Raw genomic sequence first — 70,074 nt, forward strand, 5'->3', positions numbered from 1 at the left:
TCTTGCTCCAAAACTCCAAGTATAACACACTCTCCGAAAGTGCTCCAAGAAAACTTTAAGTGTCAAAGAGTATGAAAAAGAGAGAGAATAGAGAAAGAGATCCAAAATGGAACTGACCAAGCTTACACTAACCAAGCCTGCCCAGTGATTCTCAGAAACCTTTTTATTAACAAGGCTTCTATTCTCTTCATTTCTCATTATTTTCCTTCAATTTCCTCCTCACATGCAACGAGTGACCTTTCACCTCTCTTTTCTCCTAATTTCCATTATTTTCATAAATAAAATGCCAATTAATGTCTCTTTCCTTTCCAAAGCCTTTTTCATTGCCTTTTCCAATTTCCTTAGCCATAATAAACCAAGTGAACACCCACTAGGATGTTTTGCTCACCATTCATCTAGGAATACGTGTCCCATCACCATGGCCTTATATATTCTTACATGGATTTTTAACCAAAACTATTACATTGTTCTTTCTACTTTGAAGACTCCCTCTGTCCTATTTTCCAACCTCAGCTGGAATTATCCTTATGTAGCCTCTCTACTGCAACTTTCTTTGCAACAATTCTCTGCCCCCATCCAAGCAAATCTACAACACGTCTCGTTGTACTAGCTACTACCTTCAAAGTTATGAGTTCCCTTATTGACTGAATAAATATTTTAAAGACCAGACTTACGTGATAGATTCTCTAATTCCATTCTTCTCAACCTCACTTCTAGTCAGTGCTACCTGTTTCCAGTATCCTACTCTTTAAATATCTGTTTCAGGCTTTGTTCTTCACTAAGCCCTCCTTATTTTGTGTTTAATAAATGTTGGTTACAATTTTATGATGTTTTCAAAGCATAATATGCTTTGATACCGCATAATAGCATGCCCCTTCGATGGCCTCCTCAATGTTCCCATGATTCTTTCTTTTGGAACGATGGCCTTCCACTACTTCTCCACCTTTCTCGCTACCAATTATCCCAAAATCCCATCCTTCTGCTGAACTCGAAGCCCCAAGGTTTTCTACAAAAAAATGCACAGGTTCTCAGGGACGTTTTATAACTCAATGGCCATATAATTATAACCTTCCTCTTAATAACACCCAAAATCAATTTCTTAAACAAAGTGCATATAGTGGACCCTATGAGGGTGGGTCGGGGTCGGTCCTGATTTGGCGTCAGAACTCAGACCTACCTTTTCGTTGGATTTTATATCGGTTCTCACGGTTGTTTTATGCTCATAACTCAATGGCCATATAATTATAACCTTCCTCTTAATAACACCCAAAATCCATTTCTTAAACAAACTGCATATAGTGGACCCTATGACGGTGGGTCGGGGTCGGTCCTGACTTGGCATGAGAACTCAGACCTACCTTTTCGTTGGATTTTATATCCCCATGCACCCAAATTTACCAATTTTCAACCATGGGGACATGGAGTCGGATTTTGGGCTTCAGTAGTCCGTTACAATTCGACAACAAATCTAATTAGACACCCCACCTATGTCTGTGTTCGATGGAAGAGTTGAATTGCTTATTAAGTTTGGATTCGGTCACCCTTCTTCTTGCTCACAATATGATCCTTCAATGATGCTCCCTTATTAAAAGAAACATAATGCATGTTGTGTTTCTCATTACTTCTCCTTCACTCAACGAGCTGATAGGAAACCTGTGCGAAAATCAAATATTAATCCACCAAAAGAACACACCCAAAGCTTGAATAGAAAGCCTGAAGAGTATTCCACTTGCCGCTCTGCTCTCTCTACTCTCCTAGCAATTTAATTACTTTTAAATAGAATTATATAGCCCCTAGATAAACAGAAACATGCATTCAGATGAGTTCAGAACACATGAAATGCACACTTTTTCACTTTAATATGAAAAGATATGAATTTAGAGGGACATTATAGTGCCTTCCTGTCGGCTCTTCGACTCCGTTTATAGCATATCCCAATAGAATATGGGACACATGGTTCTAAAATGTAAAACTATCTAACACCTCATCACATCTTATTTACAAATGTAAAAGTCGAATTGGTCATAAATAACAACTCATCAACTAATTGCCACTCCCCAGATTCTTCCAAAATTTTGGGCACTTGGCTCTAGACTAAATCTGGTTGATTTCTAATTTATACAAGCTTACAACTGGAAAAAATCTAGAACCCCTTGGTTTGGAATCACTATGTTGACCATGAATGATGATCCTGCATCATCCTCTAATGTTATATACTTCCTTTTATGTTTACATACTTCTTTATATGTTTACATGTTTTTTGTTCCCTGTTTTCAAATCTCTATGTTTTTTGTTGAAATGCAAAGAGTACTCAGCTACTGTGAAGAAAACATGGAAGAGATGAAAGGTACAATGCCATGCCTCAGATTCAAATTGATTGTTTCCTCAGATCGTGGCCATTTTCAACTTTTTCGTACTCCTCGATTGAGTTCAGTGACATATTAGACATTTGCGTCTAGTCTCCACATAACTCTTTCTTCGTAAATTGAACGTGGAAACTTCTATTGTAGAACAAAGCTTCTCAAGCTTATGCAAATAATTTCTTAAGTTGATTTATATGTTTTTTTTTTACAGTTGGTAAGATATTAAATATCCCCTTAGAGCTGCGTACGATTGAGTACACTCATAAAATCCTTCAATGTTTCTGAGTTTCAAATAACATTGATATAAACCTATATACTTGAGATTTTTGGCAACCGTTTTTTTCCTCTTCTTATACATAATTCATATATAAAAAGGTACATGACAATAATATTTTTTATTAATTTATTATTAAATTATAATTATAATTTAATATTCATATTTTTTATATTTAATTTGGTAAAATTCTATTCAATAAATGTATAATATATCACATATCTTTTATATTTACAAAATAAATTATCTTATTATTTTTATTAAATATAAAAAAAAAATTATCTATTAAATTTTCAAAAAATATCTATTTTCAAATTTTTATTGTTTTTATTATTTTTTTATTTATATAATTCAAATGTTATTTATATAACATCACTGATATTGTAGAATGTGAATAATTATATAAATTTATTGATTATCATTTTCTCTCTATTTTAGATTTCAAAGAAACTAATTTCTACACATTGACTTCATTTAATGAATTGAATTTAATTAATTAATTAATGTAGTAGTTTTTTCCTTCTTAATGGAACAACCATGTATTTTCACTTTTTAGTGAATTTCCTTAAATTCATTTAAAAGTTAGAGGTGTAGATTTTTATTCTAACTATCAAAATTATCTTGAGACCACACAACTTTAACATAATTGGGTTCTTGTAGCCACATATTTACAACTAACATAAGTGGAATCTTTGTATGTTGCACAAAAGAAAATCAGATATTTTGATGAGTCACATAATATTCAACAAACACATAAGTGGAATCTTTGTATGTTGCACAAAAGAAAATCAAATATTAAATAACATATGATCATTATTATTATTACTCTACACTATCTTGAAACTAATATTAAGTTATCTTACTTTTTATTTGTAAATTCGGCACACCTTCATCATGCCCAATATATCACCCCGATAGGGGTGGGGAATTGAACCGGTGACTTCACATAAAAGGGTGTCTTAACAAAGCACTGATCACCGTCTATACAAGACCTCATGGACATTAAATTATCTTACTTTAAAAATAAAGAAAAATATTTACTTGTTTTGTTTAAAAAAAATTATAACAAAATTTATTTATAAAAAATATATATGTATTATTATAATGTGTATTATTCTAATTTAAAAACATGTTAGTTATTATGCAAAGAGACTCTCTGTAGTGATGTATAGGAGTGATGTGTAGGTATTATGTAAGAAAGTTTGTAAACATTCAACATTTCGACATGTTGGCTTGATATGTTGAATTTATATTAATATGTCCAATTTATTATACATCAAATATTGGTAACATTTGCATGTTGGTTAAAAGAATTATTACTAGGAATTGCACTAGATGTTGCAAAGGAAACACAGTAAGGCATAAATTCCAAAAGAATCATGCCATATAAAAAATGATTGAAGATAAAAATTAGTAAACACAATTCCATTCAAAGCTAGAAGATAAAGAGAAATCAATTACATTATGCCAAATTGACAGACTCTATAACCTTTCCAACAAAAATTAGCTCCTAATCTTCAATGATCGTATTTCAAGTTCCAATAGAAAATATTTGACAGATTTTGAAAAAATATAAGTAGTAGATGACATCAAATAATCGAAATAAAGTAATATTAATTCATGAAAAATATGATGACTATTTTTACAAATCTAAATTTGCACCACAACTTCACAAATTTTAGACATCACCACATATTAGATGAAAATAAGCAAGACATCATCTCGGAAGTATTCATAACTTTTGGTGTAAAATCTGCAACTTTGATGGGAAACTCTAGTGCAGTGTAGTTGATGATATTAAATATCTCCAATTTTTCCTATGAGAACATCATGTCCGAAATTGTAAAGAAACATTTTGAATTGCTTTGACAGAAACAACCCACTGTTTTAGTATTTTGCACTTCCCTCTCAATAGTACAGGGTTTACATCTACTCGTGACCAAAATTTTAATATGTAGTTTAACTTCTTATATATATCATCGATTTGTATTGACAATTGCAACAAACCATTGCAATAGTTTACATGATCAAGAACCCTCTACATGGTTGAAGACATTGATTATTCACACAATCCAATAAAATGCCAACCACACGAACTAAAAACTACCCAACAAAATTCAATTAAGAAAAACAATAACATACAATTTTTATTTTAACATAAGTTTTATTTTTTTTTTATTTCAAATTTACGTAACTACTAAACAAAAATTGATTAAAAAATAACATAATTTTTTTTATTTTAACATAGGGTTAGTTTTAGTTCTTTTATTTTATGATCACCTCTCATTGGTTTTGAATTTATGACAACTTTTATGATAAATTTGTTTCTTTCTAACAAATAGTTCTCCCTTTTTCAAAAATTTTGTGAATTATTTCATGTTGATGGGGGAGTATTGTCATCTATGTAGCATTCACAACCCTTTGATTTTAAACTACCTTTTTGTCATATTTTTTTGTAAAGAATACCCTGTTATATGCAATAGAAAATCTTAGTACTTTCGTTACCCTCACTAATCCACACATATCTAATTTTAAGGTGTCATTCATTATCTTATTTGTTAGGAAGATCATATCTTTCTTGGTCCAGTTTTCTAAGAGTGATTAGTACATCCTTCGAGAAGACCCCAAGAGTGATTAGTACATCCTTCGAGAAGATCCCAAGAGTGATTAGTACATCCTTCGAGAAGACCCCATTGGAATTAAGATACAAGAATTTTATATTATATTCCACTTCATTTAAATAGGCTAATTAATTTTTGGTATGATGTTGAGACCATCCTTTCATGACCTATTTTAGTCTGGAAATGCTTTTTGTAAATTGACACATATAGGAGTTCAAGAATGAGAGATGTATGCATGAGCATCTATCCTCGACCATCTTTCTAAATTCTTGTTTAGAAAACCAAGAGTGGTTTAAACAAAGTGGTGTGAATATTTATTTGAATTAACATATGACCTATGAGAAATGGGGAGTTGATTAGGCAATCCGTTGTGAGAAAGTTTGAGGGTTGAGAAAATCATTTAAAATGAGGATAATGTTGAGAAGTTTACATCGGATCTTGTTGATGTCCAAAATTTCCTGTGGCAGGCTAGGAAACCTCTGCTTCAAGGCTAGTCGAATATTTTGTGGTCGATCAGCAAGAATTTCTCTTCTTTCTGCATCTCCTACAAAGTATTTCATCTTTCCCCAAGAAGACTTGAATTTAGGTTTTCTATCTTTTCCATATGTGTTTTGAATGAATTTTTTTCTTCCACGCATGCATTGTACCTTCAATGCAATTTGCAATATCTAAGGTGTGATGTTCGGATGACAAGTTTAGGCAGTTTAGAAGACAATTTGGGGCAAAAAGTTCTACTGTTATGTAGTGTCCCTAGATTTTGTATTTAATTTCTATAACAAATGATAGACATGACTCCAATACGAGTGAAGTAACACATTATGTTATTGTGGTATACTCTATATTGACTCATATGCTAGTGAAATGAATTATAATGACAAATTGTTAGCAAATCCACTTGGAATAATTTCTTTGCAAATGCATTATACTCTATATTGATTCCCTTGTGAGTGAAATAAATATAATGAGATATTGTGTGAAATCCACTTTAGAATAATTTCCATGCAAATGCCTCAAGACCTATATGTCCATTATTTCAATTTCATTTTTCCATATATTTGTCATGTTATTCATTTTCTTAATATTCGAGATCCTCATTTGATTCTCTACATATCTAGATTCCATAGTTGGAATGTATAGTCTAGATATGCCATAAAACTATAAGAAGGTGAAGTATGTTCACTTTTAGAAAACTGAAGAGGATTCCAGACATAGGATAAATTAAGTGATTGAGATAATTAAGTAGATTATACATTGGGATCCCAAGGAACACATTGAAGCACACATATTGATAAGCAAATAATGCAAATGAAAATATCATTGTGATCGTAACATTGCTAATTTCCTTTGGTATATAAAAGAAAAGGGAATGTAAGTTCTTAATGAATAGATTTCGTTAAAAGGCCATGGGTCCAATCCATCATCTAGGACTCTTTGCATACAAAACCATTTGATGAAAATGAATATTTAGCATATATAGATATCTCAATGTAAAGTTCTTCGGACATACCAGTTCATGTAAGCTTCCAAGAGATTCCCAACATGGAGGAAAAACCTTAACTATAAGTGAGCTTTACTTTATGGTTCAGTTTTTTATTATGTCCCATTGTCTTCATCCTATGACAATCATGAAATATATTTAGTTGTTTGTGTTTCATTGTCTTTGCATTCTGGTAATACATGCACAGAGCATGCATGAAGACTTTTAAGTAATGGAATTTTCAAAGATTCAATTCATTATACGACAATTTCTCATATGATGATATTATCTATGATCATACTATGCTTATTGTAGTTATGATATTATTTTAAATGTGAAAAGTGACAATTGTATAACTCAATTTATCTTTATGAATGTTGAGATACTTTGATTTAAATTTTCTAAATTTATTAGTGTAAAAAGAAAACATATTACTGAATAGTCTAAGGCTGGTGAGTGGATTAATGTAGGTTTATAAATGAAAGCTACATATGCAAGAGAAGATAAGACATTACATGGCACCCTACATTTCATTACATGCACACAAAATTCTTATTTCTAAAACAAAATTATTAAAAGAGTTTCTAGACCTTAGTTTTTTGGCATCTATAGTTGGGTTGATGGACCTATGGACAACCCCTTTAAATATTCAGAGGAATTAAGATCGTATTTGACATCTGCCAATAACATTGAGGTGGCACTTTTAGACCATAAGTTAACCAATTTAACCTAACACATAGTAAAGAGAAAATATATGAACTCTTTTCATGAAGAAAGTGCTGAAAAATACTATATACATCATAATAATTTAATTTTGAAATAAAAACACATATATTTTTAATATAATAAAATTTGTGTTTCTAACAATTTCATTTTCAAATAAATTCATAAACATCCTAAAATTATTAATACACATTTAAACATTTTTATATTCAAAATATTGGCAGGGACTATGCTGGATACAACATTTTTTATGTATATATATAATATATGTAGTTATATTTAAGTTTTTTAACACTTCAAATAATACAATTGCAATTATGTCTTAAGGTTTCAAGTGGTTAAATGAAATTATTAACGACATTAAGTGTATAAACTAAATTAAAGTAAACAAATTAAGTTTAATATGAATAAATATAATCTTATCCACTCAAGTTGAGATAGACAATAAAGTGTTCTAATGAAAATTCTAATAATGTTTTGGTTACAAGAATGAAACTGCTTTCTCTTTTCATAAAGAAAATTCCACTCACCAATCCACTCATGCTTGTGATGCTTGTGAAGGGTAATGAAACAAAGTGTAAATTTTCATTGATTGATATAATCTTTTAAACCTAACTTTAAACATGTTAATGCAAATCTAAATGTAAATGTTCGAAGATAATGTAAATACATTTAATTAAGTAATTTAAATATTATTGTTAAATATAAATGTTATTATTAAATTTGAATTTTAGCCAAATGTTTCATCTATTTCTAAAGTTTTTGGTTAATATTCGAATTATTTGTGTTAGCTTATTGAAAATCTATCAATTGACCTCCCTTCTAACTTTATGGATGTTCTTCTTTTTAAGAAACCTAAGTTGCATTAGAATTCTATGAAGAATAGCCACCCGATTTAAAATTAAAAACCAGCATAGCTCCATCTTAAGTAAGGATCTAAAGACACATTTATTTGAGTGCAAAAACAATGTTAATTTTTCATTGTTTAAATTGTATTATTGAATATTATAGATTTTTATGTAGACCTCCATTTTAATTCATATAAAAATATTTTATTCATTACCCACCGATATTTTATTATATACAACATTAAAATATTTTATTTTAACATTTTTTTATATATCAATATCTATGAAGATGATACTCACGTAAATTAGTCAAATTAAATATTCAAATAATTTATTTAAATAATTTGTTATAATATTTTTTGAAAAGTATAACACTTAAACATATTGCTCACATATCTTTTTTACTTCTAATTACTTCACATGAAATTATATGAGGTCATGTGGACAACTAATTAAACATGCACAACGTATTATTTTTTATATTATATTATAACTCACATTGCTTTTCTATTTAGAGAATATTTTATTTTTATTTTAAGAGGGACACATGTCAGCTTCAAGTTGAAGATGGGCATACTTACACATGGCCTTCACATCTAAGAAACATCTAATTTCCTTGCACTTTTTTTGGTCGCCTAGAAGGGAATGTCTTTTGCATTCAAAGTTCCAATAAACCTAATGTCTTTTGCAGTCATAATTCTTGTAAACCTCTATCTTTTATTTTAACATGGAAATATCAAGAAACCCAAAAAAACAGTTTTAACGCAATCTATGGTTAATCACTTTGAAAATTAAAAAAAATTAATAATACTTCAATAGTTCTAAAATTAACAATCTAACTTTAAGTAAAATATTTAATCTAAATTTTATATAGAGAGTCAATTTAAATACATTTTCCCTTTACATTTTAGGTATATATATGGAAATGAATCAGTATATTTTTAAACATAAATTGGGGAAAGCAATTGCATATATGAAAATAATTATTAGTCTTAATATATAACCAACTTAGATCCATCTTAACTTCATATTTTTCGAGGATCAAAATTATGGAGCCCACATTAATAATGACCAATTAGAATTACTAAGTTTGTTTATTTCATTTTATTTTTTAAATTTTATTTTTATTTTATGTAATTTTACCAAGTCAAAATGTTTATGTAACATGGTATTTCAACATATCAACCACACCGCACTAAACTTTTCAACACAATAAACTTAATATTAAAGTAAACATCATCGGACTTTTAAAAGATCAAAACAAATAAAAACCTAAATTGATAGACACAAAAACTTTGCAAAAGGAACACTTCACAATGTGAAAGAATGTAGGATATTTGTCGATTTTAATTCTAGTTTCAAAGGTATACAGAGTGGAGTAAAGTGTGAATTTGTATCTTTTAATATGAAAATATATTTGACATACTGAAGCTTGAATGTGGTATTTTTGATATATATGTATATTATATATATTTTATTACTTTTTTCGATGTGGCATTTTTTTAATATAAAAAAATGTCAGGTTGTATAGGTTGTATAGTGTTTGACATAAACTTGAAAGCAAGAAATTTTTCTTTGAAAATATTCCTACCAAAAGGAAACCAAGAAATATATAATTTCTATGCACGTTTTCTATTCGTCCGGAGAAGAATGTCTTTTGCAGTGAAAACTCTCATTGACCTCTTATGTGTATTTTAACATAGAACCACACTCATAAACCTCTCATGTATATTTTAAATAGAACCACTTTCAAGTATTAGTAAATCCAAAAACATAAACCTCTCATGTGTATTTTAACATAGAACCACATTCAGGTATTAGTGAATGAAAAGAAAATTGTTTTAACACAACCTAAGGTTAAACATTTTGAAAATATAAAAAAATGTAGTTATATTGAAATAATTAATGGTAATCACTTTGAAAAATAAAAATTTTAATAATATTTTAATAATTCCAAAATTAACAATTGAAATTTCAGTAAAATATTTAATCTTCATTTTTATTTTAAGTAAAATATTTAATCTCAATAACTCAATTCAAAGCCTCCATTACACTCATCCCTCATACTTCTGTTAAATCAAATAACTATCACTTTACCAAAACCTATTGAGATCTCTAGAAAAATATGGCTCTTGTATACAATTTGAAAATATAAAAAAAATAGTTATAATGAAATAATTACAATTTTATTTTAAATAAATTAATTAATTTAAATACCTAGATTCAAAATATTTTACCCAAACCTATTAAGATCTTTTGAAAAATATGGTTCTTGAATAAAATTAAAAATGTCTATAATATTGGGACATAAACATCACCGTGATTGACTGACTGGGGAATATAGTGGCCTCGGATTTGCAACATAGTGAGGTAGAGGTAGACAGGGAACGCGCTTGATGGGTGTTGGGAGTCTGGGCAAAGCCGGGCTAAGGGAGAGCTGAGTAATTTCTTGTGTCAAAAGGGGAAATGTATGGGGCCAAGAGACGGGAAATAACAGTGAAACATCTAAATTTGTTTGTGTTGTCTCTAGAAATAGAATTACAAATTTTTTTAAACTTAATTTAGATGGTGAACAACTCAGCTAGTTTTTATGCATGTCAAGTGGACTGTGTATAGGTAAATTTCAAGGAACGAGTCCCTCGCAGCTTGCAAGCAGGTGGTTCAACCAACACTTTCATTTCCACGTAGTATATTATCTGTGGCGAGTTAATATGGTCTGGGTAGTGCTAAGCACACACAACCTAGGTCTATGCGATCAAGGCAAATGTATAAAATCCAAATGAAAATATGAGGAAGGGGAGTCCCATAATCTGGGAGGCAATTGAAGAGGTCGGAAGTCAACGATGAACATTATCAATGAAGCGACGAAAACATACAACGAGGGAATCGACCAGGAAATCTAGTAGCTCATAGAAAAATGGGAGGCTAACCATGAATCGACAAGAAGGCTCCATGGAAATTGAAGCTGAGGATTAGCGGGTCTTAGTACCGGATCTCGGTTAGACCGATGGTAGAATAACTCAGTTTAAATAAACCCTCTTCCTTTACTTGTTAATGAAAGGAATCCTCGGCAAGGCCCTAGAAAAAATTTCCTTGAACATGGTCGTTGTAATGCATACATTCCGGGACTAGAAAAGGGAATTTTAGAAAATCATGTTTGAGTTGTAGAAGCAAGATGGTCGCCTCCAGTAGATTGAGAAATATTTGCCTTGCATCTTTCCAACAAATGAGCTTCTCGGGTTGAATTTCAAAGTCCCAGCACCGGTGGATTCTACCTCTACAAAGGATGCAAATAAGTGAACCAAGGTCTCTTGTGTTAGTTTTTGATGCAGATAACATTTAATTTTAGTTGTAATTATAGTTATGTTAGTTTGCAATTAAATAGGAAAATAGATATGGACATAAAGTCTTACATAGCTTGGATAGGAAGGATCAAATTGTTTCAGTTTTGGATGGAATTCCATGCTATTAGGTGACCAACAAACTGGATTTCCCACAGGGAATGTTGAGGCCACCTAACAAATCTCTAAGATGGTTGTAACTTGTTTATTAAATTTAATAGAAAAGGAGGACCTATGAAGCTTTAAAAAAAAGCCTACTAGTTTTCTTTTATTTTCTCTTTTTCTTTAAAAAAATACAAATATTTAACTAACCATAATACAAATATTTAATTAAATATTGATTAAAAATACACTTGCATATAAGTTGGAAAATAATAATTTTCAACCCTATCGACATTTTTTTTTTACCATAAAGCTTTATATCTAAATTGAATATTATTTATATTTCCATATTAACTTCTTTGAATATGCAGTAACCACATTTAACTTCATCATTTCTCGTAAATGTAAAGATATTTTATTATTCACCAATGATATATATATATATATAATGGAGACGAGAATCAGTAATATCAGTAATTGTTAAAATGTAATGTAGTCAGGAATTGAAAGAGAGAGGAGAGACTCACACGTTACTTGCACGGTTCACATTGAATTATTTTGGAAGCACGGGGATTTTATTCGAGTTTGGTTTGTGTAATACATGGCATCACTGAGATGTTTCAGGGTTAATTTTTTTTTGCCGTACTTTTATTGAAATATGGGAGGGGAACCAGGCCCATTATATCCTATATGGGAACTGGTTATAGAAATAAACGAAAAGAATTTGGCATGAGGTTGTTGTTAACAGGTCCATGGCAATCGCAATCATATTATGACTAATCAAGGCTCCCTCTTACGTGATCTGGGCCTCGACAGTAAGGAGGGTAGCTGCGTGATTTTAATTTTTCAATGTATTGCTGCTTCCACAAATACATTTAAAAACACACTAAATTACACAACTTTCTCCAATATTAAATTCTAAATATATAAAAGAAAATTTACAAAAGAAATTCACAAGGGCTACGACATCATGGGATTTACTTCATTCAGAAAGAAACATTTTGAGTGTAATTGATCTCATGAATTATATAGTTTGAAGAACCACTGAATAATTCCTAAGTCACAATATATTCCTAAAGATATACAAGAAAATTTAGCTAAATATATAAAAGAAAATTTACAAACTAGTTTTGGTAAGAAAAAATCTCGTTCCTCATATTGAATCATCTCATAATCCTTATTTATGAGAAAATCATTTCAATAACGGGAACAAAACCTAATATTATATCGAATCGTCTCATAGTCCTTATTTACGAGAAAATCATTTAAATAATGCAAACAAAACCTAATATTATAATGTAAACCCTATCAGAGGCTGAAATCTCCAAATATTTGTACATATTTCTAAATAAAAATTACATCCTGAATATGATATATATTACACTCTCCAAGAACTCGAGAGGAATGCAAGTAATCTCCAACATTCTACATGTATTCTAGCAATTGCTGCCATGTGCAAAGGAAAAGCAAGTGGTCTAACAGGCCAAGGTCTAGATGAATATAAAGGCAGCATCATTAACTTTCAACTCAAACGAGGATAACATGATTGTTGAGACATGCAAAGGCACCTTGACTTCATGGGTAATGGCCACTCCCATGCTTACACTATTGCAGACATAGATTCCAGATAATGGCAAATTCACGGGAAAGGATTGAAACATGTTTTGGGTGGTAGTAAAGGATTGTTTTTAAGGATAAAACCCTATGAAAAATCTTAAAACGATGAAGCCCCTAAGAAGAGATACTTTTTCCATGTTGTTCCCTTTTGTTTCCACCATGGAAAGATGTTCATTGGTTATAATTATTATTTTAAATATTAATAAGTTGAATGGTTACACAAATCAAGACTTTGTTGATAGTTAAAACAGTGAGATCTAATGGTGGAAGAACTCACAATCGTCTAACAATAGATATGATGGTGCAGAAGAGTGGGAAGTGGCAACTAGGGGAATTCTTCTCAATGGAAAATGCCTTACAGCGTAACTATTATCCAATTTTAAAGTCACGGCCACGTCAGACACAAAATTTATCTATGAGACCCCCTTGTTTGTGGGACAAGGGACCCACCTTCGTGCAACGATTTCACTTCTATGTCTAAGAAGGCCTAGCATGGGGGAGATGTTGGGGGATATGTCTACGAAGGCCAGTATAGAGCCCAAAATAGGGGAGATGTTATAGTGCTTGTAAAAAGGTTAAAATTATTAAAAATAATAAATTTCAATTTGTTACATTATTGTTTCGTTTTTATTAATAAAATTATGAATATTTTTTAGACCGATATATATATATATATATATATAGAGAGAGAGAGAGAGAGAGAGAGAGAGAGAGAGAGAGAGAGAGAACATTAAAATATATAAATTATAAGTAGTAACAATAATTCAAGATCCAATTTACCTCATAAAATAGAATAATGATTCTGGAACCATATTTAAATTTAATTAATAAGCACATCAAAGCTTTAATACTTACAATAAACTTACAATATAATAATATGCTTTTCATAGATATTATTAACTTGTAAATATGTTTTGTTACAATACTATGGGCCAATACCATCATCAAAACAATATCCCCATAAAGCATCTTTCATTTAACAATTAAAATATTTTATAAATATTTTATTTGAATTTAATTTTATAACCACTTTTTTATGAAACCTAAAAGGAAAAAATTACAAAATTTTATGAGATGTATCTACACCTCTATCAAATTAAATAATATCATATATAAATAGTAGTTGTAAATTAAGATCCATTTTATCATATGAATTAAAATAATCATTTTGTAACCATATTTAAATTTTATTAACAATCACATAAAACTTAATACTTAAAATATAACAAGATTTCTGACCATGGACGTTCACCCCCACTTTACCATGGATATTATTAACCATACCATACCATGGGCCAATATGATGGCTCATCAATACCACATGCCCAAAGGGACAATGACAAGAAGAAAGAAGCTATAAGGTGAAGTGAGGACAAGTAGAAAAACTGTCGAAGCACCTATGGCAAAGAGGTATGGCAACATTCAAAGAATTTACTGTCACATTATGAAGAGGATTTAAATTTTGTAGAGGATTAGTTGGATAACCACAGGAATGGAGAAGACTTCCTAGAAAATAAATTTGCGAAGAAGGGAATTGTAGATTGCAAGGTAATGTCTTTATCTTCTAAAAATGATCTTTTTCTGAGTGACTATAAGAGTGCATTTCTAGATGAAGAGCATAGACATATTTTCTAGAAGGAGGATGCAACACCTGAGGTTCTTGTAGATAGTTTAATTACTATTATTTACTTTAGTGTGAACCTCATGGCTTATAGGCTTAGTCAAAGCCTAGCGAACCTTTAATGTTTCCTTAAAATAAAATTTAATATTATTATGTGATTTCAGTTTGTTTGAAATTTAGAAACTCATGGGAAAGACCACGAGAAGATTTTCTAGTTTGGAGATGGTTATAGACAATTATCATCTCCCACTTCTTAGGGATTAAAATGTATCAGTGGAAATAGGGGGTGCTTTCCTAAATTTGTTTCTTATCTAGTGGAGGAGAAAGTCAAGGATACACCGGAAGGGAGAAGATAACAAATTTTTGGCATAGCACCATAAAGGAGGCAGAACACTACTTGGAGAACCTTTCTTAAGCTAGTCTAGAACCAGTGGAAAGCTCCAAGTCAAGTGATTTTGTAAGTCCTAGGTTGGAAATAGTCTTGATGCCTAGGAACTAACTGTGATTAGTCACAATTGTACTGTTGGTTTGGAAATTGAGAAGCTCGACGGGGAGAACTAGATGTAATAACAGTTCTCATTGGTAGGGAGGAGTGGCCTTCCTATGCAATTTTATGGCTAGATTACAATACACATATTAGTTTTGAACTCTTATTTCTTCTATTTCTTGGAAATTAGAGTGAAAGTAGAATTACCGGAATGATATATGAACTCTTTTAGGGGTAAAGTAGGAGGTTCATCTGTGTATTAGGTTAGAATGATAGTTCAAAGGTAAACATGTAATACTAATTATCTTTAATCGACTTCCACATCTGTATGAGACATACGTTGTAGGCAGCTAAAGATTTTGTTCTTGCTGTAATTTCAATAAAGAGAATTGAAAGAGTCTCAAATAGCAAGTTCACAAGAAATTGTCTAATAGTTTCTAATTTGATGGACATATTGGGTGGTCGCACTTTTAAAATAATGTTGGAGGGTGAGGAAAGAAAAATAAATGAGATATTGAGTGATAATAGTTTCTTTCCTTAAGGAAAACAATTATGGAAATATCGGTAAGCTTTTGTGGATTGGTTAACCCTAGACTAACAAACTAGAAATTTGCTGAAGGATAGACCAAAACCTAAGTGTATAAGGAATTAGGTATTGCATTGGCAGAAACAAAACCTAGAAGAAGCTACGTTCATTGACCTATCAGGAATAAACTGGGTGTGGGTTATACAATGCAAGAACAAAAAAAAAAATCAGAATTACCCATCATCGTTCCTTAAAGGAAAAAGGGGAGAATATGAATAGAGGCTGTAGAATTGAATTTTATTGAATAATTTAAGACAAAGGTAAGCAATCTACAAAGAACTTTGTGAAATGAAAGTAATATTCATAAAATGTGTTAAAGAACCTAGTTAACACTTAAATATTAGAAATAACATATTAGTAAACTTTTTCATGTAAAAAGAATAGAAGATGTATAACCATGAATATACATATAATAACATTGGATTAGATATTAAATACCAACATTTGAATTACATAATAAACCATTTGTATGGCTGTAAAGGAGTTATTTAATATTCATTCCAATATGTTGCACAATTGGGAACAATAACAGTGGTAGATAATACTCTTCGGCTCTTAGTAAAAGAACCAAACTCTCATTCAACTAAGAAAAAAAGAAGATAAATGGGCATTGTAGCTATCATAGTAAATTAACAGACTCTAGTCAAAAGGCTCAAGAACATTTTCTCCATTGTTCGAAGAATATAAAAACCTGCATTAAGTCTAACCCTAATGCGAAACTAAAAACTATAACTTGAAATTGCAAACCATTGTGTGGTTATAATCAGAGGGGTAAGGAAAATATTATAACACTTGGAGCAGTGTTGATTAAAATAACTGAGAGGGTCAATACCAAAACTCTGTGCTGGAATACAAAAAAAGGGCCAAGAGAAATCACCAAGCCAAAGCATATTACATGCTATGTCGTTGAAGGCCGCAATCCTGCACTAACCTAAGAAGTGAAGGAAATAATAATAAGGAAAATAAAAAAAAAATTAAACAAAATCCCAACTAGAAGAGAAAACCTATGCCGGCACGAACATATAATTACCTACTTGGGTTAGTTCTGATTGTGCTTCTTGTTCCTAACAACCCTCGTTGGAGTTGACAGTTGTCTAAGACTTAAGGAAAGGAAGATAAGAGTCTTAGAAAGAGAATTGCAAGCCCAAAATGAATGAAAAATTACTACCAAAATATACAGTCAAAATATACCTCAATACTGGAAAACCAAGGCAAAGGGTTCCAAACCCTTAACCATAAAGGAATTGCAAAGCTCGAACGCCCCGGCGGAAAGGTTGAATGACCAGCAAAGGAAACGATGGGAAAAATATATCCTGATCAGATCGACAGTGGAAATATGAACAACTTCCCACTTGGTGGATCAATAGTAATGACAGTTGTACTAAGTGGGATCGAGAAAGTTCCAAGGAGGTCTCACCATAACTGCAGGTTCCTACTAGGGTTAAATGAGCTTTCTTGGACACTTACCCATACCCTTCAAATTATATAACCCTTAGGTGAGTGCTTAGGAAGGAGAAAATATCCCCACCAATAAATTTATTTCGAATCAAACAATGGAATAAATATGTAAATAAGTTATAGTGTGTGGTGTAAGTGGACGAGAGTGATTTCTGTTGGCAGTGTCATTATTTAATGTAAAATTATGATAAATATTTTTTTTATGTGTTTCTTATCTAATGATGGTGATACATATTATAAGTGGTATCAGATAATTATGGTTTCGACATTGTGTCTTGAATGGAAATGTGGAATAACAAAAATTTACGATGCAAAGAGTGGAAGCATAAGCATGGAGATAGGAGATGAAATCACTCCACCTCGGAGAGTACCACAAGGTATGGATCTACACCTATTACACGAGCCAACCCCAAAATGTGTGTTCAACTGGACAAGGAGACCCACAACAACATAACGTGATGTTACATTAAATTGTTCAATAGTTATGGGTTGAGATGGAAAATTCGTGGGTTGATAATGAGAGGTTGAGGTTGGAACAAGAAAGGATTATGAAAAGCCTCTTAGATAAGAAAAACCAAAGGAATCCAAATCCTATCCCAGATGATGGAAACCGAGGAGAGGATCATCGACAGAAGGAGGAACATCAAAAATTTTAGGGAAGTCGTATGGATAATGAAGAAGGTTCAAAAAATGTTTCTGGTAGCAGAGGAATCAGGAGTCGCAAAACATAACTGCAATGGGAATTCAACAAAATAAAACCTCTCACTTCCAATGGTGATAAGGAAGAAGCAGTTGATGCCTGGTTGATTAATATGAATAAATATTTCCAAATATATGAATATGATGACAACTTGAAGGTCAAATTGGAAATTTATCGGTTGTAGGGAAAAGCCACCCTATGGTGGGAAGAAATTAAGACAATGTGTGGAGTAGATGAATAGGAGGTAACTCAAGACAGTTTTATAAGACACTTCAATGATAAATATCTAATAGAACGATTTTATGATGAAAAGGAAAAGGAGTTCCATGATCTGAAATTGGGACAATAGTGTATGGATGAGTTTGTGAATAAGTTTACATCTCTTTTGAGATATGTACCTTACATTCGTGAAGAGAAAGCTAAAGTGCAATGCTTTATTAGTAGTTTTTCAATTTTTATGAAGGAAAGAGCTAAGTACGATGACCCAAAGACAATGGATGAGGCCATACAAAAAACCATAATCTACTATCAAAATATGATACAGAAAGGGGAAGGAAACAAGAATTGGTCAAACAAGAAAGGACAGAAAAAATTTCAAATGCTAAAAATGCAAATGCCATTGGTGCTAAAAGTGTGCAAAGGATGCAAAGAATGGATTTCTGGGGAGAAATCAGCAAAAGTCTAAACCACAAGGTGAAAATTGGTTAACTGAAGCATCCAGTAAATGTTAATCTAGCCAATAGTAGAAGCCACCTCTACCATCGGGTAGTGGGGAGCACCACTACTATAAAAATTGCCCTCACCATGTCAGAATGGAACAAGCTACGAATGTATAAGAAGCCTCCATAATTGGGGACCTAAAAAGAAGTATACTATAGATAAATGTAGCCTTGGAGGATAACCATGTCGAATACTAGCCAACATTGGTAGAGTTTGAAGGTAAAATAACTAGCCACCCTGTATCTATTTTAATAGACCCAGGTGCAAGCTTAAGTTATATTAGTCCAAAAGTAATCAAATTATGTCAATTGTCATTTCTTAAATTTAGAAACCCTTGGTTAGTACATTTGGATACTGGGGCTAAACAAAAGGTGACAACGAAGGTGGAAAGTTGTCGAGTTGAAATAGCAGGACAACATGTGAAAGTTAATTTGATTTGTTACCTTTAGGGTTTTACGATGTACTTATTGGAATGGATTGGCTAGAGAAGCATAGGTATTTGGTAATATGTAAGGACAAAACTATTAGCTGCCTCACTGAAGCAGGCACAGGGCAAGAGATTTTTTGGATTAAAAGAACCATTATGCTATGACCTGTGAGTGGAAATCAACTAAGTAAATGCATTCGAAAAATCTTCCAAATATACGCAATCCAATTAGATTATACCAAGTTCATGGAAAGGATAACTGCACTGGAAGATATAACTGTCATTCAAGAATTAATTGATGTATTTTCATAGGAAATTCCTGGGCTACCACCAAAAAGGAATATTGACATTTCTATGGAACTAATCCCAGGAGTAGCCCTAGTATCCAAAGCGTCTTACCGGATGAGTATACCTGAGTTCACTAAACTCAAGATACATTTTCAAAATTTTTGGACACATGATATATATGCCCAAGCATGTCACCTTGGGGTGCTCCAGTGATGTTCATGAGGAAAGAAGATGGCACCTTATGATTGTGCATCGATTACAGGAAACTTAACAAGTTAATTGTCAAGAATAAATTTATGTGTCCAAGAATAAATGATGTATTCAATCCAATTGAAGGTGCCACATTATTTTCTAAGATTTATTTACAATTTGGTTATCATCAAATTAGGATAAATGAAGAATACATTTGTAAAACAACATTTATAAGTCATTACAAACATTATGAGTTTCTCATTTTTCCATTCAAACTTGACAATGCTACAAAAACCTTTATGAGTACGATGAATGGTATTTCCCACCCTTACTTAGACAAATTTGTGTTGATTTTTATTGATGATATACTGATTTAATGCAAAATCTTGGAGGACCATGTAAGGAGCATCTAAGCATAGTCCTACAAACCCTACAAGAAAACTAGTTATATTCTAAATTTAGAAAATGTGATTTCTATGAGGATCAAATTCAATATCTGTGACATATTATTTTGTCAAAAGGCATAACGATCGATCCTAAGAAAATCAAAGCCATCATGGAATGGGTTGTAACCAAAAATTTAGCTGACATTAGATATTTGATGGGCTTAGTTGGGTGTTACAACCGATTTATCTAGGGGTTTTCTAAGATTGTATACCCCATCACTTCCTTAGAAAAAAAGGAAGGACTTTTTAGTGGACAACTAAGTGACAATGTAGATTGGAACTCTTAAAAAAATTACTAACTACAACCCCAGTGTCGAAGGTAGTAGTCCTAGAGAAGGAATTTACTATTTTCGTGGACATGTACCAAGAAGGCATGAGAAGAGAGCTAATGCAAGAAGGTAGAGTTATAGCTCATGAATCTCAGAAGTTGAAAAATCATGAAGAGAGGTGTTCAGCCTATGACCTAGAGCTAATTTCAGTAGTGCATGCCCTAACGGTATGGCGACAATATTTTCTAGGGATTAAATTTTGTCTAATGACTTATCATAGTAGTGTAACAAGTTTTTGTAAACAACCTAATTTAAACACACATAAAGCTAGATGGGCAACTTTCCTAAGTGAATTTTACTTTGACATTAAGCATCCTAAAGGGAGAGAAAATCGTGTGTCTAATGCGTTAACGAGGCAATTACATTGTGTATATGAAGTCTCCTTTACTAAGCTTGAAATTAGTTTCACCCAACAAATTAAAGAGGTTGCCATGAAGGATCCATAATATGAATTTGTGTGGCAGCAAAATAAACAAGCTCAGATTTGTGGAAAGCTAACTGAGTATGGTATAAATCATGATGATCTATTGTTTTTTAGAGAAAGAATCTATGTAACAAACTAAAATTTTGTTAAACAATATATGTTGTATTAACTTCATAGAAGCCAATTTGTTTCCCATCTCGGCTACCAAAAATTGTTCTTTCCAATAAAAGAAGAATTATTTTGGCCAAGTGTGAGGAGGGATGTTGTGGAGTATTTGGCCAAATGTTTGGAATGTCAGCATGTTGAAGTGGAGCACCAACATCTCACTGGGTTTCTTCAGCCACTACCCATCCTTAAGTGTAAATGGGACATGATTACTTTAGGCTTTCTGACAGGATAACCAAGATCAAAGAGACAAAATTATTATATCATGGTGTTGGTGGAAAAATTAAGCAAGACAAATGATTTCATCCCTGTAAAATCCACCTATAAAAGTGTTGAAATTGTAGACATATTTATGAAGGAAATGTTTCAATTACATGGTATACAAAGGGTGGTGATATCAGATAGGGATGTAAATTTTACTTCTACATTTTGGAAGGATTTATTTACTACATTAGGCACCCAAATTCAATTAATTAATGCCTATCATCCACAAACTAATCGACATACTTAATGATTGAATCATGTACTTGAAGATATGCTAAGGATGTATGTAATGCATCAACCAACAAAGTGGGAGGAATACCTTCACTTAGTTGAGTTCACATACAATAATAGTTATCATGAGTCCCTAAAAATGATCTCGTTTGCAGTATTATATGGAAAGAGGTGCAGAACACTAGCCAACTGGATTAGTCCTCAGGATAAGTTAATATTGGGACCACAGATGCTAGTAGAAATGGAGCAGATGGTGAGAAAAGAGTGACAAAATCTGAAAGCCACTCAGTATAGAAAAAATGCTTACACAGATAAGAAGAGAACATACATAGAATTTCATGTGGGGGATCACATATATGTGAGAATTAAATCCAAAAAGCATACCATGAAATGGGGGGTTGTGCAAAATTTTCCCCTCCCTATTGTGGACCCTTCCATATTTTAGAAAGGATTGGGTCGGTGGCATATCATCTTGTGCTATATAGTTACATATGAATTCATAATGTGTTTCATGTGTCATTGTTAAAGAAACATATATATGCCCCGAGACATATCATTAAATGACTAGATATATAGGTACAATGCAAGTGATTCTTTTTAGATACATTTTGAAAAATAACAAAATCAAAATAAGTTAATGACTTGTATGTGTTTTGCTGGACAGGTCGAACCGGATGCGAAGAGAAATAATTTTGCGGAAATGAGTTATCACCCAAGTTAAATTGCAGAGGAGGCACTTAAGCCCTTAGGAGGCTACTTGGGAGGATGAAAATTTTATGTAGTAGGCATATCTTGGTCTATTTCAGGAATTAAAAATAATAGGAAACATCGAGGATGGTGTTACGCATAAGGAGGGAAGATGTAACACCCCAGGTGGTTGTAGATAATTTAATTACTGTTATTTACTTTAATGTGAACCGCATGACTTATAGGCATAGTTAAAGCCTAACGAATATTTAATGTTACCTTAAAAGAAAATTTAATATTATTATGTGATTTCAGTTTTTTTGAAAGTGAGAAACTCATGAGAAATACCACGAGAATATTTTTTGGTTTCCATATGGCTATAGATAGTTATCATCTCCCACTTCATATGGATTAAAAGGTCTCAGTGGAAGGAGGGGGTGCTTTCTTGAATGTTTTTATTCTCTAATGGTTGACAAAATGAAGGATACACCCAAAGGGATAAGATAAAATATTTTTGACATAACACCATAGAGGAGGCTGAACATTTCTTGGAGAACCTTTCTTGAGCTAGTCTAGAACAAGTGGAAAACTATAAGTCGAGTGACTCTGTGAGTTCTGGGTTGGACAGAGTCTTTATGCCTTGGATCTAACTATGATTAGTCACAGTTGCACTGTCTGTCTGCAAATCGAGAAGCTCATGGGGAGAGCTGGACGTAATAGTCGTTCTCATTGGTATGGAGGAGTGGACTTTCTACATAAGTGTTTAGATGTATTACAATATATAGATAAGTGTTTAACTTCTATTTCTTTTATTTATTGGAGATTAAAATTAAAGTAGAATTATTGGAATGATATATGAACTCTTTTAGGGATAAAGTACGAGGTTCATATGTTTGTGAGGTTAGAATAATAGTTCAAAGGTAACGATGTAGTAATAATAATCTGTCATCCACTTTGACATGTGTATCAACCGTAAGTTGTAGGCAGTTAATGGTTTTGTTCTTGTTGTAATTTCAATAAAGATAAGTGAAAGAGTATGAAATAGCAAGTTCACAAGATTTTTTCTCATAGTTTCCGACTTGATGGACATACTGGGTGGCCAAACTTTTATAAAAATATTGGTGAGTGAGGAGAGACAACACAATAGGATACTAAGTGATAATAGTTCCTTTCATTAAGGAAACCAATTGTAGGAATATAGGTAACTTTTTGGGGACTGGTTAACCCTGGAGTAGAAAACTGGAAATTTGTTGAAGGATATTCTAGAACCTGAGTGTATAAATAAGCAGGTACCACATAGGTATGAATAGAACCTAGAAGAAGCTAGTTCCATTGAACTATTGGGTATAAAGTAAGTGTGGGTTATGAAATGCAAGAAATACAAAATTCATAATTACCCCTGTTCATTCTTTCAAAAAAAAGGGCCAATATGAATAGTTCTTGTAGCATTGGGTTTTCTTGAATAATTTAAGACAAAGGTAAACTAGCTACCAAGAAAATTTTGAAATGAAAGGAACATTCATAAAAGGTGTTAAAGAACCTTGTTAGCACCAAAATGTGAGAAATAACATATTAGTAAACTTTTGCATGTAAAAAGAACAAAATATGTATAACCATAAGTATACATATAATAACATTGGATTAGCTCTTAAATACCAACATTTGAATTACACAAGAAACCAGTCGGTCGACTGTAAAGGAGTTAATTAATATTCATTCTAACCCTTATAATTGGGAATAGTAATAGTGGTAGATAATATTATTCGTCTCTTATTAAAAGAATCGAACTCTCATTCAACTAAGAAAAGAAAAGGATATAATGTGGGACGTCTTAGCGATAAGAGTAAACTAATGGCATGTAGGCAAAAGGCTCAAGAACTCTTGGTCCATTGTTGTACAAATATGAAACTGTGCATTAAGTCTAACCCTAATACTAAACTAAAAACAATAACTTGAAATTTCTATCCATTGCATTGTTATAATGAGAGAAGTAAGAAAACTCCCATAATAGTGAGAGTAGTGCTGATTAAAATAACTCAGATGGTCACAACCAAACCGATCCATTAATCAAAAGGTATTATAGACTAGTGAGAAGTTTCTTATGTTACTTAGTCCAACGGATTGAAACGATTGTGAGTAACATAAACAGTTAAACAATTACAAAACAAATTCAAACCATTAAAAAATCAAATTTAATAAAGGAATTCACCAGACTTCCTGGCTACGTCTCCTTGGTCCTTTCATTTCTAGTGCCGACCTCTCTATTATGTCCTCAAATTGTTGTTATAGGTGTGAGCTCAGAAACAGAGTCTCAAACACAAAAATGGATCTCACCACTATGTTTAGCTCAATTTTTCAAGTCAAAATGAATATACACTTGATCGTACTTGGGCAATATGACCTACAAACCCCCTGGAATGACTCAAAACTACACTGTCCAACTTTCTTTCTGTTATGGTATTAATATACCACATATAGTTACAAACTGTGATAATCGTGAAATAATACAATTACATTAAAAATAGAGGATAAACCAAAGGACAAGCAAGCATGGAGTTGACCCCAACCGTCCAACATTTTCCTGGTGTTGATCTCAAGATCAAACAATCTGATAGTTATCCCATCCCACATATCCACTAATCCAAACGTTTCACACTGTTGATCTATCATGTGGGATCCGATGGCTATTGTGCGATCCCGTGCTCCAACTAGCACGTCTGCTAATTATCCGAAGGCACGAGCAAAAGTAGTTTCGAGATACTACATGTCAACCGCTGAGTGGAATCTTGTAGATTTTTGAAAAACCATTTCCTACCTTGAAGGCACATGATAAGCCACTTACCACTTCCCTGCCAGAACTCAAAGGAATTTAACTTCTTTTGCATAACTTAATCACGTTTGTTTTCTAGGGTAACTTGCTTGCATCTTTCAACATGATATGCGTCGATCTCATTTGATCTGATGATCTCCACTCTTATACACTAATCCCATCGCCTATGGTATGAACCAATTATAGACTGCCACATCAACTTCTGCACTGACATCATCAAGAACCTGTGAATCTTTCCTGAGTTGCCACATTTCCTGCTGACGTAGGCATTGAATTTTTGCCCTCAAACTTTAATTGGCTCTAATTTCTTCATCTGAACTCGGATTACACAATGTTTGCACCGTTGGATTTGTATTAACGATCACTTAAACATGATTCCACTTTCACCTGTATTTGAAGACTTTTGATTTGGAGGTTTTACTGAATCCATTTTGGATCACTCCTCCCCACCGGAAGATTTTGGTCCACCAAAATTTGTTTTAGCTATCGAGTAAGTGAGGATAAGGTTCCTTCAATTTTCCAATCTCTATCCATCATGCTTTACTTGGATTTTTACGTTTGAATCCAACCCGAAGTTACTCAACATTTCCCCGTTGTGGAGTTCTTATCCTCCTATTAAGAATTGTGTCCTCATATAACTCATCGAGATACTTGAGCAATAGATCTTCAATGGAAGGTAGCTGACCTTGCTCTTCGGGATCTTCAATCAATGAAGGTTCATATAATCGCAAATTTATCACAGAGTAGATTTTCATGTAGGCTAGTGGATCTAGGCGAAAAGCATTTTCACCAATTTTATCAAGTATTTTGAAAGGACCATACCTAATTGGTTTTAACTTTTTACCTTCCCCTTGCAGTCTTTCTTTTCTAATATACAACTAGAATTGATGACCAACTTGAAAACTATGCTCAACTCGATGCTTGTCATGTCACGCCTTATGCTTTCTTGGATTCTTTCCAACTGTTCCTATACTTTCTTGTGAATTTCCTTGATTTGTTCAATGAACTTGGTTGCTTTGTCCACATCACTATGTCCATCAACTGCTATGTCTTTACCAAAGACAAAATCCAAGGAGACTTTGGTATAAAACCAAAACAAGTCTCAAAAGGAGATCTCTAACTAGAAGAATGTTTTGCATGGTTGTAAGCATGTTGCACATAACACAAATTCTCATCCCAAAGTTTGTGATTCTTATTCAAATATCCTCGAAGAAACTGTATGACTATTCTATTGACCACTTCTGCCTGACCATTTATTTGGGGATGAAATTCCGTGCTCTTATTTAACCTTGTGTCCATTAACTACCATAGAATTGACCAAAATTTCACAACAAATCGAGAATCTCGATTAGATACATTAGAAGCGGGTAACCTAAAATGAACCCATAGATTTTGAAAGAACAACTTTGTAGTTTGTTTAGCTGTTACCTGTTTATTACATGGTGTCAAAATACACATCTACTGAACCTATCCACAACTATATACAAATAGTCATGACCCTTTCTAGACTTTGACAATCCCCCAACAAAATCCATGGAAGCACTTTCCCAAGGACGAGAAGGAATTGGAAGTGGAGTATACAAGTTTAATTTTCTATTACTTGGCTTTCTTGTACCACAAATAGTACATCCTTTGATATATATATAGAAGTTGTCTCATTCATTTGTGGCCAATAATAGAACCTTTGTAATTGTGCAACTATTTTACTTACACCAAAATGACCTGATATAAGAGAAGTATGTGCTTCTCGAATTATATTAACACTTTCAGTTTGTGGAATGCATAACTTTCCCAAATGATATAATAGTTTGTCCTTTATATAATAATCAAATTCTTCTACCTACTTGCCATGACTTAAAGTTGCACATACATCCTTAAAATATGTATCTTGAGCATATTGTTCAATGTAACCTTCATGAATTACTGAATTATTCTTAAGTATTGTGAATGCATTTATAATTGGTCTTGATGACATGTCTGCAACCTTATTATGTATGCCCTTCTTATACCTAATAACAAGATGAAATTGTTGTAGAAAACCCATCCACGTGTGCTATCTTGATTGTTGCAGTTTAGTTTGTGAGTACAAATATTGAAGTGGTTGATGATCTGTATGTATGATTATTTCTTTACCCATTATGTAATGTTTCCAATTTTTAACACTATGAACTAATGCATAAATTTTTTTAATCATATGTAGGATAGTTAACCACTGTTGATGTAAATGTCTCAGAATGAAAGCATATAGGATTTCTATGCTGCATAAACACTACCTCCATGGCATATTCACTTGCATCTATCTCGATCTCAAATGGATGCTAAAGATCTGGCAGTACTAGTACTGGTGCTGTACTAGTCCTTTCTTTCAATGTGTCGAAGCATTTATGCTGTTTTCCTCCCCACTAAAGCACCTGTTTCTCACTTGCAAAAGCATGTAAAGGAGTTTCAATCAAAGAAAAGTTAGCAAAAAAATTTCTCCAATATTGTGTTGCCCCGAAGAAACTTCTAACATCTCTAGCAATATTGGGTTTAGGCCAGTTTACAATGACTTCGACCTTAGAGGGATCTATCTTCAATTTACCACCCCCAACAATATAACCCAAATAATTCAAAGATGTTCTACCAAATTCACATTTTAACAGCTTTACATAGATATTTTCTCTTTTCAATACATCTAAAATCTACTTTACATGCGTTACATGTTCATCCCATGTTCTACTAAAAACAAGAATATCATCTAAATAGACTATTACAAAATTAATAAATGGTCTAAATACATCATTCATGACTTGCATAAACGTAGCAAGAGCGTTAGTTAAGCCAAAAGGAATAACCAACCATTCATAAATTCCTTGCTTGGTCTTGAAAGCGGTTTTCCATACATCCTGTTCTGCAACTCTGATCTGATGGTAGCCGCTTCGCAAGTCTAACCTAGAGAAGTAAACTGCATCTTTTAATTGATCTAATAAATCATCAATACGAGGAAGATGATAACGATTCTTTATTGTGATTTTATTTAGTGCTCTAAAGTCAATGCACATTCTCCACGAACCATATTTCTTTCGCACCAATATAATAGGTGATCCACACGGTGATGTGCTTGGTCGAATAAACCCTTTATTGAGCAACTCCTGCACCTACTTCTTTATCTCTGCATTCTCTAGAGTTGATAACTTGTAAATTCCAATGTTAGGTAGTGGAGCATCTTGCTGCAAATAAATATCATGTTCTATCTCTCACTTGGGTGGAAGCCCTTTAGGCTCTTGAAACAGAATATCATAATCGGAAACGGCTTTAACTAGATCTGCTTTTTGTTTAGGATTACAGCCTTGGAATGCATCAGATTTATCAATATCCTTTGCTTTTACAATCATAAGTAAAAATTGTTTACTTGAATTTACAATTCTTTTCATCTTTTCTGAATTTATGGCAGAGAAGTTATCTTTGAGTTTATGAGCCCTTACAATATATTCCATTCCATCCTTAGTGAGTTGATACTTATTTTTAGTTTGATAGAAGATAGCTTTTCTATCGTACAACTATGGACTTCCTAATACAATTCTGAATATGTCCAGTGAGACTATGTCTAACTCAACCTCATCTACAAACTTTGACCCAATAGCAAAACAAAGTTTACATTGTTTCGTAACTTGTAGCTTAGTTTTATCACACACCCAACCTAGTGGATATGGATTTTTATGAGGTTTTGTTTCTAGACCCAACTTCTTTATAATTGCTTCAGAAATCAAATTAACTTGTCACCCACTATCAAATAAAGCATCTATTTTAATATGCTTGGAAATGACTCTAATATGAAATAGCTCATTTGTTTTCCCCTCATAACTTTCATTATCAATAGAATGCGAAGAATTACTTGTAGATGCTTCAGAATATTTACCTTTTATACCTGTAACTGTAACCGTTGTCTCGTCACCTAAGTTTGATCCCAAGTCCTTTTGAATAGCAGCAACAATCTTTCACTCTTTACTCCCAAAATTCTTAGGCTTCAATTATGGATGAAAAGACCACAATGTGCCTCATCGTGTCCTTCCTTCTTACAATGAGTGCATGAATGTTTATCCTTATTCACATTGTTTGTTTTCCTCTCCTTCCATTTCAGTTTCTTCTTACCTTTATTATTTCTTTCAATAGGTTTGGATGATTTCCCAACATCTAGGGTTACAATTTTACCTCTAGCTCTAGATGAGTTGCTTGAACTGATACATCATCTAAGCTAGTTGGGTTAAACATAAGTATAGTATGCCTCAAATAACTATGAAGACCACCTATATATTTTAACAATGTCTCTAGTGATTCCAATGGTATGCCTAATGATAAAGCTCTCTGACAGAATTGTTGAGTATAACTCTGAACACATTGACCTTTTAGTTGACAAAGTGTTTGCCAACTCATCATTTCTTGTTGCATATAAGACAAAGGATAAATTTCCCTTTTAATGGTAGAAACAAATTCATTCCAAGTTGAAATGATTTTAACATGTTTTTAGAGATCTGCTTGTGTCTTTCCTTCCCACCATACAAGTGCAGTTCCTCCAAGTCAAAGGCTAGCAAACTAGATCTTCTTCCTTTCTGAATCAACTTTCTGCACCCTGCAATATACATTTATTTGTCTTATCCAATTATCAAGCCTTTCAGTGTTAAGTTCTCCATCATAAATTGGCAAATCAAATTTTAGATCTAATTTTACCAAAGAGGCTTTCTTTTTCTTCTTCTTAGAAGAACTAGTTTTATGATAACAAGACGATGATGATGACGATGATGGTGATGAATGAGGAGATGGAGGAGGCTTTTCTCCTTTTCCTTTATCTTCTTTATCTGGAGGGATAAAAAGAAAAGGTTCCTATGCTCCTTTGTCTACTTTAGGTGATGAAGTGCCTTCACCTTTACCCTTTTTAAACTCATTATACATCTCTTCCACCATTGCATGTATTGTCATGAAACTATCCAAGAATTGGGATTCTGACCCAAGTGGAGTTTCATCTACCATCGTTCTTTGTGAAAAGACCCTTCCAATATTTAGATTTGCCTCAACAAGTTCTCCTTCACCTCATCCAAGCCTCAACCTAGTAAGTATTCAAATCTCCACACAAACTTGTCAAAACTTAGAAAGCGTTACTACTCTTATACCACTTGATCCATTAATGAAAAGGTATTATAGACTATGTGTGAAGTTGCCTATGTTATTTAGTGCAATGGAACAAAAATATTGTGAATAACATAAACACTTAAACAATTAGAAAACAAATTCAAACCATCGACACAATCAAATTTAATAAAGGAGTTCACTAGACTTCGTAGCTACATCTCCTTGGTCCTTTCGCTTTCAGTGCTAACCTCTCTATTATGTCTTCAACTTGTTGTTACAGGTGTGAGCTCAAAAACAGAGTCTCAAACATGAAAATGGATCTCACCACTGTGTTTAGCTCGAGTTTTTGAGTCAAAAAAAGTATACACTTGATCGTATTTGGCCGCTATGACCTCCAGACCCCCTAGAACGGCTCAAAACTACATTGTTTAGATTTTTCTGTGTTTTGGTATTAATATACCACATATAGTTAAAAACTGTGATAATCTTGAAATAATCTGATTACATTAAAAACAAAGGATAAACCAAACGACCGGCAGGCGTGGAGTTGACCCCAACCGTTTGGCCTTTTCCAGGCGTTGATCTTAAGATCAAACAATCTGACGGCTATCATGTCCCTCTCATCAACTAATCCGGAAATTCCACACCGTTGATCTGTCTTGTGGGATCCAACGACTATCACGCTATCTCGCGCTCCAACTAGCACATCTGCTAATTCTCCGAAGGCATGCGAGAAAGCAGTTTTGGGAAGCTACATGTCGACTACTGAGTGGAATGACGTAGATTTCTGAAAAAATTGTTTCCTGCCTTGAAGGCATGTGATAAACCACTTATCACTTCCCTACCAAAACTAAAAGGAATTTAACTTCTTTTTCATAGTTTCATTGCGTTCGTTTTCCAGGATAACCTGCTTGCATGTTTCAACGTGATATGCTTCAATCTCCTTTGATTGGACAACCTATGCTCTTGTTCTCTGATCCCATCACCTGTGGTATGAACTAATCGCAGACTGCCACATCACCTTCTGTGCTGACATCATCATGAACCTGTGACTCTTTCGCAGGTTGCCACACGTCCTGCTGACATAGGCATTGACTTTTTGGCCTCAATCTTTAGTTGGCTCTAATTTCTTCATCCAAACTCGGATTTACACATTGTTTGCAGCGTTGGTTTTGTATTATTGAGCACTTCAACATGATTCCATTTTCACCTATATTTTAAGACTTTTGATCTAGAGGCTTTACTAAATCCATTTTGGATCACTTACCTGAGCAGAGAGAATTTTATTGAAAAGGACCTAGACATTACATACAACCATGCCACAATTAAAAGCTAGGATTTGAAACCCCTGAGTGAAGAGTGTCAGTAAATCACCACATGAGAACCCACCTATAGAAAATAAGCATAGGGTTAATATTAGACCTCAATGTTGAAATTCATAAAAAGGAGCAAAGAAGAATCACCAAGCCAGAGTATGTCACTTGCTGTGTGGTTGAAGGTCGTCATCGTGCACAAACTTGAGAAGTGAATAAAATAAGGATAAGCCATATAAAGAAAAAGAACAAAAAATCCCAACACGAAGAGAAAACCTATGCGGGCATGAACATAGAATTACCTACTTGGGTCAGTTTCGACTGTGCTTTTTGTTCCCAACAACCATAATTAGAGTTTCTAGTAGTTTGAAACCAAAGGAAATAAAGATAAGAGTATTTAAAAGAGCATTGTGAGCCGAGAACGAATGATAAATTCAACCAAAAACGAAGGAAAAGGGTTCCAATCCCTTGACCCAGAAGGAATTACAGAGCCCCAAAGGAAAGGTAGAATGACCGACTAAGGTAGAAATGGGAACAATTGTTACCTTAACCGTTCTTTTCCATTTCCAGCCATCAAGTTAGAACCTCATAAGATCAACTGAGGAAATCTGAACAACTGCCCACTTGGCAGATCAAGAGTAATGAAAGTTGTACTAAGTTGGATCGAGAAAGTTCCAAGGAGGTCTTGCCATAATCGTGGGTTTCTTCCAGAGTTAAATGAGTTGTCGTGGACACTTACCCATACCCTTCAAATTATGTAAAACTAAGTCGAGCACCAAGGAAGGAGAAAATATCCATGCTAGTAAATTTATTTTGAATCGAACAATGGAATAAATATGTAAATAAGCTATAGTTCGTAGGGTAAGTGGACAAGACTGATTTCTGTTGGTAATGTCATTATGTAATGTACAGTTATGATGAATTATTTTTTTTATATGTTTCTTATCTAGTTTTGGTGATGTATATTACAGAGGAGAAAATTTCCAAAATGACTTTCTAGAAGCATGAGAATGGAGAAATAAATATGCCTTTCAAAATCCATAGAATTGAGCCCTGCCATAAAGATCTAAGGATTGTATCTACCAACAGAATGGAGTTGATTTATGCAAGTGGCCATGAAGACAATGAAGGTATTCCTTTTAAATGCATAAAGAAAGGACATAATTATATTCACCTCACTTTAGCATAGATATTATTAACCATACCATACCATGGGCCAATAGAATGGCTCATCAATACCACAACGGAAAACCACCTCTCATTTCACAATCAGAACATTTTGTATATATGTATAATTTTTTAATTTTATTTTATTACATTTTTTGGCCAAAGACACTGTCCATCCAGGTATGGGAGAGATGTTGTAATGTCTTGTTATATTATGTTATCTAAACATTTTGACTCAATCAAATTACATAAAAAAATAAAATTATTAATTAAAACATTTAGATTTAGTTAAATTACATAAAAATAAAAATTAAGCGAAAAAAACAAAATTAATAAATCTTAACTCTCGATTTGTCAACCTCCCAAAAGGGATCAAATCTCTCTAGGTACAAACCTTTCTTCAAATTTTGCAAACCTCAGAGATTTAATCCCTCTAGGCATTTGATAATAGATCTAACTTAGCGTGTGTATATATATATATATATATATATATATATATATATATATATATATATATATATTCTATTAACAATTAAATAAATTTTCATGCACACTTCTATTATTATTTTTCAATTTCTTTCTCTCTCTACATAATTTTCTAGTTATTGAAATAATTTTATATAAATTAGTAGAATACTTTTAAAATGATAAATATATTTTCTTTATATTAAAATAAATAAAAATATATATTCTAATTTTATTTTATTTTTTAATTTTAATTAATTTATTTTTAAATTTATATAAAATTGTGAGTAAAACATTTTTACCACATTTTCTTATATAAAATTGTAACACATTAAATAAATAATTACCCATCTCCTAAACTTAAAATGCCCCCACACAATCCTTTTTCATTTAATATTAAGATTGATTCTAATATAAATTCAAATTAATTAAAAAGATAACCAAACAGTTTATTTCCTGATTTTTTAAATACTATGTGTAAACCGGATAGACAATACGGAAGATAGATAATATAGAAAAATCGAAGCACGGGTACTTACACTGTTGGAGTTATAATCCTTTATCCAAAAGAGACGTGAGAGAATAAAGAAACTGTCATTTTCAAAAGGGTAAGCGTAAGGAATAAGCTATAAGGTGCGGAATGGGTTCACATCAATGCAAGGAGTCCAAACCTGTGGCACATCACAGTGGGAGTGTACATGGATTGGAAGCCTCTCGCACATTACGTGGAAAGTTACAGTGATTGTGAGAGAGGCGACATATATTTAAATAAAGAAAAGTGAAAGGTAATGCAGCGGAAACAGTTTTAAAATGTTTTCAAATAATAGTTGCCATCCACTATCAAAGTACAAAGACTGGAGGCAGTAGTGGAGGGGAAGGAAGCCATTGGACGACATGATTTTTTCAGGGATTCAGTTGGTTGGACGTCCGTGCGAATTATCTGAAAATCCTATCTGATAGGAAATTCTTTCATACTGAAGACTTTACGTGTATGTATGGATTTTAGATTAAGTTATTCTACTAAAAATATGAAATTTTTGTATAATTGTATATACACAATGGTTTAATGTGTTGATAATTTTTATTTATGATGTTGTTGGGTTGTATGAATTTAGTTATATGTATGGATTTTAGATTATGTACTTTATTAAAAATATGTTATTTTATTAAAAGTATATTTTTTTCTTTATAATTTTATATGTACTAATGGTTTAATTAATGTATTGAGTAGTATAATCATATTAAAATATCAATTTAATCGATATAGTCGAAGGCTTTATAAATATAACAAAAAAATTATTGCAAGGGGAAGAATTCCTTACTAATGTATACATTTCTTTTATTAATCATGTATAAAAAGATCATGGGTCAATTTTATTTTGAGAGAAAAAAGGAATTACACATCTTATTGTAAAATGGACCATTTTGCTAAATTAAATTTGCTTCTATATTAGTTTCCCCCTCTAATTCGAATATGAACTTCATAGAATTGGAATAATATCAAATCCCTAGGAAATTGGTTGGTGGGGCACAAATCTAATTTAACTTGAGGAAAAAAAAGGAATTACTCATCTTTTTGTAAAATGGATCATTTTGCTAAATAAAATTTGCTCATATATCAATTTCCCAATCTAATTAGAATATGAACATATTACAATTGGAATAATCTCAAATTTCTATGAAATTGGTGGAGAGAGCAATCTCAAATCCCTAGGAGAGTGACACAAAAATAATTTTTTAAATTTGTTGAAAATCAATGCAACCTAACAAACTTTGTAACACACTACAATCGTTGATAAACATTAAGACTAAGCATATGCTAAGCATATTTTCTTAAGAATCCATCTACCCCATCAATTAAAAAAAAAAAAAAAATTGCTTATCCACCTTGAATTGACATAAAAAAACCTTTCATAAAATTTTTATTTATAAAATTGTTAGATGGTATAAATTTAATTTCATCAATTCGCTTTATCATTCAATTAACTAAACTTTAAAACGACTTTTATTTAGATTATTAAAATTATTTTAATTTAAATTCTATTAATAAAGGGTGAATGTTATTATTAATTAAAAAATTGTTAAAAACAAAATTTCAACTTCAAAATGTAGATTTTCAATGTGTAAAAGTAGCAAATTTTAAATTTTTTTTAGATTATAATAAAATGTTAATTGTCCCATGAAAACCTGCAGGTGTTCAGGACAGTTTTGTCACGTGAAAACCTGCAAGTCTTCATGTGAGTTTGGTCATGTGAAGGTTGTGGGTGAGTCGGTCTATTGTCACCTGGAATTTTGCAGAGTGGTGGGATGGCTCAAGGCAATAATTAATAAACAAATACAATAAAAAAACAAAAGTAAACGCTTTATTTAGTGTTTTCCATTGTTAATCAAATTACGAACGAGGAATATAGAAAGCCAACAAAAGGACGAGACAGCCATCATGATCGACATGGACACAAGTCCCTTAAAGATCTCAACGATATCATTTGTCAAATCACACCTCACTTTCTTCACACAGCTAGAGCTTTATAGAGATTGCTCAAGCCTGTATGTCAAACAATAGGAATGGTGGTCTGAGAATGGTGGTTTGAGTAGGTGTCTTGCCAGAGTGAAAGGTTGAAAGGTTTAGGGATTTTAGTGTTTTGATATTTGGAAAATATAATTTTTACTCGTCTTAGTTATCTATAAGAGTTTATGAAAAGATTTTGGTATCATATTTGCGAAATCTAGATCATTTCGGTTCAACCATATTTTAGTTTTTTCTTCTGAATTTATTGTTCTGCAATATGTTGGGAATCCAGGATCATGAGACTGATAACAGGCCAAGAAAGAGACCAAGAACCCACAAGGCTGTGGATCATGAAACTGAGGTCACAGGCTCGATTATGAAGAAAGAAGAAGAAACCCAAAGTGACCCAGAAGAAATTATGGCCTGTGATCATCTGTCATTGTCATCCCTAACGGCTAATTGCTGTGTTCAAAGCGATTCGGCCTTCAGCATGACGAGCAGCACCTCTAGGCTTTCCGATCCCAATACATGTGATCTCATCATTGCCTGCAAATGCAGGTGCCATGATGGGAGAAGCCATAATGATGAGCTTGGTTATTTGTTGGAAGCCTCCGATGAGGAGCTCGGAATACCCACCGAGATTCATGATGTGGGCTCTTGTGAAGTTAATGGATTGTTTAGTGATTTGCAGAATTTGGAGGTTGCTCATGCTTGGAATGGTGGACATGAGAATTCTGTCTGTATTGAAGAAGTTGGGGATTTGGATGTTTGGGAAATAGGAGCTGGAGGACACTGTGATGTTAATGGTATTGGAGAGACAAGTGAGGCAGACAACTGTTTTTTGAACTATTTGGAGCATGGTAGTCCTGTTTATACGATAGTATAACTGTTTCAAGGACTAATTTTGTATGCATTCCAGGTTTTCATATCAGAGATTCACATGTGTATTTAATGTGTTCATACAATTTTGTTTCACTCATGCTCTCCTAGGGTTAAAATATAATATAGACACCGTGGACAATGGTATTTATGTTTTTTCAGAAGTTATAAACTCTGTTCCCGTTGAAAACTTGCAGAGTAACGTTTATATTATTTATTAGCTGACATGTCTGCCCCCTGGCCTACGATCACTGCCCATAACGAGCCTGCATGTTTAAGTACATCGATCAGAGGGACATCAGACTATCCAGATATTGCAGAAATATAGGGAGAAAATTAAAGAAAATTTTATAATAACAATTTGAATGAAGACAGGCCCCAACAAAATAACATGAATTTGCCTTTTCCAATTATCAATTGAAGACGATGCCTTTTCCTTTTTTTTTATGCATTGAAATTACTTTAATAGGTTGGATGTGTTATATTTCAAAATTGCATGGCCAATTTTTAGTGCTGGAGGTGAAATGCTATGTTGAGTTAGTGTATTTGGAAACAAGTACTATGTTGAGGTTTCAATGCCTTTTCCTTTAGTCTATACATTCAAATTACTTTAATAGGTTGGATGTGTTATATTTCAAAATAACATGAATTTGCCTTTTCCAATTATCAATTGAAGACGATGCCTTTTCCTTTTTTTATGCATTGAAATTACTTTAATAGGTTCGATGTGTTATATTTCAAAATTGCATGGCCAATTTTTAGTGCTGGAGGTGAAATGCTATGTTGAGTTAGTGTATTTGGAAACAAGTACTATGTTGAGGTTTCAATGCCTTTTCCTTTAGTTTATACATTCAAATTACTTTAATAGGTTGGATGTGTTATATTTCAAAATTGCATGGCCAATTTTTAGTGCTGGAGGTGAAATGCTATGTTGAGTTAGTGTATTTGGAAAAAAGTACTATGTTGAGGTAGTGTATTTGGAAAACAGCGTGTTGGAAACGCCTTTTTCTTTTTGAGCAACTCGATTCTGGGTTACTGGCAAAATTTACCAGTTGCCTAACTTTCTCGGTCACTATTTACTGGGAAAATTTCTCCATTATTTGGAGAAACCTGTCAGTCCTGGCAAAATTTACTTCTGGAAAGAAATATAGGTCATCTTTAATGGAACGACATTACTGCAAAATTTATTATTATTTTCGAAATACAGGCCATAGATATTTAAACAAAATATATAGATATTAAAATGAAAAAGTGTTAAAGCCATCGGTCATGATAAAAATGGTTTCACTAGGTTTTTAGAAGCTTTGCACAATGTTAGCAATAGCATTTTATTTGCCATGTCTTTTTATTCAACATTGAGATTAAACTTCACAACTCAGCCTAAACACAAACTCAGCTCAAATGAGAAAAAAAAAAAAAAAAAAAAATTATAATCTAAACTTTTAATCAATTAATGTAATTTTGTAAAGTTATAAAATTATCATTATTATAACATGTAATAGGAAAAAATATAAAAGATTAATCTTCAAGTTTAAGTAATTGGTAAAGATATGTGTGCAATTATGCTAAATTTATTATCATTAAATTACAGTTAAAATATTTTGAGACTTCTGAAACCAATATTGAAATCCAAGAATTCTAATAGAGATCTTGGACATTAATTTCTAAATTTATTGTCATTAAATTACAATATTCTATTAGAATATTTTGAGACTTCTGAAACCAACATTGGAATCATGAATTCCCAAAGAGAGGACAATATAGTTTTGACGTTGAAGACATGAGGGCAACATCCTATTGGCACCACATTTGTTTATCTGTGAATGGACATGGCATAATATCATTGGACAATGTAAATAATAGTTTATTTTCAATTCTTTTTTGTTTTATCTTATTTAAGATTTTAATTTTCCTCATTATTCTAAATTCACAATTTTTGGTTGATTTTTTTTTTTTTTTCAAAGAAATTTTTTTTTTTTTTCATTAAAAAGGAGATTACATAATCAAAATACATAGATCCTTATTTTTAAAATTTCATACAATTTGTTGTTCAATGTTTCTCTAAAAATTAGGGATTCACATCTTACAACTTTCAAAAACTACTCTATTCAATTAGGGATTCACATCTTACAACTTTCAAAAACTACTCCATTCTGGCTCTTATTTCTCCTTTTTTTTAATTTATAATGTCTCTTGTAAGGATATAAAGTCTCTATTCTGGCTCTTATTTCTCCTTCTTTTCTTATTTATAATGTCTCTCGTAAGGATATAGAGTTCCACCTAACTGCAAAGAAAAAAGTATATGTAAGTGACATATATATAGTCTCACTTCGAATTTATAAGCCCATCTATTTATCCTAAAGTCTACATGCAATATCTCTTCACACATATACTGAAATTATATTCCTTTTAAGAGTAGTTAATGCTCCCATCATTAGTCAAAAAGTCCTAAAAGTCCTGTGCATAAGCTGCGAAAGAAAACCTCCTACGATCCTTGCCAATGTCTCTTTTGGATGGAAGATACGCAATTTGATTTTTCTCCCTATATGTGCCCAAAAGGTATAGCCTCCTATTTATTAACAATCTTATATAGCCTAGGTTTCCAGCTGGTGAGGAAACAAGTTGCTTCTTCCATGGAGTGAAGAAGAACACAAAGCAACCAAGGTGAAGCAAACGTGTGTGTTGAGTGCCCAACAAAGAAACAACCCTCTCAGTAATGAAGATTTTCCGTCGTGTTTGACGACGAATTGAAGATTATGCTGAGTACTGCATTCAAGTGGAGTTAGATGCCAACAACAAGCACATGGTTAGACGATGAAGGAAATTATTGGATAAGAAACGCCTAGCAAGAGGGAACCAACTATTGTACATAGAGTGATACCAACTCGGAGAGAGAGATCATGCCGCAGAACAAACGATTGTGGTCGACAGTCGAAGACATACTGTGGCTTAATATCGATCAAAGGTTTTTAGAGTGGTGCAAGAATTGATCAGAAAGTAAATAAAAGAGGAGAGCCAAAAACACTGAATCTGGAGCCAGTTTCTTTTCTTGGGAAAATTAATACATGCACAAATAATGGGATGAAATTAATGGGATGAAATTAATTGAGAATGCTTGAAAATTTTCATTGGTCATATTAGACAATTGAAATCAAAAGAAAATTGGAAGAGTAGACATGGTGCACAAATTACTCACAAATCAATTTGTATATTCTATTTAAAGCCAAATTACAAACGACATATATAGTGCTTATGAGATCCAAAAGATCCCAAACAAGGAGAATATTATTGAGAAAATCTCACAAACAACAACCCAGTCCTACCTACATACTATTTAAATCTTATTCCAAGTCACCCCCTTAAAGCTTATATTACATTATTGCAAAGATTAATACAAAAAAGACAAATTACAATTCACATGTCACATCTTTCTCACTGGAATTCCTCAACACTTATCCCCAACTTGAAGTCTCTCAGATAACACTCCTTTCACCCTCCCATTGAACTCATTTACCACATAATCACCTCTAACCTTCTTTGATGAACTTTTTATAATCGACGCTTCTGGATCTCCCAAGGACAATCTCAATACTAGATTGTATCCAAGAGTCAATTATGCAACTAACCTTTCTACACAAATAGATCTCATATCATAATTTGTAGCTCATGCTCTTGAAGCCCGAAGCACAACAAAACCCATAAATATATAACAAATTTACCTAATCAAATTAGTCATACTTTCTCTCGACACAAAATAACCTTGAAAACTTTTTTTTTAAATTGTCCTCATCTATTCAATAATTCGTCTTCATATACTATATTTTTTTCACACAAATATAAACTGAATGAAGCAAACTGAATCTATATGCATAAAATCACCCAATCATGTAGCAAACAAGACTCTATAAATCGTCAACGCTGTAGAATATTTCGTCCCAAACGTGTATATCTCGATGGCATATTTGTTTCTTAGTTGTGCTTAGTCCTGAAGCGAGCAAAACTGGCTTTGCAACCCATACAATAGAACACATGCACAAATCGAAGCACAATGTATGCAAAGATAGAAACTAATGAGATTAATATATAAAACCCATAATTGAAGGATTAATTGGGTTTTATTTAGTTCGTAGTATCTGATACCATTCCTTGTTTATGGTGGGTTGACCTCCCAATTCTTGGATATTGATACATAAATGAGCCATATCAATCTCCTCTTAATAGAGCACTCGACAACTTCACCCAACAACAACAACGAATACAGATAACCTCTGCATTGTACAACGAGGGAATTCATATGTAGTCTCCTCGAGTAACATGCCGAGCACACTAGCACACTATATACAACACTAAAAATCAATAGTCGGACTGCGTCGACTTTATTTATCATTCTGATGAAATACTTGTAGCACCCATTGCTGAAGCGTGAGAGGAAAAAAAAATTGGGCAACACTACATGATCCTGTACTCGTGCAGCTTCGGTGTTAATCTCACGTATTGGGAAAAAAGTTAAAACAAAAACCTGCAACTAAACCGAACGCTTTCCCAACATCCTTGGCGACGCTCAAGTAATTCAGCTACAGATCAAGAATCGACTTGATCACCTCCGAATAATTGGAGAAGATGTAGTTGTTCCCGGCAGTGACTTGTACCCAAATGGATGTTACGAAACCCAACCATTTTATCTTAATGAGGCTTACAGATATTTGACTCCAAGGAGCAACCATATCCATTATAGATAATCATCCAATCGAAACTTATGTAGTGTTATTTCCCACCCTTGTTGGGAATTTTTTTAAATGGAGAAATACCAAAACCAGATAAAAATTCACCACAGAGACAATGCTCTGTTTACTCTGTCCAGGATCTTTTGACAGAAAACCTCTTAGAAACAAAATGACTCAGATGACACCATTAAACTGACACAAAGCATTTCTATTCAAAAATATATTGCCTCATACATATTCATCCTCTGTTACTAAGAGGGATTTACCACTGTAAAATCTTTTTAACATTCACTGCCTGTGAAAAACAACTTACTGCTGTAATAAAAGTTTACATAAGTTTACTGCTGTAAACAAAATTCACACAGGCTTACAAAAATCGCTCCACCATTTCCTTTATGCACTGCTGTGCAAAACCACACATGGTTTTTGCTATACCTCAGTTTTACGATAGCAAACACTTAAAACATTACAACCTGTTCATATATTTTTTTTTACACACTGCTGTGCGCACTCACCACAACAATAAAACTACTGCTCGTAAACTTTTTTTACGACATACATAAAACATATATGAAAAAAAAACTATATTAAATACATGCCCATAACGATATTAAATGGGCCTCACCTAAATCTATATAAAACATATATAAAAGATATATGGGACGTATGCCCATTACCAAAATTAAACATATGCCCATGACTAAAATTAACGCCTCCACCTAATATCTACGAAGACACATTAAAAACATTGAATTCCTCCTACGGCGGTCAACCCATAAACCTTTTACTCCACGTAAAAATCGATTTGACGTGGGCCTGTGCACCTTCCGGAGATCGACAGTGAAGATTTCGTGCCCAGATCACTTGGCTGATCCAACGAGGTTCGCACACCAACCTCGGGCAAAACAAACGAACTTTACTGTCCGGGGAAAGTGGTTTTGGGGCGTTCGTACATGGGATGCGTGTCTCATGATGAATGTGTTCGGAGGGCTCCAAGGAAAAACAGCCTTTGCCAAAAGGCGGTGCGAACAAGATAGATGGTTTTGTTTGGTGGTTTTCGGCTGCGTTGAAATTACACATTTAACACTCCCCTTTAATTTCAACAGCTGGGCATTCTGTCATACCCAGACACTTCCTCAAAAATTCAAAGCTTTTCTGGTCCAGTGGCTTTGTCAAAATGTCTGCTACCTGTTCCTGAGTCCTGCAATGTTCTAAGACAATTTCTCCATTGCTCACCAATTCTCTGATGTAGTGAAACCTTGTGTCAATGTGTTTCGTTATCTTATGAAACACTGAATTCTTTGACAAAGCAATAGCGGAGCTATTGTCACAAAAGACCACTGTCGCTTTTGCCTGCTCTTGGCCTAAGCTTCTCAACATCCTTCTCATCCATACTGCCTGACATGCTGCTGCTGTCGCTGCCACATATTCTGCCTCTGCTGTAGACAATGCTACAATGGACTGCTTCTTGGAAGCCCATGAAATGGCTCCTGAACCCATGTTAAAAACATAACCGGAAGTGTTCTTCCGATCATCTACACTTCCAGCCCAATCGCTATTAGTGTATCCAACCAAATCTGAATGTTCTGAGGCATGATATAAAATTCCAAACATTTTAGTGCCTTTGACATACCTCAAAATTCTCTTTGCTGCCTGCCAATGTGCCTCCTTTGGCCTCTCCATGAACCTGGAAATCAAACTAACAGCATACATAATATCAGGCCTAGTTGCTGTTAAATACATAAGGCTGCCCACAATGCTTTTGTACAGGCTAGGATCAAAATCCTTGCTGCTGTCCTCTCTGCTGAGTTTTAATCCCATCACTGTGGGAGTGATGGCTGCCTTGCATTCTTGCATCTTAAATCTGCCCAAAACTTGATTTACATATCTTGCTTGAGATATAAAAATTCCTTTTTCATTTTGATTTACTTCTATGCCTAAGAAGTATCTCAAAAAACCCATGTCAGTCATTTCAAATTCATTCTTCATGACTGATTTAAAATTCTCAATAAGATAAATATCATTTCCAGTGAAAATAACATCATCTACATACAAGACAACAATTAAAATTTTACCATCCTTTTCCTTGATGTAGACTGTGGGTTCTCCTTCACATTTGTCAAATTCATTCTCCAATAGATATGAATCTATCCTGCTGTACCATGCTCTTGGCGCTTGCTTCAGCCCATAAAGAGCTTTCTTCAATTTGCACACTTTGTGCTCTTCTCCTTTCTTCTCATATCCGAGAGGCTGTTCCACATAAACCTCTTCCATTAACACTCCATTTAGGAATGCTGATTTCACATCCATTTGGTAGACTTTCCATTTGTTTTGAGCTGCTATGGACAGCACTGCTCTCACGGTTTCCATTCTTGCAACCGGGGCGAAAGTCTCCTCATAATCTCTCCCATACTGCTGCTTGTAGCCTTTGACAACCAGCCTTGCTTTATGCCTTTCAATCTTGCCTTCAGCATTGCTCTTGGTCTTGTAGACCCATTTCACACCAATGACTTCTTTGCCTTTTGGTAATTCAACCAAATCCCATGTTTTGTTTCTTTCTATGGCATTCATTTCCTCATCCATAGCTTCTATCCATTTCCTATCTTTAATAGCTTCTTCAAAATGGATAGGATCATCAACATGACAAAACAAGGCAAATAAGGAATTCATTCCTTCTTCATAAATTTCACTTAGATTTCTAAACTTCTTACCTCTTTCACTTGGTGTGCAAGTGCTTGAAGATGCACTTGAGTTTCCTCCTTGTGGTGTGCTTGGAGAAGCACTCTCATTGATCCTCAATGGTGTACCTTGTTGTTCTTGTGTTGGTGCCGCTGTTTGGGGATTCATTTCAGCCACCTCCTCTTCATCTTCATCATGAGACAAACAGTTCTTGACATTCACTGTTTTCTCTATGCTTCCATCCCAAGCTTCCTCTTCAATGAATTGAACATCCCTGCTTACAAAGAACTTCTTGGTAGATGGGATGTACAGCCTGTAGGCTTTGGATTCATCACTGTATCCAATGAAGATACACTTCTCCCCTTTGCTGTCCAACTTCCTCCTTAGCTGATCCAGAATGTGTGCATAGGCCACACACCCAAAAAATCTCATGTGGGTGACTCCTTGCTTTCTCCCACTCCATGCCTCTTCTGGCACCTTGTTCATGACTGCCTTTGTAGGACACCTGTTCAAAATATAAACTGTACAATGTACAGCTTCAGCCCAATACTCATTTGGCAAATGCTTTGCCTTCAACATGCTCCTTGCCATCTCCATGATGGTTCTGTTCTTCCTTTCAGCAACTCCATTTTGCTGTGGGGTGTACCGAGTTGTGAACTGTTTATGTATTCCATTTTCTCTACAAAACTTTAGGAATTCATTTGAGATATACTCACCTCCTCTATCAGTTCTCAATACTTTTATGTGCAGCCCGCTTTGGTTCTCCACAAGTGCTTTGAAATTTTGGAATTTCACAAACACTTCACTTTTGTTCTTGAGGAAATATATCCATGTCTTTCTTGTAAAATCATCAATGAATGTCAAGAAATATAGGCTGCCAGCTAATGATGGAGCTTGCATTGGTCCACACAAATCTGAGTGGATGATCTCTAAGGGTGCCTTTGCCCTTATGCTCTTACCTGATGGAAAACTTTCTCTATGTTGTTTTCCCAAAATGCAGCCTTCACATAGGCTGTCCGATTTCTCTATCAATGGTAATCCCTTTACCATTTCTTTTCTGCTCAATAAGTTTAGACCTCCAAAATTTAGATGTCCGAATCTCAAGTGCCATAACCAGTTCTCATCCTTTGGCACGCTTTGGAAGGCCTCTTGGGTGACTGCTGCCATTTCCTTCTTGTTCTTCAAGTCTGCTCTTATTCTAAGAGGGAACATTCTGTTCCTTGTCATCTTCACTTCAGCAATGCATCTTTTGCTGGGTGGTATATCCATGATGGTGCACACATCATTTACAAAATAAACATTGTAACCCTTTTGGATAAGCTGTCCAACACTCAATAGGTTACATCTCATTCCAGGGACATAGTATACATCTGCTATGGTTTTCCTTTCTCCTTGTTTTGTAAATATTTTTACCTCCCCTTTTCCCATAACAGACACTTTACTATCAGTTCCTAGAGTGACCTCTGATTTCAAATTCTGATTTAAGGCTGAAAAGAGGGCTACATTCCCTGTCATATGGTTGCTGCAACCTGAGTCTAAAAACCAAATGTCTTCACTATGTGTTTCAGCCATGTTACAAGCTAACAGGACATTTTCTTGACTGTTGTTTTCTCTTGTAACATTTGCATTCTGTCTGTTGTTCATATCATGTTGTTTCTTTCTACAATCACTAGCATAATGTCCATACTTTTTGCAATAATAGCATTGAACATTAGATTTATCATACCTTTGTCCTTGAGCATGATACTGATCTCTTTGTTGGCTGCTGCCTTGACCTTGGTTCTGATTTGTATTGTTGCCTCTTCCTTGTGCATTTGCTGGGTTGTTCCTTCCACCTCTGTTCTGGCTTTTGCCTCTTCCTCTTCGGTTTCCTCTTCCTTGACCTCTTCCTCTTCCAAAGGACATCTGGGTCTTGAAGGCTTGCTCAAGGGATGAGTTTTCATTCCTACTCAACCTCTGCTCATGAGTTATCAGTGATGCATGTAGCTCATCAACTGAATACTTCGAGAGATCCTTTGTCTCTTCAATGGTGGTGACTATGGCATCAAACCTTGAGGGTAAGACCCTCAATATTTTCTCCACTATTCTTCTATCTTCAATTGTTTCTCCATGAGTTCTCATTTGTGTGATTACACCAATCACATGAGTGAAGAATGATTCAATGTTGTCTGACTCCTTCATGTTCAAGTTTTCAAAATCCTTTCTCAGCATTTGCAATTTCGCTGTCTTCACTCTCTCCATGCCTTGATAGGCTGTCTTGAGAGTTTGCCATGCTTCATGTGATGTTGTAGTTGCTGCTATCCTTGGGAATATACTCTGGTCCACTGCTTGATACAACAAGACAATGGCCTTTGCATCCTTCTTCCTATTGAGCTTCAGCTGATCCTTCTCTCCCTGAGTTAATGCATTGAACTCAGTTTCATCTGCTGGTTCCTCAAACCCATATTCTACTAGTTCCCATATATCCTGAGCGATGAACAAAGCTCTCATGGTTATAGACCAGTAGTCATAGTTCTTCCCATTAAAGTGTGGGAGCTGGGTGTTGAACATACCCATGCTTGTGCTTGCCATTCCTTGCATCTTGAACTATGGTTTTAAATCCTTGACTGTGATTTTTTTTTAAAAACTGACTGTCTTCTGCAATAACAAGAGAAATGCTTTTGGGGAATACCTGAATCCTTCGCTGTCTGAGTCTTCTAACTGCCTGAGAGGTTTTGCTGCAGCAACAACCTTCTCCCTTCAGCTTCTTTGTCACCTACAAAGAGCCTAAGCCTTGCTCTGATACCACTGTTGGGAATTTTTTTAAATGGAGAAATACCAAAACCAGATAAAAATTCACCACAGAGACAATGCTCTGTTTACTCTGTCCAGGATCTTTTGACAGAAAACCTCTTAGAAACAAAATGACTCAGATGACACCATTAAACTGACACAAAGCATTTCTATTCAAAAATATATTGCCTCATACATATTCATCCTCTGTTACTAAGAGGGATTTACCACTGTAAAATCTTTTTAACATTCACTGCCTGTGAAAAACAACTTACTGTTGTAATAAAAGTTTACATAAGTTTACTGCTGTAAACAAAATTCACACAGACTTACAAAAATCGCTCCACCATTTCCTTTATGCACTGCTGTGCAAAACCACACATGGTTTTTGCTATTCCTCAGTTTTACGATAGCAAACACTTAAAACATTACAACCTGTTCATATATTTTTTTTTACACACTGCTGTGCGCAGTCACCACAACAATAAAACTACTGCACGTAAACTTTTTTTACGACATACATAAAACATATATAAAAAAAAAACTATATTAAATACATGCCCATAACGATATTAAATGGGCCTCACCTAAATCTATATAAAACATATATAAAAGATATATGGGACTTATGCCCATTACCAAAATTAAACATATGCCCATGACTAAAATTAACGCCTCCACCTAATATCTACGAAGACACATTAAAAACATTGAATTCCTCCTACGGCGGTCAACCCATAAACCTTTTACTCCACGTAAAAATCGATTTGACGTGGGCCTGTGCACCTTCCGGAGATCGACGGTGAAGATTTCGTGCCCAGATCACTTGGCTGATCCAACGAGGTTCGCACACCAACCTCGGGCAAAACAAACGAACTTTACTGTCCGGGGAAAGTGGTTTTGGGGCGTTCGTACATGGGACGCGTGTCTCATGCTGAATGTGTTCGGAGGGCTCCAAGGAAAAACAGCCTTTGCCAAAAGGCGGTGCGAACAAGATAGATGGTTTTGTTTGGTGGTTTTCGGCTGCGTTGAAATTACACATTTAACAACCCTGACTCTGATTTCAAAATTGGAGGAGACGAGCAGACGCTGAATGTATGTGCTCAAGATGTACTGGTCCACTAATTTTGTCTGATCCAACCATCAGTAAATAGACACGAGTAATCACTTGATATCCCAACCATTTGACTCAATTTGTAGTCCTTGCATGAACGTCGTGGTTCATACATTCCCAATGATGACAGACTGTCCTTAGGGCCTGGTGGAAGTGCTATAAACATATGCAGCTCTCACAACAGAAATGAACAAAAGAAATTAATTGATCACTCACAACGACAAACAAAACAAATTAATTGATCACTTACAGCAAATCATTTACATGATAATTTATTTACAGAGAATTCAGAAATTTACTACTTTACCATCTTCCTAGCCCTACCTAAAGGAGTTGGCTCTCGTACCAAAAAGAAAATTAGAAGAGAAGACATGCTACATGAATTACTCACAAAAGAAAATTAGAAGAGAAGACATGCTACATGAATTACTCACAAATCAATTCGTATGTTCCATTTAAAGCCAAATTACAATCCACATAAAAAGTGCTTATGGGATCTAACATATTCCAAACAAGGAGAATATTGTTGAGAAAATCTCTCAACAAAACTCCAACAACCAACAACCCAATCCTACCTACATCCTATTGTAAGCATTATTGCATGTAAATCATTGCTCAGGGAGGTAGGCGATAAGAAATGGAGTCTGAGATTCAGTCATACAGAAATTCCATTGGATAAATACAAAAATAATGCATCATAGTGTGACCATTTTATGTTTTGATTTAAGTCGCTAAAAGTTACAATCTTAGCAAAAATGATAAAAAATTATACATATGGCTAAATACTAGCAATTTCCCCTAAAGGTGCAAAGGCACAACAAGGGAATAGAAGATTTGAGAAGATCACCTTGCCACTAGCAAAGCCCAAGGGAATAGAAGATTTGAGAAGATCACCTCGCCACTAGCAAAGCCCATTGCTAAATGCATGCACAAAAGGATCTTTTCGAGTAGGTTAAGTTGTATACAGGGGTTCACTATACAGAAAGAGTGTATACACGCGGTTCACTATACAAAAAGAGCGTGCATGTATGCACAGAGTTTTACAAGAGGAAAAGCACGTATGAGATGAAAAATTAAGGAAATTAAGGTGAAAGAATACCAAGCGTCAATACCATGGTATTAGCCCACAATATTGAGCGGAGTAACAATTATTTGATCCTATCTCAGAATACCACAAGTTCAAAGTGTTGTTTTGGTCCGAGGTATTGAGAAAGGCTAAAACTATAAAAGGAGGAGAAAATCCAAGGGCTAAGTGCACAAGTAATGAATATCTTATGAAGTGTTAGATCAAAAGAAATTATACATGTTATGGGTTTCTGATGGTTTGCTTGATCTGGACTAAGTATGCACCTAAGTGGTTGATGATGGATAAGATCTAATGATGGATCAGGATCATAATGACTTCTTTTTAGGAGATCTGAAAATGGATAGGCTAGATCTGAGCGCTATTTTTTTTTTAAATGCTATGATATAGGTATATTTGAAGACTCGAATAGCTACGAAGTTATAAGTTTTTATCGACAGATTTATACGTTGATTCACCTTGGTAAAGGCGCATATGCACGTTGGTTCAAAGCTTCCATGTAACGTATGCAAAAGAAAAGCCTGTTATTCAGAAATGACTAATCTATCTTATTAGTGCTACTGGTTTACTATTGTTTGTCAATGATGTCTTCATAGATCTAAAAGTAGAACTCAATGCATAAGGAGATTGAGTCTAATTGATTGATTGATCGATTAAGTGAGAAGGGTGATCTTTGTTGCTCACTCTCTAGATCTATGTAATTTGACAATAGATATTCAGAGTATTACTTGTTGGTACAAATTTTATTCAAAAGTTTTATGTTTCAGTAGTCTTGGAGGTATCTGTAGGTTTGGTTAAAGGAAGTAGCGTATATACACATGTTCGGTTCATTAATGTAGCATATGCTTTCTGATGTATGATTCTTGAGGTTGCAACTGGTTCTAAATGTTGATGCAAGTTTCTAGGTTCAACACAGTCTTTGAGTGACAGTGATCTGACTATTCAAATTGATTAATTGTTGGTTGATGCAATTATTATTAGTTTCAAAGTTTTTTGTGGATCTAGTGTAAAAATTTGATGAAACGAGGCCTTCATATTGTGTTTTTGTGTACAAGCGGCATCGAATCTGAAAATTTATGAAACATGGTCCCTAGAGGAAGAGAAAAGGTCATAGCTTTCTGTAGGCCGACACCTACGTACTAGTAAACATATCAGCTAGTACAAGAGCTAGGGGGTTGTAGCTCCCTTCCAGTAGAAGTTTGAGAATGAGAGAAGTTTGTAGCCTTCTGCAGGTTGGTGCCTGCGTACTGGTATGAGTCTACACCAGTACAAGATTGTAAATAGATTATTCTTTATACTAAAAGAAAACAAAGACAACAACAGTAGGTGTTTTTTCTCCCACATTGGGTTTCCACCTTAAATCTTGGTGTTCATGTGTGTTGATTACGTGTGATGGTTTATTATGTTATTACTGTACATGCTTGTTGTTTAATGTTTAATAAAGTATTGATGCACTCATTAAAAGATCAACATATGATTAATTAACTGAATCATTGGTTCACTCGATATACATTGGTTGCCTTAAGAATAGTTTCGTGCACACGTAAGTTCCATTCAATGAAGTAGCGTATATAAATCCGATTATGAAATTGAAAAAAGTTATTGATTTGTAAATATTGATTCACCCCCCCACAATATTATTCCCAACAATTGGTGTCAGAGCGGGTCCTTTGGAAGGAGCTTGATCGATTGAAGGAGATCTATAAAACAATGGGAAATAAGCTAAAGAAGAAAGCGCCTCAGAAGAAGAAGACACCCCAAAGGAATAGTAACAACAGGAGAGACAATTGGCTATTATGTGGAAGCAACTCTTCAGATTCAAAATCACCTCAGAATGAAGATGAACAAGCAAATGAATTATGAGGTATGAATTTGTTGTCCTCTGGTGATACATTTCTCTATTCATTTGAAGATAATGAAAGTGTCAGCAAAACAACTCAATTTTCTCTTATGGGTGAAAGATAAAGAAATAAAATAGAGGCAGAATTTAAAAATATCACATACAGAATTAGAGATCAAAAAGATCTAATTGATAAAAGGGAATGTGCCTACAAAGAAGAAGTTACCAGGTTAAAAGCTCAATTGGAGGAAGGAAACAAAATAAAGAACAATTACAAAGAAAAGGAAGATCAAAGTTAAAGGCTGCAGGATGAAGTGACATAATTGAGAAATGAAGCGAATGAAAAGGACACAAAAACCAAGGAACTTATAGAAAGAACAAGTTACTATGAAGCTCTTGAAGTTGTGGTCATTTCTCTAAAAGAAGATCTCAAAAATTGAAATAAGCAGAATGAATAACTACTTCAAGATTTGAAGAACAAGAAAATGAAGTTCTCAAATTAAGGCAACAAGTGGAAGAAGGAAGAAAAGTTGAAGAAATCATTAAACAACAGTATCTTAAAAAGGAAGAGAAATATCAGGTTGAGGTAAATATCCTAAAAGGTAAATTAGAAAAAAGGGATAAACTGTTACGATTTCAAGATAGTACTAAGATTTTGGATAATATTCTTAGTGGCCAAAGGTATCCTACCATCAAATCTGGTCTTGGTTTTCATGAAACTTTTAAAGGTGAATCTAGCTCACAAAAAGAAGCAAGGACCTCTAATGCAAAATCTGGAATGCTTAACAAGGAGATAAGAGGTCAACCCCATCAACAACCAAGGAAATAAAGTCTTAAAAGACAATCATTTACTCCTAACAATGGAAGTGTTAATCGATTCTTTCCTTGGATGAATAATGTTGAATGTTTTACATGTCATAGTTTTAGACATGTTGCAACAAGATGTAGAACTATAATGGTTCAAGCTAATAATCGTCACATAAAAAGATCATCAGCATATGGGTACTTTAAGGGATATTATTTTTCTTGAAATATGTTTGGTCACAAAGCCATTGATTGCTTTAGAAGGAGTATGAAACATATAAAATGTTATGTTTGTAACAAGTTTGGGCATATAGCAAAAGAATGCAGGAGCAAATTTTGGCCAACATACCAAAAGTTGCAAACATCATCACACTCCAAAGTCTTGAAGAAGAAGGAATTATAGTCAGAAAAATATAGCATAAATCAATATACAAACAAAACAAACTGAGGAAGTGAAAGTATCAAATTTCAATGTTCTAAATCTCATACACAGTTATCATGCATACAAGTCACATATATACGCGAGTTAGAAGCTGCACAGTCACATATATGTTGGTTTGATGTAGAAGCAGTAAGATAGACTTAGGAAAAGGGGTCTGATATCATTTAGTCAATTATCAATTATCTTTTCTATTCTAATTGATGATGATTATAGTCTGTTGATGATATGTAGAAGTGATTTTTACATCAAGTCATATCATCAAGGCATTATGTTTAGAAGTCTTTGGTACTTATGTTGTTGAAGTGTTTAAATGATACATCATGCTATGCTGTAGTCATGAGTTTCCTATGATGAAATCTCAGATGATACTTATATTTCTTGAGCTACATAGTTGTTATTCATATCAGATTTATGTATGATTGTGGATGATCCTTTTGATGATGCATATAGTAGATAGGTTATGTTGCTTACATGGTGATCTTCATAAGGACAAGGAGAAGAACAAAGCTTGAGTACACAACTTCATTATTTGATAAGTTTCATTTCTTTTATGTTGTTGTCACCATGCCTTCAAAGATGCATAAACTTGATATGGTGCCGTTATGGATGAGGATTACTATAGTTCTTGGCTCTCACATGATTGGGGATTGCTGCTGTTAATGGTATCAGGAAATCTTGACAAATGACTATGAGCTCATGGTTTGCTAGATACATATTGCTATCTCTTTGATGAATACACATTATGCTGGATACATGGATGATTACTTAAGTTGCATATTGATAAATATTGTTGGCTGGCCAAGAGAATGGTGTTATTGTAGGTCTCATGAAGACATAGCTATTTGAAGACATGGATATTTAGAGACATGGCTTACTTAGTCACATAAGGATGATGACATCTTACTTTATGATGATAGGTTTGATATTCACTTATGTTGATTGTCATGGTTGATGATTATCAGATGTGGGATGTTCCCTAGTGATGATACATGGTTCATATATTGAGGGTTCTTGTGGAAAGATCATGTAGCTCTTATGATAATGTTATGATCATAGATGATGACTATGGTGTTTTCACATACATATGATATAATGTAAATGATTTTTTGTTACTGCTTGGAGATATGACATATGCTTAGTTGATTCATGGAAGGTTATGATAAGGCTCTTTCTACCAAGGAAACAGAGAAAGTTGATATTGATGAGATCAATAGGATGAGTTGATATCTATATGCGGCATACTTTGTCACAGGTTGATGATATTTAATTGTCATATCTTGCAAACTAGTGATGGACATATACAAGTTATTGGTCTGGATGCAGCTGACATATGCTTATGGTGTAGATCATATATGGTGTATGATAGTTGTTGATGACTATCATGGTTTTGTTTAGATCTTTGGTATTTGTTATAAATGTCATGCATATAATTTGATGTCAAGGTCATGTAAAGACCTATGATGTAATAATTGTCATATTTCAGTCATGTATAAACAATTGGTATATCCCCACCTAGTTGGGTGGATGAGTCAAATTTGGTGTATCCCCACTTGGTTGGGTGATTGATGTATGTATGATTCATTGGTGATACGAAGGTTATACTCACATTTTTGAGTTATAGATTCATGTTATTCTTTTGAAAATATTTTTGTAGACTCTGCATGTGCTCAGGGGGAGCATGGACGATTTAGTGCATCTCAACATGTACAAAGGGGGAGTTTAATCAGAGAATTCAACATGCGCCTAGGGGGAGCACAATCAATGTTCATATTCAGCTGTTAAAATATGTAGTCTTCATTTAACATTGGTCAGTCATCCCTTTTCCCTTGATTTCAAAAGGGGAGAGTAGTCGGGTGTTTGAAAAGTTGTGTTTGGAGAGTAACATGATGTTAAGAACAACTTGGTGTTATTTATAGGTTCTGGTGACCAAACACTGAAGTAGTTTCCATCAAGTCCAAAGGGGGAGATTGTTGCCATTATGATGCATGTCTTGTACTTGATGGAAACCCACCTATAAAAGAACAAATATATGGAAACTAGATGAATCTACACAATAGATCATGGAACATAGATGAATCTAGAGGTCAGAGGTGTCAAAATGATGGAAGAGAATAATGGTCAAAGGTTTGATACAGGGATATTGTTAGTGTACGTTGTCCTTGATATTTGATGAATGAACTAATTAATAAAAGTATAAACATGATGTGACAGAATGTATGGAAGTTGTGTTTACTGATGTGACAAAATGTAGGGAAGTTCATAGAAATCAGTTCAAAAGTGACGTATGATGGCAAATCACATTATAACAGGTCAATTCAGAGGTAAATATGATGTTGTAACAAAGGACTACAGATCAGAATTGAGAAGTTGAAGAAAATGGATCTTTTCACGTATGTTAAGTTGTATACGTGGGTTCACTATACAAAAAGAGCATATACACACGGGTTCACTGTACAAAAAGAGTGTGTACATATGCACACACTTTCACAAGAGGAAAAACACATATGGGATGAAAAATTAAGGAAATTGAAGTGAAAGAATACCAAGCATCAATACCATGGTATTAGCCCATAATATTGAGCAGAGTAACAATTATTTGATCCTATCTAAAAATACCACGGGTTCTAAGTTTTGTTTTGGTTCAAGCTATTGAGAAAGGCTAAAACTATATAAGGAGGATAAGGTCAAAGGGCTAAGTGCAAAAGTAATGAATATCTTATGAAGTGTTAGATCAAAATAAATTATGCATGTTATGGGTTTTTGATGCTTTCCTTGATCTGGACTACGTATGCACCTAAGTGGTTGATGATGGATGAGACCTAATGGTGGATCAGGATCATAATGACTTATCATTATGAGATCTAAAAATGGATAGGCTAGATCTGAGTGCTAACAAATGTTCTATGTTTTAAATCTTATGATATGGGTATATCTAAGGACTGGAATAGCTACGAAGTTATAAGTTTTTATCTCCAGATTTGTACATTGGTTCACCTTGGTAAAAGTGTGTATGCATGCTAGTTCAAAGATTCCAAGTAGAGTATGCAAAATAAAAGCACGTTATTAACAAATGACTGATCTACCTGATCAATGTTGGTGGTTTATTGTTGTCTATCAATGATGTCTTCTTAGATTGGAAAGTAGAACTTAATGCATAAGGAGATTGAGTTTGGTTGATTGATTTATTGATTAAGTGAGAAGGGTGATCTTTGATGTTGACTATATAGATCTCTGTAATTTGATAGTAGATGTTCAGAATATTACTGGTTGGTACAAATTTTATTCAGAAGTTTTATGTTTCAATAGTTTTGGAGGTATACACAGGTTTGGTTAAAGGAAGTAGCGTATACATGCACGTTGGGTTCATTAAAGTAGCGTATGCATCACGATGTATTATTCTTGAGGTTGGATATTGTTATGAATGATGATGTACGTTTATGAGTTCAACACAGTGTTCGAGTGACAATGATCTCACTGGTCAGATTAACTAATTGTTGGTTAATGCAATTATTACTAGTTTCAAAGTTTCTGATGGGTCCAATGTGAAAATTTGATGAAACGAGGACTTCATATTGTGTTGTTGTGTACCAGGAGCACCTAGTCTGAAAATTTATGAAACGTGGTCCCTGGAGGAAGACAGAAGGTCGTAGCCTTACGTAGACCGACAATTACGTACTAGTAAACATATCGGCTAGTACAAGAGCTAGGGGGTTGTAGCTCCCTTCCAATACAAGCTGGAGAACAAGAGAAGGTTGTAGCCTTCTATAGGTGGGTGCTTGTGCACTTGTATGAATATTTACTAGTACAAGATTGTAAACAGATTATTCTTTATATTAAAAGAAGACAGAGATAACAATATCAGGTGGTTTTTCTCTAGCACTGGGTTTCTACCTTAAATCTTGGTGTTCATGTGTGTTGTTTGTGTGTGATGGTTTATTCTCTTATTACTACACATGGTTACTATTTAATGTTTAATAAAGTACTGATGCATTGGTTAAAAGATCAACATATGATGATTTAATTAAATCATAAGTTCACTGGATATACGCAGGTTTCCTTAAGAACAGTTGCGTGCACACGCAATTTCCCTTCACTAAAGTAGCATGAAATGGAAAAATTTATTGATTTGTAAATACTGATTCACCCACCCCTCTCAGTATTATTCTAAAAAGAGTGAAGTAGTCGATAAGAAATGGAGTCTGAGGTTCAGTCATACAGAAATTCCATTGGATAAATACGAAAATAGTGTGGCACAGTGTAACCATTTTATGTTTTGATTTAAGTCCCTAAAAGTTACAATCTCAGCAAAAAATTTTAAAAGTTATACATATGGTCAAATACTAGAAATTTACCGTAAAGGTGCAAAGTTACACCCAAGGAATATAATATTTGAGAAGACCACCTCACCAATAGAAAATCCCACTGCTAAATGCATGCACAATAGGTTTATCAAACTCTCAAATGCAAGCATCGTTAATTGTTTCTTTGCGTGGAGCTAAATTTCTTCTAGATAAGAATATGTAGATGACATTTATCTAAAGCTACTCAGAGATGTTAGCAAGGCACATATAAATACTTAATAAAGACTCCACGTCTCCGAGAAACATTGTTGGCTTGGGTAGAGATTGTTCATCCCAACCAATTGCAGAGCCTCATTTTAGCCTGCCTCCCTCCAATTAAAATCTGACATGTCAGATGTGTCAGGAATGTTCACAGTGTATATGGCCATGGTTATTTGTTCTGAATAAAATTGAAGTCCAGGAATTTAGGACAGAAAGCCTGATGACAAGATTTAGGTTGTTGTTGGGACTGAGGAAAAAAGAGTGTTTTCAGTATTCAAAAAGACGTTGTCATCACTTATTTTTGTATAGACCAGTGTTGGAGCAAGAGGAATGGGAATGATAATAGGGGAGGTGGAATTAGAGAAGAGGGAAGCTCCTCCAGAGGTAGAAAGAGGGACACTCTTCTAGAAAACCAATCTAAATTCATCAATCAACCACACACATAAACTAAATGTTCAACAACCAATACCTCATGTGTAAGCACCAAACGAATCACCTATTCCTCCCCTAATTATATGGATATATAATGCATTCCTTGAATATTTTATCAATAAAGGTCCGTAGAGATCTTTGTGATTCTGTCTTTGAAACTTTATTTTCTTTCATTGCTCCCTATTTCTTTTGTATCTAATATAGTTGTTTTGCAAGGTGGAATTAACAAAGATTGGAACAATACACATAATTATGAGCATGCATGTTGAATTCAGATGGTATTAGATTAGCTTGATAGAATTTCAAGGAAAAGATAACAACCAATGAAATATACTAGTGATGAAAACCTTACTAAACTGAGAGGGGGGTGAATCAGTTTAGGACATTCATGGACATTAATTTTATTCTCTTTAAACTCATTAATTGGACCATTAAATGAGAAAATTGACATATAATGACCAACAAGTTTAATATGCAAACAACAAGTAATAAATCAACCAAAAACATGACATAAACACATAATAGTAACACATGTGGACACCAGATCTAAGTGGAAACCCATAAATGGAGAAAAAAACAACTTTGTTATTGTTGTGATGCAAAGGCAAGCTACTATTCCCTTATTACATCTAATTTTCTCTAGGCTCCAACCTACAAGAAGTTGCTACCTCAATTTTCTACAAGTTGCAACATGCAAGGAAGCTCCAACTCCCATATGTTTTTTGTAGGCTACAACCCACAGGAGGCTCCTACCTCAACAAGCCCCAACCTGATATTTATCAAGCCACTACATAAAGGAGACTACAATCCCATGATGCAAACATCAAACAACAATTTGCTCGTTTACCTGATCATCAATTCTGTAAATCTCCATCTTCATCACTGCCTCCTTTTCCCTTCAAATTTACTTCACATAAGCTTCATAAGTGTCAAGTGGCTAATCCATAAAACCTCAATCAGCTCTCACACATTCTCTTACTCTATAACCCATCTTCCACTCAAAATCACATATTTTAAAAAGACATTTTGTTGGTTGTTTGTATTTCACATAAGAATATGTAGTAATAGGCTTGTGTAACACCCCTCCATTGTATGTAACACTTTGTTGCTATCATGCCAGACCAAAGCTAAGATTGAGTTGTAACAGAAAATCTAGGTTTGAGGTGTAAAAATGAGAGTAAATATTTTATTACCAAATAAATAAAGATAATTTAAACGCTTGGAAAATGAGACACCAAGAGAGGAGATTCTTGCCAAATGAAATCCCATTGGTGAATGAGAATGGATAATTCTTTCATGATAATACTTCTAGATCAAATTCTAGATAAGAATAATGGAATGGGAGATACATATCAACTAAGTTTCTTAGTGGGAGAAAGATGCTAAGTTAAGAAAAACATAAAAGCCTCGCGGGAGAGAAAGGTGAGCTTTTATGGGAAAAGCCTAGGCAAGTGGATAAAAAGACACATAAAAGAGGGACGCTGCTAAAGAAAACCATATCATCAAAGAGGGCATTAAATACCCATTGAAGAGATCAATAAGAAGCAGTTGATCAATGGGCAAAAACTCTCATCTTGGGGTGAAATGGAGGAAGTCAGTTCTAGGGTGGGTGGTGGTGCTCAATTTTCCAAGTGACATTATTTTATCTAATCTACTTTGATTTAATTACATAGGATGTTATGTATGTTGGATCCTTACTCTTTATGTTGTCAAATATTTAAGCATATGAGCATAATTGTATGTGATATCCTTATTTATAAGATGATTGATATAGTTATGAATGTGACAACTACAAAATATAAATTTAATCGAAGTTAAATTTAGTGATTGGAGCATAGTAGGTGGTTTTTAATATTGTGTCAAGGAGGTATGTGACAAATGGTATCAGAGCATAGGTTCAAATATTGCGGCCTATGGGCCAACCCACATCTGTAAGATATGAATGAGTTGTAGGTCCTAAACTAGGTCCTAAAAAAATAAGAGGTTTCACTGAAGGGTTCGGTCATAAAATTGCTATAAGAAAAATATTCCAATGAGTTCTAGAGTAGTTTCCTAAGGCATTAGAATCCATAAAGGTTGAAACTAAATCTTAAAATGATTTATTGGAGGAGGAATTTGAAACCGAAGGTAATTTTGAACTGAGGTTGTTTGATTTATGGATTTTGAAATAGCTAAAGTTTGATATTTTAATGAAGAGTGAAATCTCCTATATTGCTTGACAATCATGTAACTATTCATGTTTCTAATTGCACAAAGGGATCACTTAAAAATAAAAGTAGTCTGAAACCCTAATTCAAATCACTAGATACTAAAGAAATAAGGGTAGAATCAATTTTGAAGTTACATGCTTTAGTGAGTTTTTCAAGCAATATTTATATAAATTTTTTATTCTTACAATTGCTAATGATTTTGTAGTTGTAAAGAATTCATGGTGATAAAATAGATTGTGGATTTCTTTTCTATAGTTGTAAGTAAGTATTACAGCTCTGCTTCGATGATCTAATTATTTAATTAGATAATATCAGTAATGAAATATGTCATAATTGTGAATCAATTCATAAGAGAGAGGAATATTCATATACTGTTGTGAAGTATGCATGAAGAAATCAACACTTAAGAGACACGTTATGGGATATTTATCATTTATCACAAAATTGTAATGGCCACATGTACATATAATCAGAGAAGTGCTTGCACTTTAAGGTTGCAGTATTCGATGCCTTTTGTATCTCTCTAATTTGTTAGAAAATGTCAAAAAAGAAGGGATACTTAAAGGCGATGACTGACAAAGAAATATAACTGTGCATGCGAAAGAAAAAATGTTATCACAAACAAGATCATTATGTGTTATCGATACAATTTTATAACTATGATATGAAGATAATTCTTACATACCTCTTTAATTTAAAGAACATACAAGAGATTATATATAACCTGTAAAGTATATAAGTCATAATTTTGATACGAAAAACTTGTGTCATGAAAACAGATTGAGCATGAACCCAAATCAAAATCCTATGAAAACAAAACAAGGAGTAGCCTCAAGGTTACAATACAACTCAAGTAGATGAATGGGTTTAACATTTTTGTTTAGGAAGCTCGATTAGGTAACGTTTTCTTGGTTCAAGCAGTCACCTAGAACTGCATTCAACAACAACCTAGCTCTGGAATTCTCTATAGCTTCTTGAATGAAGAGTGTTAGCAAGTAAAAAGTGATTTACAATCTGAATGGGTCATGTATGCCATTGGTATATTTTCTTGTGTCTGAAAGGTCTTAAACATAATTGGTAAATGAACCCTTTGAATATCGAAATTTGCTGCAAGTGGTTTTTTATGAAGATCATACTTACAAATGCGGTTGAAGTAGGCTATAGGCGAACTGTTAAATTTCCAGCATATATAATTTCTCACAATATTTCACATATGTACACCTTATAGTTAGTGGTATGCGTGTCTAAACAATTCAGATTTGGAAATCTTGAAAATAGTATATTTATGATATATATAAGACAAAATTATATTATGCTATACCGTGGGTTACAAGTTATGGCTCCCTGCAATGTGGTTTGAAATATAACGAAGAATTGACAAAAGTCAACCTAAAATTAATTTCCCTCTATGACACTGGATTACTCCCTCGATGGTCGATTGAATCAGAGCGGTGTCCTGTCATATAACTATGATGATTTACAAAGCCTATGCCATTGAGATCTGTCGAACACTCGGTTATGGAAGACAGTTAATTATATTAATGTTATTTCCTATATTAAATTATTAGGAAATAAAGTTCTTATTGATATTATTGATTATATTTAAAGAACTCGAGTTTATAAATATAAACGGTTGCTAGATGGTGGTTATTATTGGTAGATTTAAACCACAACAACACCTTCCCAATTGGATTGATGAAGAAAATCATATTAAGTAATTTTTTCCCTTTCGATCTACAATGTATCCCTTTCTGCTTGCCTTATCCACTGATCTGGAGGTGTTCGTATACGATTGCTGATCGAGTTATGCACCTGTACAAAATCATGAGAATACCCATTCTAGAAACAACCAAATTGTCACAAAATATTCTACATCCGTAAAAGAATTTAGTTTGGATAATGTTTATCCAGATTTTTCCATCTCACAACGTATTGTTAGCTTGCCTTTACGTTGCGTTGTAAATTTACACACAGCGGCTATGCGTAAGTGGGATAAAAAAGATCATTTTAAAGACCTCCTATATATTATTCGATATAAGTTTATTGATGTCAGACTTTATCCTCTATTGTGGGGGAAACATGTGAAGTATTTTCCTTGAGTTCTTGAGGAGGTGAGAGAATTCAACAGGGTATTTTCCTTGAGTTCTTGAGGAGGTGAGAGAATTCAACAGGGAAAGAGATGGATATGAGGGCTATTACACTCAAACTTTTTTCTCTCTATCATTTCTTCTTGGGTATGATGGCAGAGGCTTGATATAATGTTCAGCCAAACTCACGTGAACGTACCCTAGGCACCAGATGGAATGGATCGTGGTGATTTCGATGAATCCGCTGAGGGTTATATTTTAGTTACGATCAGAGAAGGAATGAAAATTGTTCATGTCTTCACAACAATGATAATTTGGGAGTATTGAGAGTGAAATGTGAGTTGTGACCCAGTTGTTGATTCTGGTATCTATTTTGGATAGTATTCGCTACCTTGAATCTTGTAAACTTGATTCTCACTGGGAATATAATTTACGCTGGCAGAGTTCATTGGATGATTAGAAATCACATGTTATTTTTGGCTAAAAAAAGGCTAATGATCTTCAAGGATGTTTCCTGAATGGATTACCCTATTGTAAAAATATCACGACTCTAACTACTGTTACCATTATGGAAACTGCAAGCTCGAAAGAGTAGATCTGTGCTTTGTAGAACATTTGGCACTCCTAGTGGGTGGGGCTGAGACACATATGAAGCCTCACATTCCAGATGATGCTTGGCAGAGTAGCTGGCCATGGATCATGGTGATGCGCATAGGAAACATGCGGTCATGACAAAAAAATGTCTCCCAAATAACCACGAGGATCTCCCAATCTGCACATTGGATCGTGAAAATTTTCATAGGGATGCTAATCGGAATTGTTGTTGAGAAAACCAACATTCGAGATTGTGTAGATTTGTCCTAGTTTGATAAGGATCTGAGTTGGAAATGATAATTTTTTGCAATTTCATTCCAAATTGATTTTCCGTTGCTTGCCGAAAATCTAGTGAAAGATCATCCCTGTAGCAATGTGAAAGGAAATTTGTTACTAAGGATCATGAAATTGAACAAATAAAAAAAAATTGCATTGGTTGTAAAGTAGAAAAATTATGAAAGGTAAGCATATTTCCCTATTTTGGCAACTGCAGGTCTAATAGCATTTCTTGGAATTCATGGTCGATTAGACAAGACCGAAGGCTCATGATCAGAAACACAATCCTCTATAAACCTCTATCAATCTCATCCTTTAGAAAATGGTGGATCAAATCAATTAGAAACTGATAAATATGGGGGTTTGGCGTTATATAGGCATCAATATAAAGTTAGTTCTAGAAGAATTGGGTTTTTTGCCCAATTTTCCCAACAATGCACCAAAATATCACTAGTGAGCCTAATTGGGGACATTGGGAGGAAAACCCATGTTTTTAGATTATTGAAAATCACTCTCAATCATCTGAGATTTAAACCTGAAAATCAAGTGGCGTTTTTCAATTTGTTTTCTGATTCACTTCAAAACCAACTCTTTTTAATTACATATGGGATTTATTCGTATGTATATGTACGTGTGTGTATAGTTTTACATCAGGTATTTTTTGACATAAAGCATCCAATAAGAATATGAATACATTCTGCTATTTTCTCATGGAGTTGTTTGATTTAAATTATGTTTTGAAAGTTGTATGTTCATCCTTTCTCATTTTGCATACAATGAGTGTTGTGGATGAATGAGGATAACGTCCAAACTCATTTGTCTTCTTACATGCATGTATGGATTATTATGTACATTTGTGTGCTTACATCCATGGGTGTCTCAGATTTTCACTGAACACCATGATTTAAAATTGGTTTAAGATACTTTACACATGATAGGCCTAGTTTTAGATGTTTAGAGTCGAGCTAGATGAATGAACAAATTTGTAATATTTGTAAAGTATTCTTATTGTATTGAAAGTTTGGATGAGGGATTTTAGTGATGTGGTTATCATGTCTTATAAATATGAATGCAAGTGTTGAAAGGAGTAATGGTGGATAAATAAAGTTTGAATCCTATATTTAACTGTGTTTCAATAGGTCTCTTCTTCCATATTATCATCATATTACTTGCTCACATTAAAAATTAAATTATGAGTTGTAAGATTGCTATGCATAGTCCATCCAAAGACATAGCTTAATAAAATATAACTAATGCCGATAAAAATAATCTATCCAAGGAAATAGCTTAATGGGATGAAGTTTATACTCATAGAGATCTTAAGAAAGGATGAAATATGAAGGGAAGAAATGTTGAACTCTTATGAGGTAACTAGCAAACAAAAATAGATAAAATGACAAGTGCTCTTTCCATAGATCATGGCCAACACAAGGAAAGATCAAAATAAAAGTATATAGATGGAATCTATATAAATCACAGGAAAGAAGTTCATGACATTCTATCAACATTAGTATAAATTGATGGTTAATTAATTTGTTTCCATCCTAGAATATATTCAGAAGCTTTTCTTTATTTGTATCCGCTCATGAAGTTTTACCATGAAATATCGTTAATATCATGAAAGAGAGGTCTATGTACATGGTATTAGACTATGTATCTTGATTAATTATACTTTTCTTTCAATTTAATATTCTTGCATTGATTGGTGCATCTACATGTAATGATGCAATACATTTCGGATGTGGTTTTGCCACTGGTTGAATAGTTTAATTCACCCTTATTGGGAAAATTCTCCAAATACACACTATTGAAGGGAACTAAACTTTACCATGTCATTGTTCAAATATTTAGTAGCAATATGCATATTTAATTAGACATGCATAATTTGGAACCTGCAAGTTTCTTTTGAGTAAAGAAATATATCAATAATTATAACTAAGATATGTAAGAGGCACAAATTATATTTCTAATCTACAGTGAACTAGGGTTAGAGTTGTGAAGCGTATCGATCATTGTATACATCGTGAATAAGACATCATACATTAATAATTGTATGACCTTCATAAGTAGGTCAATAGGACTGGCACCCAATAGTACATTTAGCGTAAGTACATAATGGGAGGGTAAAAGAAACTCCTAGTGCTTCTCGATTAGTAGCAAAAAGAAAATATTAAATACAAGCTCAAGCGCACATTCTCAAGTTCACTCAAATTCCAATGTGGCAATAATTGCAACTCAAAATATGCAACCTCAAACACCCAAACCTTGATGTCCATCTCAATCCAGATATAGATGGGTTTCTATTAAACAATATCTCAGAAATAGGGACCTATCAAATCTGCAACAAGAAGAAGATGCTTCCATTAGAATGATTGTAGATCTTATGAATGTAATTCTTGTGGGAATTGATAAGATTGAAATGATCTGTATGATTCTACTATATATACACAAAGTATAGATGCTTTACGAGAAAAAAATGACAAACAAAGTAGATATGGTGGTGTTGTATGCATTTGAAGTAGAAAAAGAGCAGTTGAAAGAACCCTAATGACTAAAAATATGTGTATCCTAGATTCAGAACATGACTTGTTCGAATTAATTAACATTTTTTTGGTAAAACAAACTACTTCACATTAATACAGCTTATGATGGTCTAAGGATATTATGCTAGTAGTAAAATAATGCATGCATCAAGTATGGTGTGACATATAAAAGGTTCTACGTGATAACAAACCATACAACAAGTTGTTGTTAAATCAATATTGGATAGCTAAGTGGTACTGGTAATCAAGATTGTTGTGCACAAAGATAATTGGTTTTGATAAAATGTTATCTTGCAACATATTCAAAATAATTCACAATCGTAAAATTTGGGATGCAAATTTTGTACCATTATTTCCTACCAAGCAATATGGAGAAGTCTACCTATCAAATTGCATTGATAATGTTGTCTGGTTTTGAATATGGCAACATAACAATTGTTGCATAAACCATTCGAGAATTTATTTTAATGATTTTTATAATTGGTCTTGTTTCCAATAAATGATTTATTTTATTTTGTCTTCCAAGTGGTGATTTAATGTTTAAGGTGAGGTGTCAACATGTTCATAACCTATGTTTAAACCCTAATATGCATAGTAGCCTAGCAATTATGAGATTGGAGAGTGTGAGAACATTGTAACCTTTGTTTATGACTCATGTATAAGAGGTGTATGTACTTGCATACTAATTTTTCAATTGGATTTGGATATACACTGGATTATTCATGACCAATAAGGTGTTGGGAGTAGTGGTAAAAAGACTAAATAGGAAATCATATGGCATAACTAGATTATGGGTGGTGTACTTTTGAGTACCAGACAATTAATTTATTGACTAAAGACAAGGTTAAGGTTGTTATTAAACTTCAAATATAGCATTGAAGTCCATACTAGAATAACTATCATACTCAATAGCCCGCTTTATGATTTCGTAGAGGGAATATTCTCATGTTATTAAGACCTTGTCTAGTGAGAGAGTGAATCCGAAAGCCCAAATTTATTGGTATTGTAAAGTTGTATTATGCAGGAGTATCTCAATGTTATCATTTTCTGTCCTTGTTCAAATTTTCCTACAACCACAAGATATATGAACAAGATTGGCTCAATAGAAGCACTTAAAACACTTGACATGAACTTATTCAGTTATGCTCTGGTTGCAAAAGTTGAACAGATAGATTAAATATATATTCTGCAATTACAAACCAAGCATGGTTTGATTGGCCTTACCCAAAAGTAGTTATGAATAAATAGTCAAGGAAATTTTTGGCATTGACAGGATGTTATGTTAATAATACTGACATTTTTTGAAAGCATGTTGATAATGTGCATGTCATGCATGAGATGCCATGGACATTTGGTATGATGTACACATTGTATAGATGGTACGGTGTACATGTCATACATATGATACACGTGTGGATGCATGTATTGCATGGTGTTGTATGATGTGCATAGTTGTATGTGTGTGATGCACACTATGTGTATGTGCACATGGTTGAGGAGAAGGCACTCGATATTTGTTTGGGGTGGCAATTGATCAGGAATACGTATAGAACAAAGACAAAGGGGAAGCTAAGGATTGAATAAAAGTTAAGTATCTGTATTTTATTTCAGTTTTAGTATGCATGTGATTTATAATTCTCATCTATGATGATTACATGTGATCTATGCTTGGTTTTATGATGGTTAGATGTGATTTATGATTTTGATGGTTATGTTTTGAGCTAACCTAATGTGATATGTTTATCCATGTTGATTGGTAAAATGTGCTAGTTTGACTTGTTGTGACTAATGCAAGGACATTACATGAAGCAAGTGTTCGGCAAGAACACAAATGCATTGAAAGAACCTGCATTTCTTTCTATTATTTAAATACAATGAAATTGAAAATGAGGAATCATAGTTAAATGAGTGGAAACATTAACCTGTAGCTACTCAAATAGTAGTATTATAATATCAAGTTATGACATTAACTGTGGTAAACAAAATTGAGCTTTTTAAGGCATCTAAAGTCTCTCAAAAAATTGATTGAAACAAATGTTACAGGTAGCAATTGAAGGATATTTTTTGGTAGCACTCCTTTGTAACCTATATATAATAGAAGATCTGATTCAGATGGCAAGGCCATGGGAACATATAATTTTAGAAATGACTACCTGAGAACGAGGAAATAAATTGTAAGATGCAAAAATACATTGACGACAATGTGAATTTAAGGGGGGGAGTATGTAACACCTCTCCGTTGTATGTAACACTCTGTTGCTATGATGTCGGACCAAAAGTAAGATTGAGTTGTAACATAAAAGCTAGGACTGAGGTGTAAAAATGAGAGTAAATATTTTATTACCAAATAAATAAAAATAATTTAAACTCTTGGAAAATGAGACACCAAGAGATGAGATTCTTGCCAAATGAAATCCCATTGGTGAATAGAAATGGATAATTCTTTCATGATAAGGCTTCTAGATCAAATTATAGATAATGTTAATGGAATGGGAGATAAATATCCATTAAGTTATTTAGCAGGAGAAATATGCTAAGTTAAGAAAAACATTAAAGCCTTGCGGAAGAGAAATGTGAGATTCTATGGGAAAAGCCTAGGAAAATGGATAAAAAGATCCACAAAAGTGGGATGCTACTAAAGGACTCTATATCATGAAAGAGGGCTTTAAATACCCATTGAATAGAGAAACAAGAGGCATTTTATCAATGGGCAAGAAATCTCGGCTCAAGGGTGAACTGGAGGAAGTCAGTTTTAGGTTGGGTGGTGCTTCTTGATTTTCCAAGTGACATTCTTTCAAGTAATATGGTTTTATTCGATTGCATAGCATGTTCTATATGTTGGCTCCTTACTCTTTATGTTGTCAAATATTTAAGCATATGAGTATAATTTCATGTGATATCCTAGTTTTATAAGATGATTGAATACTTGTGCATGTGACAACTACTAAATATAAATTTAATCTAAGTTAAATTTAGTGATTGGATCATAGTAGGTGGTTGTTAGTATTGTGTTAAGGAGGTATGTGATAGCTTGACTCTATTACTTTCACTCATTTGTTTCCAATCTCTTCATATTTTGAATATTGTAACATATATAAGTGCTCCACGACATATTATTCCATCCATATAAAATGATTAAGTACATAAATATCAACATAATTCCAAAAGCAACATTATAACGTTACAACACATATAACACATGCACACAGTGGAAACACTTTCTAATGCAAACAATATGCACACAACACATGAAATAAATGCAAGCATATGTATGCAACACTCACTCTACAAAGCCATCTATAGCCATCTTTTCTTCATTCCATTTCCTTGATTACCTTGAGTCTTGTCTTGTTTTTGCTGTCATGGAATTTTTCCTTCGTTGTCATGCAGTCTTTCCTTTGCCTTGCATCACGACAATTCAACTCAACAAAAATTTAGCGCTGCAACAAATTCTTCAATAAGAAATCTCTGCAACATTATCCAAGCATTATAACTTATGTGTCACAACTCCTTTATGCTTTTACCTTATATTACATGAGCTCAAACTATTTTCATGGACGATCTGTGACATGATATTTGTTGCCCCTCTTGTTCTACTGTCAATAGTTCATTACCAAATAAAGCATTTACAAACATTCCAAAATATCACCATGTCATACAACCTATTGTTGCTCTTTTTCTTTGCTACTACTGCATACTTTCAATGCTTCTCCATCACTTGTTGCTCATGTTTCTTTATTTTTCCTTTGTCTTTGATTTTCCTTGATGTTTCTCCTTTTCCATCAATGAAAACAATGCCATCAATACCCCCCTTTAGCACTGATGGAAAAACACACATCCTCGCTTTGCGCATCTAACCTCTGCTTACCTCCTCCTTTAACATCAAAGACAAGGGGTTTCCTTAAGAAACTTCTTGGTTTTCTTGCACATTTTTGGATATATCATAACATGAAATGACTTAAATGCAAAGCATTATAAGGAGGTTGAATCATCAATTTCTGTAGATAAAATCATATGGAGCTCAACATCAATTTTTGTTCAAAGTTTGGTTGTGGGTCACCTTTGATACTCTTTCAAGCTCAAAAAAATGCAAAATGCCAACCCAAAAACCTTCTACATGTTTGTAGCATAGGTAATCAACATATTATAGCACATTGGCACATGAGGACCAAGATCATGTACAAAATCATAACATATAACAAATATAATATCTCGATCTTTAAATAAAGTATGGTCCAAATGATAGAAGACTCTCTCTCTACATCATAGTAAGAGAATCATAATCTACTCTTGCAATAAGAGTAATCATATTCTATGATGGTATCCCACATTACAGGGCCTTTTGCAATGAAAAAGGGAGCCACAACATTAATAGAAAACACTATAAGAGTGAGACTTCTTTGAAGAGCATACATGGGCACTGCCTTGCCTTTATATAGATAAAATATTTATATAACAAAAAAAATGGACAATAATAATAAGAATATGATAGAAATTCTTCCAAAGGAAATAATAGGATCATGTGAGTATTTGTAGATAATGATATATTTTCCTTGGATAAGAGTTCCACCTGAAGGCTTCATGTTCTAGGCTATTACTGCTCAGTAACACAAATAATATGCTCATAAATAATAAACATATTGCCCATTTTTGAATGCATAGCATTGTGAGACACTCACAATACCAACATGATACCATTGCATTGCTTCTTCTCCATACATTAAATAAGAATGCTAGTGTAGAGACAACGCAGGCTTCCAAGTGCATAGAAACAACATAGGATTTGAGGAGAGAAAAAAACATAAGAAAACCTCACCTCAATTTTTTTTGCATCATATATAATCCCACTCCCTAATTAAAATCTAACATTTTTTCCCTATATTAAAATATTTTTTTAATCTATATTGTGCCTTTAACTTAATTTATGTGTCCCTAACAAATCATATCTCATGACTTTATTATTTATTAATAATATTGCTATTATTAGATAATTAAATTATGATATCAAAACTAAACAATTATTATTATTATTAACTTTTTTTTTATCCTCTAACAAATCACATCTCATTTATTTACTCTTTATTAATAATATATGTATTATTGGATAATTAAATTATGATATCAAACCTAAAACAATTATTATTATTATTTGTTATTTTTTATTTTTTAATAATCAATTGATGATACATAAAGGCTAGTACCATTAGATTAGTCAAACCCTAACAAGCAATAAGAAATAATTTTTCTAGAT

The 70,074-nt window shown here is 33.6% G+C and overlaps 1 protein-coding gene across 3 annotated transcripts; it reads left to right on the plus strand.

The window, feature by feature from the left end:
• Positions 1–35,718: 35,718 nt before the first annotated feature.
• LOC149226046 (uncharacterized) lies at positions 35,719–36,817 on the plus strand. 3 transcript variants are annotated; one of them, XM_089375206.1, is made up of 2 exons: positions 35,719–35,863; positions 36,074–36,817. In XM_089375206.1, exon 2 carries the CDS (start codon positions 36,158–36,160, stop codon positions 36,665–36,667), a length of 510 nt encoding a protein of 169 aa, XP_089231332.1. In that variant the 5' UTR covers positions 35,719–35,863; positions 36,074–36,157; the 3' UTR covers positions 36,668–36,817. The 3 variants fall into 3 exon arrangements, with proteins under 3 accessions (XP_089231332.1, XP_089231330.1, XP_089231331.1); XM_089375204.1 differs by having other exon boundaries at positions 35,742–35,887; XM_089375205.1 differs by having other exon boundaries at positions 35,745–35,895.
• The last annotated feature ends 33,257 nt before the right edge of the window (positions 36,818–70,074 follow it).

Source organism: Pinus tabuliformis, chromosome J, assembly GCF_031772625.1.
Source record: "Pinus tabuliformis cultivar Carrire ecotype Pingquan chromosome J, CPIR1, whole genome shotgun sequence".
Taxonomy (NCBI): Eukaryota; Viridiplantae; Streptophyta; class Pinopsida; order Pinales; family Pinaceae; genus Pinus; species Pinus tabuliformis.

Excerpts from the sequence above, each read along its gene's own strand:
- LOC149226046 (XM_089375206.1), top strand. The coding sequence starts at position 36,158 with ATGAAGAAAGAAGAAGAAACCCAAAGTGACCCAGAAGAAATTATGGCC.